Source organism: Lycium barbarum, chromosome 1, assembly GCF_019175385.1.
Source record: "Lycium barbarum isolate Lr01 chromosome 1, ASM1917538v2, whole genome shotgun sequence".
NCBI lineage: Eukaryota > Viridiplantae > Streptophyta > Magnoliopsida > Solanales > Solanaceae > Lycium > Lycium barbarum.
The window spans coordinates 154,623,708-154,678,950 of record NC_083337.1 but is presented as its reverse complement, the minus strand read 5'-3'; the positions used below and the strand labels follow the sequence as shown (position 1 = coordinate 154,678,950).

The 55,243-nt window shown below is 35.2% G+C and overlaps 4 protein-coding genes and 1 non-coding gene across 10 annotated transcripts; 3 read left to right on the top strand and 2 right to left on the bottom strand.

Moving 5' to 3' along the window:
* Nucleotides 1-12,416: 12,416 nt before the first annotated feature.
* On the bottom strand, nucleotides 12,417-13,350 carry LOC132619767 (uncharacterized). Its single transcript, XM_060334580.1, has one exon. It carries the CDS (start codon nucleotides 13,198-13,200, stop codon nucleotides 12,646-12,648), a length of 555 nt encoding a protein of 184 aa, XP_060190563.1. The 5' UTR covers nucleotides 13,201-13,350; the 3' UTR covers nucleotides 12,417-12,645.
* A 3,854-nt stretch (nucleotides 13,351-17,204) lies between these two features.
* Nucleotides 17,205-17,278, bottom strand: TRNAK-CUU (transfer RNA lysine (anticodon CUU)). The gene has a single exon. It is a non-coding gene; the product is annotated as a tRNA-Lys (tRNA).
* Nucleotides 17,279-22,836: 5,558 nt separating this feature from the next.
* Nucleotides 22,837-25,469, top strand: LOC132619703 (F-box/LRR-repeat protein At3g26922-like). Its single transcript, XM_060334545.1, has 4 exons — nucleotides 22,837-22,952; nucleotides 23,099-24,269; nucleotides 24,351-24,542; nucleotides 25,067-25,469. The coding sequence occupies exons 2-4, from the start codon at nucleotides 23,118-23,120 to the stop codon at nucleotides 25,280-25,282; spliced, it is 1,560 nt and encodes a 519-aa protein (XP_060190528.1). The 5' UTR covers nucleotides 22,837-22,952; nucleotides 23,099-23,117; the 3' UTR covers nucleotides 25,283-25,469.
* A 6,614-nt stretch (nucleotides 25,470-32,083) lies between these two features.
* Nucleotides 32,084-38,999, top strand: LOC132645829 (nuclear poly(A) polymerase 4-like). Of its 4 annotated transcripts, XR_009584189.1 has the most exons (14): nucleotides 32,084-32,498; nucleotides 32,599-32,676; nucleotides 34,146-34,253; nucleotides 34,431-34,493; nucleotides 34,573-34,734; nucleotides 35,177-35,290; nucleotides 35,388-35,450; nucleotides 35,565-35,894; nucleotides 35,973-36,137; nucleotides 36,281-37,018; nucleotides 37,143-37,216; nucleotides 37,322-37,395; nucleotides 38,343-38,529; nucleotides 38,705-38,999. XR_009584189.1 is itself a non-coding variant. In XM_060363060.1 (13 exons), exons 1-12 carry the CDS (start codon nucleotides 32,412-32,414, stop codon nucleotides 37,344-37,346), a joined length of 2,007 nt encoding a protein of 668 aa, XP_060219043.1. In that variant the 5' UTR covers nucleotides 32,084-32,411; the 3' UTR covers nucleotides 37,347-37,395; nucleotides 38,343-38,999. The 4 variants fall into 4 exon arrangements, 3 of the variants coding, with proteins under 3 accessions (XP_060219043.1, XP_060219058.1, XP_060219034.1); XM_060363060.1 differs by having other exon boundaries at nucleotides 38,343-38,999; XM_060363075.1 differs by lacking the exons at nucleotides 38,343-38,529; nucleotides 38,705-38,999 and having other exon boundaries at nucleotides 32,085-32,498; nucleotides 36,281-36,967; nucleotides 37,322-37,788.
* A 1,413-nt stretch (nucleotides 39,000-40,412) lies between these two features.
* LOC132645846 (hexokinase-2) lies at nucleotides 40,413-45,754 on the top strand. 3 transcript variants are annotated; one of them, XM_060363093.1, is made up of 9 exons: nucleotides 40,413-40,933; nucleotides 42,230-42,380; nucleotides 42,471-42,653; nucleotides 43,259-43,333; nucleotides 43,448-43,603; nucleotides 43,708-43,806; nucleotides 43,908-44,038; nucleotides 44,695-44,776; nucleotides 44,994-45,157. In XM_060363093.1, the coding sequence occupies exons 1-9, from the start codon at nucleotides 40,671-40,673 to the stop codon at nucleotides 44,994-44,996; spliced, it is 1,143 nt and encodes a 380-aa protein (XP_060219076.1). In that variant the 5' UTR covers nucleotides 40,413-40,670; the 3' UTR covers nucleotides 44,997-45,157. The 3 variants fall into 3 exon arrangements, with proteins under 3 accessions (XP_060219076.1, XP_060219083.1, XP_060219069.1); XM_060363086.1 differs by lacking the exon at nucleotides 44,994-45,157 and adding an exon at nucleotides 45,174-45,754 and having other exon boundaries at nucleotides 40,415-40,933; XM_060363100.1 differs by lacking the exons at nucleotides 44,695-44,776; nucleotides 44,994-45,157 and adding an exon at nucleotides 45,174-45,340.
* Nucleotides 45,755-55,243: the final 9,489 nt, after the last annotated feature.

Below are 55,243 nucleotides of genomic sequence, written 5' to 3'. Positions count from 1 at the left end.
CTACTCTTCAACAAGAAAGAGAAATGATTTTTTGTTTTTCTTTAATTGCAACAGAGAGGTGACCATTTATATATTACACTCCTAGATTCCACAAATCAAATATCTCTTTCCTTTTTTTTATTTTTTGCACTGCAATTTGTTATGGAAAGAAACATATATAGCACCTAAACTATAGAAAGGAAAAAAATTACTACTAGACTATGAGAGTCTATTTGATTCACTTGGTTCCAAAAGTCCCCTAAAGTTTTGAATATTCAGGCACGTCCGGTTCGCTTTCGATTCCAGCAAACAAAGGAACAGAAAATCAATGTTAAGCCATTAAAACCCACTCGAAACCTGACCATGTACCATGCAACTATTTCTGAATTAAACTTGGCACAATCTGAAAGAAAACAAGAAGTACACGTTTGTTCTACTTCTTTTTCACTTTTTTGAAATTAAAATTATTCTTCAACTTTGAGATAATAGATATTTGAATTTCACAATTTCTTTGTATCGCAGAGATACACAAAAGTTGTTAAGCAAAGCTTTATCCAATAAAATGAAGATGCGATAATAGGAGTATCATTTATAGTAGTACCCTTTTAGTTAAAGACTTGAGGGGACTTCACTTATCTAACAGTACAGTGCTGTACACAATCTGCTAAAGTGAGTATGTTAATTAATATAAAAGCTTGAGTCCTTTCAATTAATTTGAACTCTTCTGGCATGTTCATCCTCATCTTCTTACACAACTATTGTTGAACCATAGAATGGATTAGGAGACACAAAATTATATCCACTACTGATACTGAATATGCATTACTCTTTTTGAATTGTTTGTTGCTTTTTCTCTGTTTGGTTTAAAAACTCCTTCCTAGCTCTATGATTGACAGTCATTTGTAGAGAGATGTGCCCTTTCTCTAGCCCCTCCACCGTCTTCTTTTCCCTTGCAGATCATACCTAAAGAGTACGTAAAACTTGCACATACATGAGGAAAGAAAACTAACACTAAGTTTTTTTTTTTTTTTTTTTTTGGTACGAATGAAATTTTTCTTGAAAAATTAAGTTGTTTTCATGCTTATTTTCTAATGTTTGGTAAGTAAGCAAAAAGAATATTATTTCAAAAGCATTTAAATGCATCTTGAAAATATAACACTATGGAGGTGGGGATTTGACGGGATCGGGGTGGGGGTGAGGTGGACTCTCTGATCTTCTTTCAACAATAAGCCTTTCAACTTGAAATTTTCAGTTGTTGCCTGGAACTTGGAGTAACAGAGAAATGAAATTACGAACTTAGTGAAAAAATCGAATTAGCAAATCAAAAAAAAGACCTGTTCACTAATTAATAGTATGGTTTATCTGTGCTTTGCTTGTATGAGAAAAGAAAGAGTCAACATCTATTCTTACCACAATCTTTCTTAAATTGATGATCATTTCTCTCTATATCCGTAATCGATGTTTCGTTAACATTAATTTATGCATTTTAACTAAATGTTGTAAAAATTATTTCAAGCTAAGTTCATATCAGATTGATTATTTTGGTTTTGTCCAAGTTAGTGTTTAGTGTACCATATTGGTGGAGAAATGAGATGTTATCTCCTTATATAGCTTTGGACAATTATTATCTTATAATCTAGCTTTAAATTGGGATTGAGTTAGGTCATAGGTCAATTCCATTAACGTATGAGAGTTTATATACTCCGTCAAATTCTTGGTTTGTTCAATTTAGAATCTCATGTTATATTGCCCACGTTGTGTCCGACATTTGTCACACTACAACAAATATGGAATACGCCTACATTTGAACTAATATTATTATCGCCTTATATAATTTTGAGCTATCCTCGTTTCAGATGAGCCAACTTAGAAATTTAATTAGGCCGATGGTGCATTTTCTTTTGGGAAGTAATACTTGTTAAGATCCTATATTACAAAACATAAGTTATTTTTTCTTATTTACAAAATATACCAACTTAATTACAAAACATACTAGATTTGGAAAAATTAAAAGCCACCCTATATTATGGGCGGAAATTCAATGCACAAAGCCTAAAAATCCATAACAGAGAAGATATTCATAGACAATACATAAACGCAAAACTTCCTAATACTATCATATTCATCATATACACGCTGCAGAACCACACAAAAGATTTCGAAAACTAGAATGCAAAAGGTGAAACCAAATCATCTCTATATCATCTCTATCTCTAATCTTCAAAACTTCAGTTCTTGAGAGCAGATCCGGTGAGGAAAGCAACAATAGTGACGGCAAAACAGGCGGCGAACGATGGTGAGATAGATCCGGCGACAAACGACGGTGAGATAGATCCGACGGATGAACTCGACGCCAGTGCAAGTGAGTTGGCAGCCGCCGTAGCTCCGATGAGAAAACAAACTGGGAAAATAACAGAGAGTTGGGGGATAATTGACGAATCTGTTGAATAATTAGTTGGTGTTTATGTTTTTAGGTTTTACATGATTAGGTATTTGAATTAGTTTCTGAAAAGTTTTCTAATTATTGTTGTTGTTAATAGTTTAGTTCTTAGGAGATTGGGCAATGAATTGTATGAATAATGGTAGAATCGTGAATTATGTAAAGCATAAAACCGTATGAATGATGGTAGAATCATGACTTATGTGTCAGAAAAGTGTTTTTCAAGCTTTCTACGTTGTTGTTGTTGTATTAAATTTGTATGAATATTGTATGAAAGTTGTATATAATGTTGTTGTAGTTGTATTAAATTTTCAAAAACCTAACATGCTAATCTTTGAGCGAGATATATACATATTTCATACTCGTTTCACTTTTCATACATGAAAATTTGAGCAAAATTTTAAAGTCTTGACTGAGATATACACATTTCAAACATTTTTCATATACTAAATTTTGAGCGAAAATTTTAAGCTTTAAGGGAGATATACACATTCTATACAGTTTTCATACACAATTTGAGCAAAAATTTTCGCATATATTTTGTAAAAAATCTATTGATATATTTTGTAAACTGAAAGGTATCGTCATATTTTATAAATATACTCTATTCTTATGTATATATAGGTTTTTCTGCCTAAGGGTTCTTGTCACCATGTAGTTTTGATTTCAAAATCAGGTATCACTCTAAGGTATGCTTTTCTCTCAAATTAAAAAGCAATCAAGTGCATCAATAAAATAGGATGTTTTTGCCGGGGGTGGGGGGTGGGGTGGGTGTTCATGGTAGATGGCCAACCTAAAAGGCAGAGTAGTTGCTTTACAACCCACTATAGGAAATAATTGCAATCAAAGTATAAAAGAGAAAGCTACATATTAAGGAGTGGTTTGGACATGATTTGAGATGAAATCATGTTTGGACATGCAATTTGGATTTCTTAAGTTGCATTTTTTTTATAAACATAAAAACCCCACAAGTTGTGATAACCATCAAATTATTCCCAATTCTTATACAATCTTACCAAATGAGTAAATCAGAATTCATAATAAAATTAATACGCTACTAGAAGACCTTTCTAAAAAATACAACATCAATTGATCAAACTTTAGTTCAATAAAAAGGAAAAATTTAACATGAATAGTAATGTAACTACTCTTTAATATAATCATCTCACATGGTACGAACAATATATCTACTAATTTATGGTTGGTAAACATGATTGGTAAATATATCTACCAACTTATGGTCTTTTTTTACAAAATATAAACATATGGGTCAAATTTTACATTTATATTTTTTGAAATCATGATTTCAAATCCCAAATCATGTCTTTTTGGATGATTTGGGATTTCATCTAATGAGATGAAATTAGAGATGAAATCGCATGTCCAAACGTTGATTTCATCTCATGAGATGAAATCGCATTTCCAAACACCTACTAAATACCACGGAGTAATACATGTTTCCACTTATGAACATAAGACAGTTTTTTATTTAGGAAAATTGGTGGAATCACAGAGGTCCGTTCTGTTCCATAAGTGCCTTGATTAGTTAATCAGGGCATCAACTTGTAAACTTCAACAAATAGTTTAACTTTTAAGTGCCTTCATTTTAGCAAGTTGTTACATAAGTCCTTCATTTTAGCAAGTTAAAAATCATTCCTTCCTTTGAGCCCATCCAGTCCATGTTTAGTTTTAACTTGTAAACCTCAACTTTTTGCTTTTCTTATTCTCGAGAAAAATAGAGAAGGTAACAAATAGTCGACAATCAAATTAAGAGAGAAGACCAACTCCCAGGAATTTGTGGATCCAAAATTACAGGACTCCAGCCTTGAATTAGTAGTATAAAACTTTTTTCCTTCTATTTCTTGCAAAAATTTCCCGAATACAAAGAAAATTATGGGAAAAAAAAAACTCCCAAAGACAGAATGGAAACCACAAACTAATTTGCAGTATTCACAGCTCCCAATTCTGCATATATAAGCTCTTTCTATATTATTGCACTACAACATGCATGAATGAGTTATATGCCACGTGTTTTTATTTAACTGGTCACTTGCCATGTCATTGCTCCATGTGTCCATTCCGTTAGTGATAAGGACAAATTTTCAAGTATCTTCACGTGAGGACAAATTTGATCCTAAACTTTGATATTGGGTAAGTTTAAACTATAAATCATACTTAGATGGCAAATTTGACCATTTTCCCTATTTTATTTGCCCATCCCTAAGCGCAAAAGGAAAGCTAGCATTTTAAACTGCCTCGTAATGAAGAAGTATGCTTCGATTTGTTAATTTCCTAAAACCAGTGACCTTAGCTTTTATGCGTGGTCTATTGATTACCACAATACGTGCATTATTGACTTTGTCTTCAAAAGTTCATTTAAAATCATGTCTAAGCTATAATAACTTTAGAAGACTGCTCAAGGTAAGTAGAGGGTGTAAGGAAATGGACACTAGCTTTCTGTTGGAGATACTTGTAACATCTAAGCAAATGACACGTTGATAACATAAGCTTTACCTCTTAGACATGCGTTCTAAAGCTATGTGGACCTAATAAGAAGTGAAATATATTACTACTAGGCTGGCTGTTACTCATTGTTCATCCCCTTCTGGCCAAGAGTTGCCCATACTTACTACTGACCCCCACTGCTGAATAAAAAAAGTGGCGTGCGAAAAAACCTTTTTTGAGAATTAGGTTTGGAATAACAATTGCTCCATCGAAAGCTAAAAGAAAACGTAACGCCAAAAGCGAAAGCTACTCTTCAACAAGAAAGATAAATGATTTTTTGTTTTTCTTTATATTTGCAACAGAGAGGTGACCATTTATATATTTACACTCTTAGATTCCACAAATCAAATATCTTTTTCCTTTTTTTATTTTTTTGCACTGCAATTTGTTATGGAAAGAAAAATATATAGTACCTAAACTATAGAAAGGAAAAAAATTACTACTAGACTATAGGAGTCTATTTGATTCACTTGGTTCCAAAAGTCCCCTAAAGTTTTGAATATTCAGGCACGTTCGGTCCGCTTTCTATTCCTGCAAATAAAGGAACAGAAAATCAATATAAAGCCATTAAAACCCACTCGAAACCTGACCATGCACCATATATGCAACTATTTCTGAATTAAATTTGGCACAATCTGAAAGAAAACAAGAAGTACACGTTTGTTCTACTTCTTTTTACTTTTTTGAAATTAAAATTATTCTTCAACTTTGAGATAATAGATATTTGAATTTCACAATTTCTTTGTATCGCAGAGCTATACAAATGTTGTTAAGCAAAGCTTTATCCAATAAAATGAAGATGCGATAATAGGAGTATCATTTATAGTAGTACTCTTTTAGTTAAAGACATGAAGGGACTGTGAAATTATAAAGTAGATTTTTTGGAACTACAAAACATTCTAGATATTTAGTAATAATTCTAGAATAGCCTTGTATAATAATTTGGATAAATATCTTGAAGAGATTTCTAGATAGTCTAGAGTATTGCAAGAAGATAAGGTTTGCTAGATTTTTCTTAGAGATAAGGGTGAAAAACACACCCGAACTATCACTGTTTTTTTAGTTTCATACCTAAACTATTAGAAAGTTAAGAAACTACCTAAACTATCACTATCTATTTTGCAAAACATACCTCAAATTATTCTTGCATGGCATGTGATCTACACTCTCCATTTTATATAAAAATGTTGCCAAGTGTTGTCCATATGGATAAATAATGTCACAATGGTCTACATGGAAATTAAAAAAAAAAATTATTTTAAAAAACAAACTGAAAAATAATAAATTTTGTAAAAAATATATCAAAAATTATAGAAAACAAATTAAAAATAGTTTAAAAAATGGAAAAGTTATTTTAAAAAAAAACTGATATCTAGTTTTCACATTTAAAAAAAAATCAACTTTTCAATTTTTTTAAATCATTTTTTTTTTCTGATTTTCTAAAAAAAATTATATTTTTTTACAATAAAATTATTATTATTTCAGATTTTTTTTTAATTTTAAAAAGGCTGATTGTTTTTTAAAAAATAATGCAGTTTTTTTTTTAAAAAAAATATACACTTTTTTTATAAGAAAATATTATTTTTTAATTTCCATGTAGGTGCCACCATAGCATTCATTGCTTATGCCATGTGGACAAATTTTTTGAGAAAATTTTAGCTTCACTTGCCTTTTGGAGAGTGAGTTCACACATTTAGTTCAGGTGTGTTTTGCAAACTAGATAATGATAGTTTTGGTAGTTTTCTAAACCTTCTGATAGTTTAGGTATGAAACTCAAAAAAATGTGATAGTTCGGGTGTGTTTTTTACCCTTATCTCTTTTTCTTATAGATGTATCTAGAAGAATGTCTAGAACCATCCTTAGACAAGTATAAATAGGAGTGAACTTGATCATTTGTAACCAAGTAATTCAAGAAAGTCTTTCTTCCATAACCAAGTTCTCCTATCTAAAATTGAAAGCCTTTCTTCCATAACCAAGTTCTCCTATCTAAAATTTTCTTTCTCCTTTCCAAAGCTTCCTCTTCTTTAGTTAAATCTTTCAATCTTAGTAACGATCTTGGGCTAGCAGAAGGTTTCTCCGATTTACTTTTCTTCTGCTATATTTCTCTACATGGTATCAGAGTCATAGCCATATACGTTGGCTTCTGGATATATTTTCAAGATCGGGTTAGTGGTCGATTCAATTGTTTTTTTCTAAATGGATGTGTGTGGTCGTGCTAATGGAATGGGGATGGAATTATTGAACCAGTCCAACTACAAGGTATGGAAGACTTGTTTGGAGTCCTACCTTGTTGGCGAGGATTTGTGCGAAGTTGTCAATGGGAGTAACACAAATCCTCCTGCCGATGCACCGGAAAATAATGACGCACGTAAGAAGTGGAAGTAGATTAATGCCAAGGCGGATTTCATCCTGAAGAGGTCCATCTCTCCCAGTTTATTTGATCATATTATAAGGTGTAAATCAACTCATGAAATATGGAGGACCCTTGATCGTTTGTTCAACAAGAAGGATGAAGCTCGGCTATAGATTTTGGAGAACGAATTGGCCAACACCATTCAAGGTAATCTTTCTATTGCTTAGTACTTCTTGAAGATTAAAAACTTATGTTCTGAAATATCTCTATTAAATCCGGACGAGGCTATTTCTGAAGCACGAATGAGAAGAATTATCATTTGTGGTTTGAAGTCAGAATATATTTCTTTTGTTACATCAATTCAAAGATGGGCTCAACAACCATCCTTGGAGGAATTTGAGAATTTGTTATCGTCACAGGAGTTATTAGCCAAACAGTTGGCTGGTGTATCTGTCAAAGAAGGTGAAGAAAATGCTCTTGTAGCCGATAAGAAGAACTTTAAAGGAAAAGCAAGAGATAGGCTACACTCTCGCTCCTCAGGTGGTTCAAGCTCGCCAAGAAAGAAGGAAGAGTCTTCTAACAATCACGGTAAGAAGCCTCCCAAATGCTATCGGTGCGGCAAAATAGGACACATAAAAAGATATGGCCGAGTCAAAGAGAGTAATATGGCTCAAACTGAGAAAGCTGCTGAATAAAAAGAAGACTGGGGAAAGCGCTTTGTAGCTGAGACTCGAGCAGTAGATGCCATGGCTTTCATTAATTTTGAAAAAGACTGGATTGTGGATTCAGGATGTGGGCACCATCTCACCGGAGATGAATCTAAATTTTCCAACTTTCGAAAATACAATGGTCGTGATGTGATTGTAACAGCAGATAACTCAGTTTATCATGTGGAGAAGGAAGGCTTTGTTGTCATCAACGAGAAGCAGGAGGACTCTATCACTCTCAACAGTGTGTTTCATGTTCCAGGTATGAGGAAAAATCTATATTCAGTTGCAAATGCCGTAGATGCTGGAAGTTATCTATTATTTGGCCCACATGACGTGAAGTTCCTTCAAAATATCAAAGAACTCAAGGCAGCTATCATTCATACCAGTAAGAGAGTTAATGATTTATATGTCTTATCTGCCTCTAATTCATATATTGAGAAGATGAGTAGCAATGATAATACATATCTGTGGCATGCTAGACTTGGGCATCTTAGCATGGATAAATTAAAAGCTATGGTGAAATTCAATCTAGTAAAAGGATTACCAAACTTAAGCAACTTTGGTGGAGGAGAGATTTGTGAATGATGTCAATACCGAAAGGCACATCGTCTTCCGTTTGATAGATCCTTGTCAAGATGCAGTGCTCTTCTAGAACTAATTCACAGTTATTTGATGGGGCCAACAAGAACTCCTTCATTCTTCGGCTGTTCTTATATGTTAATTCTCATTGATGATTTTACTAAATTCACTTGGGTTTACATTGTGAGGCATAAGTCAGAAGTTTTCAGCAAGTTTATGGAGTTCAAAGAAATGGTTGAAGGCGAGCTCTGTTCCAGAATAAGGCGGTTGCGGACTGATAATGGTGGTGAGTTCACTTCTGAAGAATTTCTCTCTTTTTGTCGTCAGCATGGTATTAAAAGAGAACTCACCTATGCTGATACACCACAACAAAATGGAGTGGCAGAAAGAAAGATTCGACACTTAACCGAGACATCTAAAAGCTGGCTTCATGCCAAAAATTTACCTAGAGCCTTATGGGCTGAAGGTATGAAATGTGCAACATATGTGATCAACAGGTTGCTGCTTTCTCCAAACAACATGGAGTTACCCTATGAATTAATGTTTGGAGAAAAGCCTAGCATCAAACACCTAAGAGTTTTTGGCTCTATATGTTATGTTCATATCTCAGATTCTCAACGAAGCAAGTTGGATGCCAAGGCAAGGAAATGCATCTTTGTTGGATTTGACGAAAGGAAAAAGGGTTGGAAGTGCATGGCCCCGAAAACTCATCGCTTCATTGTTTCTCGTGATGTCGTATTTGATGAAGTCTCCTCGTATTATGGAGCAGCTTCAGAAGGAGAGGGTTCTAAAATCTTGAATCCTGGAGTTCCAAGCTTACCCATCACAGGTGTTTCCTCGGATAGTACAGCTGCAGAGGAGCTAGGAGAAAGGGGGAGCCCGGGAACTCAACAATATGAAGCTCAACAAGAAGATAATTCACGTGATTCACAAAGATCAAGAAGAACTATTGTTAAGCCAGCCTGCTTCAGAGATGAAAATTTTATTAGTACATATTCTTGCTTCTTTGCAGGACCAATTGACGATGAAGAACCTTCCTCGTTTGAAGAAGCTAAAGGACTCAAAGAGTGGGAGCTTGCTATGAATGATGAAATTGAGGCTTTAATGAAAAATCAAACTTGGAGCCTTGTACCAAAGCCCAAAGACGTACAACCCATATCTTGCAAATGGGTTTACAAAATTAAAAGAAGAGCAGATGGCAGCATAAACAGATATAAAGCAAGGCTGGTTGCTCGAGGATTTTCTCAAAAGTATGGTGAAGACTACGAACAAACCTTCAGTCCGGTGGCTAAGATGATCTCAGTTCGAGTTGTATTAGCCACAGCACCGCCGTATGGTTGGAAATTATGGCAAATTGATGTGAAGAATATCTACATTTTTGTGGATATGCTACATCACTTCCTAAAGCTTCATTCGAGTTCTTTCGCGACAAGCTTGGTCTAGTTCCAAAAAATTCACTTTAAGGGGGAGTGTGAAATTATAAAGTAGATTTTTTGGAACTACAAAAAATCCTAGATATTTAGTAATGATTCTAGAATAGCCTAGTATAATATCTTGTATAAATATCTTGAAGAGATTTCTAGATAGTCTAGAGTATTGCAAGAAGATAAGTTTTGCTAGATTTTTCTTATAGATGTATCTAGAAGAATGTCTAGAACTATCCTTAGACAAGTATAAATAGGAGTGAACTTGATCATTTGTAACCAAGTAATTCAAGTAATTCAAGAAAGTCTTTCTTCCTTAATCAAGTTCTTCTATCTAAATTTTTTTTCTCCTTTTCAAAGCTTTCTCTTCTTTAGTTGAATCTTCCAATCTTAGTAACGATCTTGGGCTAGCAGAAGGTTTCTCCGATTTACTTTTCTTCTGCTATATTTCTCTACAGGGACTTTACTTATCCAACAGTACCGTGCTGTACACAATCTGCTAATGTGAGTATGTTAATTAATCTAAAAGCTTGAGTCCTTTCAATTAATTTGAACTCGTCTGGCATATTCATCCTCATCTTCTTACGCAAATATTGTTAGAACCATAGAATGGATTAGGAGACACATAATTCTATCCACTACTCATACTGAATATGCATCACTTTTTTTGAATTGTTTGTTGCTTTTTCTCTGTTTGGTCTAAAAACTCCTTCCTAGCTCTATGATTGAGAGCCACTTTTAGAGAGATGTACCCTTTAGGCTCTAGCCCCTCCACCTTCTTTTTTTCCTTTGCGTTCTTTAATCTCTCTCTTCTTTTTCCTTGCAGATCATAATTAAAGAGTACGTAAAACTTGCACATACACGAGGGAAAAAAACCAACACTCAGGAGCGTTTGGACATGGTTTGAAATTATGGTTTCAAACCATGTTTGACATGCAATTTGGATATCTTAAGATGTATCTTCTCTTATAGACATAAAAACCTTACAAGTTGTGAAAACTATCAAAACATTCTCAATTCTTATACAATCTTACCAAATGAGCAAGTTATAGTTCATAACAAAATTAATACACTACTAGAAAGCCTTTCTAAAAAATACAACATCAATTCATCAAACATTAGTTCAATAAAAATGAAAATTTAACATGAATATTAATGAGGTTGGTAGACATAAATAAAGGTTGATGGAAGTTAATGAGGTTGGTAAATGGTTGGTGAGAGTAATTGTTAAAAATATCTACCAACTTATGGGTCTCTTTTTACAAAATATAAACTTATGGATCAAATTTTATATTTAAATTTTTTGAAACCATGGTTTGAAAACCCAAATCATGCCTTTTTGGATGATTTGGGGTTTGAAACCATGAGATAGATGCATGCCCAAACGCTAGTTTTATCTCATGGTTTCAAACCGCATGTCCAAATGCCTACTAAGGTTTTTTTTTTTTTTTTTTTTTTTTTTTTGGGTACGAAGGAAATTTTTCTTGAAAAAATAAGTTGTTTTCATGCTTATTTTCTAATGTTTGGTAAGTAAGCGAAAAAAATATTATTTCAAAAGCATTTAAATGCATCTTGAAAATATACCACTATGGAGGTGGGGATTTGATGGGGTCGAGGTGGGGGTGACTGGTGAGGTGGACTCTCTGATCTTCTTTCAACAATAAGCCTTTCAACATGAAATTTTCAGTTGTTGCCTGGAACTTGGAGTAACAGAGAAATGAAATTACGAACATAGTGAAAAAATCGAATTAGCAAATCAAAAAAAGACCTGTTCACTAATTAATAGTATGGTTTATCAGTGCTTTGCTCGTATGAGAAAAGAAAGAGTCATCATCTATTCTTAGAGCTGTCAAAAGACCTTGTCTGCAAGAAACCACAATTTTTCTTAAATTGATGATCACTTCTCACTATATCCGTAATCGATGTTTCGATAACATTAATTTATGCATTTTAACTAAATGTTGTAAAAATTATTTCAAGCTACGTTCATATGAGATTTCTTATTTTGGTTTTGTCCAAGTTAGTGTTTAGTGTACCATATTGGTGGCGAAATGAGATGTTATCTCTTATATGACTTTGGACAATCACTATCTTATAATCTAGCTTTAATTTGCGATTCAGTTAGGTCACAGGTCAATATAACAGAGGTCCGTTCTGTTCCATAAGTGCCTTGATTAGTTAATCAGGGCATCAACTTGTAAACTTCAACAAATAGTTTAACTTTTCAGTGCCTTCATGTTAGCAAGTTCTTACATAAGTCCTTCATTTTAGAAAGTTAAAAATCATTCCTTCCTTTGAGCCCATCTAGTCCATGTTTAGTTTGAACTTGTAAACTTCAACTTTTTGCTTTTCTTATTCTCGAGAAAAATTGAGAAAGTAACAAATAGTCGACAATCAAATTAAGAGAGAAGACCAACTCGTAGGAATTTGTGGATGCAAAACTTTTCTCTTTCTATTTCTTGCAAAAATTTCCCGAATACAAAGAAAATTATGGGGGGAAAACCTCCCGAAGACAGAATGGAAACCACAAACTAATTTGCAGGATTCACAGCTCCCAATTCTGCATATATAAGCTCTTTCTATATTATTGCACTACAACATGCATGAATATACTCGGAAAAGGAAAATAGCCAACTAAAGCTTAAAACATAAGTATCAAGCAATAGCAGAAGCCTCTGATCTTCTCAAATCTCTGTAGAACCTTGAAATGAATTCATCAGCTTTCTCGTCTACGTGGCTAATGTCACCGTCAGCATCTCTTAGAGGAAAAAGCGAGTCAGTTACCCTTAATGGCCTCACTGTTGGAGTTCTCCCAATTCCAGGCAAAGCAGGTGATGCTGTTTCACTCTGAAGCATTTCCAATGCCTTCAAAACGGCACTGTTCATCATTATAACGTCGTCGTATTCAATGACAGGTGCATGGTGAGTATGCTTATTGCGTTTGTTGAGGTTGAAGGGAAGGTGGAAAGCAGGGCTGTTACTGCAGCTGAACTCATAGTACTCTTTGGAAGTTGATTGGTGGCCTTGGGTATAATGGCCGTGGAACATGAGATTTTGAATGGCGGCTTTGCTTGCATTTTTGCCACGTTTCATAAATAAGTTGAGATCAAACATTAGTTTTCTCTTTGATAGCCCTTTTCTCAACATGAAGTAAGCCACGCGGACTATCTTCCAGAACTTTTTTGTAATAATTGGCAAATTTTGATCCATTTTTCTAAATACTGTCTCTTTATAATCACGTGCAGTTTTTTCTTTTGGATTGTGAGTTTTTGTTGACTCTCTTATGAAGGAGAGAGAGAGAGAGAGAGAGCTCTTTTGAGGAGAGTTGGTAGGGATGTGAGTTTATGTGGAAGCAATGAACTGAGTGCTATATATAGGGGCCTTTCATATAGAGGAAGAGGATGCAGTGAAGTATTCTATATGCTTAAGTTTTAAAGTTGACACGCTTGGCGCGGACCACGTGTATTTCTAATTGATTCAATATTGTAATGGTCCAATTATTAAAGGAGGAAGTGGTGGTTCTGTACATCCAGCTTTAGTAGAGTCCCTTAAGTCATTGTCACTCATTATAAAATTTGACATAGTTTTTCCTCTCCTTTCACGTGGATCGGATATTTGAGGCCTATTGGTATTTGGAACTCACATTAAGCTAAACTGAGAAGCAGTGTTTTTCCAACATTCACATTACCTTTTCCAACGCTAAATTATCCGGTAAAGGAAATATTGCCTGATCAACGATAATATTAAGCATAAATTATTGACGAAGGGAATTCCTACAGAAATTATACCGTACATTTGCAGATATGAATCCATCCTTCAACACAGAGGAATATAAAGCCAACTTAAAATACTACGTACTTCTGACGATGAAGTAGGACTCGATCGATCTAGTTGTTTTCCCTAGAACCTGCTGTAGCCAAGGAACGTACTGTTTGGAAGCAAAAAAAAAAAAATAGGAGTAGTACGTTTTTGTGCGTGGTCTATTTCTTGCCACAGAATAGTAATACGTGCATTGTTTTGTCTTCCTCAAACTTCTTTTAGAACAATGATTAAAGCTATAATTGCATTAATTTTATACTCCATAAAAGTTTTTTTTTTTTTGAAAAGTTACAATTACTTTAAAAGGCTGCAGAAGGTAGAGGAAAGGTGCAAATAAAAGGGTGGCTAGCTCTCTGTTGAAGTTACTGACCAATTGAACATCTCCTTCATGGCAGGACCTGCCCCAGCTTACTAACCACCTTAAAAAATAAAGTGGGCCTTTTCACAGCAAGCCCTAGTAATATGTTTTAGTATACCGAAAACATCTGCTTGCATCGATTGATTAGTCTACACTTACATTGATTTAAAATCATTTACATCGATTGATTAGTCTACATATTGTTATGCATTAGCTTGGTGTAATTCATATAATTAAATATAGGCATAGACACTTTTGCTTAGAGGGGAGGATGAGTTGAGCAGGATCTTATGTATATTCACCAAGTTTAACCAAATTCATCATTTTGGCACGGAACATAGACATATGTGTAAATAATCGCTAACATTTCTATAGACTTAAAATTTATACCTCATAGTGTCAAAAGTGCATTGGGTTTATTGGTGTGAATATAATGGTTGAAGTTATCTAATTTAGATCTTGAATTCGCCTCTTGAAAAATTGCAAAACGAATTTTAAGACTTATAAATAAACCTAAAAGAGAAATTAGGACCCATTTGGCCATAAGAATTATTCACTTTTTTTTGGATTTTTTTTTCACTTTTTTCAAAAATTAGTGTTTGGCCATGAAAATTCAACAAAAACCTTGTTTTTCACTTTTTTCACAACCAAAACCTTGTTGAAAAAAAAAACTATGGCCAAACACAACTCCAACTCCAAAACTCCAAAAAAAGTGAAAACATTTTTGGTTTCTATGGCCAAATGCCTACTAAGAGCCCGTTTGGATTGGCTTATAAGTTGCTTATAAGCTGTTTTCAGCTTTTTGAAGTGTTTGGCTGGCCAGCTTTAAGTCATTTTGTGCTTAAAATAAGCTCAAATAAATAATTGGACCCATTTGACTTAGCTTATCTAAAGCAGCTTATAAGCTGAAAACGACTTATAAGCCAAAAAAAATAAGTTAGACTACCCCAACTTATTTTTTGGGAAATCTACATGGTGTGGCAAACATTAGAAGTTATTTACATTTAGTAGCTACATTTTATTTTAATTACATCTCATAACTAAATTTTGTATATCAATTACACAATGTAACTAATGCCTTTTAATATATTTTTCTTCCCACTGTATCATTCTTTTACCTCGACCCTCTCTCTTCTCCTTTAACTCTCTCTCCTTTAGCGACCCTAGTTCTTTCATCTTTCTTTATACTACTTCAATGGAGTAACTTTCTCGTCCTTTACACGAAAGAAAGCTCTTCAACACCATAGTAGAGTTACTAACTGTAAGCAATGGCTGAACCAACTCCAGCGAAAACGAAAAGCAAGGTGGAGATAAATTCAACAACTCCGGATCTCTCTCTCTCTCCCTTTTTCTCAGATCTGCCGAGATCATCAGAGCATTTGTATTCATTATTTTTGAGTTTTTTGGTTAATTTTTTAGATTGTATTTATTTTATTGTTTTGTATTCAGTTTTTTTTGGTGTTTTTGTTAATTTTTAGTGTATCTATGTTTTTATGTATTCAATTTTTAGTGTATTACTCGCTGCCTTCACTAAAAAAAAAATTGTATGCAACAAGTTGAATACAATATTTTTTGTATTTATGTTGTTTGAATACTACTGATTTTTAAATACAATAAAGTGAATACAATGTAAAAGTAGTTATAGATGAATACATTTGACATGAATACAGCTGAGTTGAATACATATGACTTGAATACAGTGAAAAGAATTTTTGAATTTTTTTTATTCGTTGTATTCATGAATACAGCTAGGCCGTTTTATGAATACAGCGAGCCATTTTTTGAATACAGCGGGAAAACTGTAGTCACGCAATGTAAATATTGAAACTGTAATTATCGCAAATTTTAAACCCCCAAAGTGCAGTCATTTATGTAAAATTCCCTTATTTTTTTTAGCTTATAAGCGGTTTGCAGCTTATAGGCATGAGTCCATCCAAACAGGCTCTAGGTAACACCAAAAGCAAAAGTGATACTCCAACACAAAAAAAAAAATGATTTTTTTATTTTTTTATTTTGGGCCTGGGGAAAGGGGGTTACAGAGAAGTGGCCAATTACTTTACTCTTAAAATCCACAAATCAGATTTCTCTTTAATTTCTTCTTCTTCTTTTCTGAATTAATTTGCTAACGAAAGAGACATATATACTAGACTATAGGACTCTCTTTGATTCACTTGGCTCCCAAAAGTTCAGCGAAGTTTTGAATATTCAGGCACTCATACAGTCCTCTTTCTATATATACCTGCAAATAAAGGAAGATAAAATAATAATATAAAGCTATTAAAACCCACTCAAAACATGACCATGTACCATGCTATTAATTAAGCTTGGCACAATATGGGGAAAAAACAAGTGTAAGATTTTTTATTATTTGTTTGAAATTAAAGTTATTGTTCAACTCTCATATAAGATATTTGAATCTCAAAGTTTCTTAGCTAGCAGGGACACATAACATCTGTTAGGCAAAGATTGATCTAATAAAATGAGTAGAGCTGAATTTTTTAATATCGCTTATAGTGGCCCTTTTACTTAAAGGGTGTTCACTTATCCAACAGTGCTCTGCAATTCAGTATGTCTAGATGTTAATTAATCTAAAAGCTTCATGATCAGGCCTTTTATTTTGAACACATCTGAACATAAATTAAACAGCTGACCCTCATCCTGTATAATCTTCTTACACTATTTTTAATAACCATAATGGATTAGGGAACAAATAATATCCACTAATCATACTGAACATGCAGTTTTTGTTTTAAAAGAAATGTTTGTTACGTTTTCTGTATTTTGCATAACTTCTTACATACTACTGCTATAAAATATAGACTCCCTCTATGATTGAACCCTACTTTTGTAGATCTGTACAAGAGCCACCCACTATTTTCCTCTTCTTTTTCCTGGCAGACCATAAAAGAGTTAATTAAAACTTACACGAGCACGAGGAAAAGAACAACACTAAAATCCGAATTCCAGTGAGTTGGATGAAATGAAACAACTATAAAAATATGATTTTAAAAATATGACAAAAAAGCTTAAAATAAAACGCCCACCGTGGGGCTCGAACCCACGAACCACAAGGTTAAGAGCCTTGCGCTCTACCAACTGAGCTAGACGGGCTTGTTGTAACGTATTCTGAATCTAACTACATGTTATCTGAAAATACAATAAAAGTTGATGCACATAAAAATATCGCGGAGCTAACGCTTTGTGCTTTTAGTGTTTTCTCTTTCGTCCTTAGTAGGGTTGGGCGTTCGAGTCATCGGATTGGATATGAAATTTTCGGTTTGGATATTTGGTTTTCGAATTAAAGAAATTACAATTCAAATCCAATCCAAATAAATTCGGATTGGATTGGATATTTTAAGTTCGGTTTCGAATTATTCGGTTTGGATATTTCGGATTTTCGGATATGAATCTTGAGACTTAAGGCAAACTTATTAGGAATGAAATTCATGTGTTAGTTCCACAGAGGTAAATCTAAATCTTAATTGCTCAGTAAAAAAAGCCTTCGAGTTCAATTGTTCAAATTAGGATTAACAAATCCAAGTCATGTCCAACATAGTAAATCCATACCAAATTAAAGCATTCTGGAAAAATGGAAATGAGCAAAATAAAATCTGAGTAGTCATCTGGAGAAATAACAAAGAAATCTGCCGTGGGTGAGACTTTTGAGACTTGAGAAGTAAGAAAACCCTAAATTATATTTCATTTAGTAGAGAATTTATATTGGACTTAATATTTTAATGGGTAGGGCCTCAGGTACTAATATATTGGACCTTTAGAAACTAGACTTATTAGTCTTGGGCATATATGATATAGGTAGGCCTAGATATAAGGTATAAAAATTTTGGATTTTCGGATATCCAAAAATCCATAGTACTAAATCCATATTCAATCCGAAATCCATAAATTTTAAAAATAAAATCCGAAGTCCAATCCATAATCCAAATATCCAAACCAAATATTTAAAAAAGTTCGGATTTCGGGTTGGCCCAAACTATGCCCACCCCTAGTCCTTAGTCATTCAACCTTGCAATTTTTTCTATCAATTAACGCTTATTATAGAGATTTACTAGTAAGAACTATTTCCTCTTTTCTTATTAGTTTGTTTCGAGAAAAATGTTACATTTCTTTATTTGAAAATAATTTAACGCAACTTTAAATTTCCCATTATAATTACTCTTTCGAAAAGAATGTCACTTTTCTTTTAAAAGCTTTATAGACTTATAAACGTTATGACATGTTTAAGATCATAAATTGCAAAAGTCTTTACTTCTTTCTTAACTTTATGTTCAGTCAAATTATGTCACACAAAATTAAAAGAGGATTACCTTGTAACTTGCATTGTAAGTGATCTAATTGTGTAAAAGATTTTACACCGCCAATGAACATAACTTAAACCCAATTAGCATGGTTTTTCATCAGAAAATGGGAAGTCTATTCCAGGCCAAAGCATGTGCATTATTGACTTTGTCTTCCAAATGGTTCTTTTAGAACGGTGATCCTTTTGAAGGCTGCCTTGAGGTGGGGAAAGTCCACCGCCTTTTTAATTTGTCAAAACTTAGTGTCGTTCATCTATTATTTCATGCCAAGATGTTTGCCTGTATTTTTTTATAGTATAAAGTTGTTCTTCTTTCTCCACAAATGATCAACATAGGCTCCTCTCTTCCTACCCAGTCAAATTGTGTTTCTTGTATGCGGATGTCATAATCTAGAGTTTGGTAGGTCTAATTACCAAAAGGAATGGGAATACAATTCTAACACTTCAAGTTGGGATTCATTGTTGGTATTGGTACACATCTTCTCTTTATTTCTAAAGTTTTTATGTTTGATCCAATCAAACTCTCTTTTAATGTCGGGAACTTCCACTAATGATCTTGCCAATCAAATAGTTTAATACTAGAATAATTGTACCTATAGACGCCCCTGTTTTTATCGCATGATATATTTTCTAATTAAAATTCATATTATCACCCATTTTTCAGTGAATTGTATTTCAATAGTGTACAAAATTATGTAAATTATATCAAATTCAGCACTTTTACCTAAATAAAATTGTATAAGTTTTATCAACTATCTTTAATCAACTAATTTAAATGGGCTCATAGTCCTAATGGAGATTGCATTAGACTACAAAGCTTAGTGAAAATAGTTAGTAGCGCACAATGGTGATCTTATGCCATAGCTTTGCTTGTTTAATCGGCTTTCATGTTATGTTATATTATGTATTCTAATAATAGCATTTCACTATAGTAGCTAAAAATTTTCGAACAAACTACATCCTATGGAAACGTTTGACTGTACAACATCTTTTGTCAAAAAACTGTTTAGTAACACATTGTAGTGATTTTTCATTTCAACTTATTCTTTGTTAAAGTTTTTTTTTTTTTCCTTGACCCCTAATGAAGCTCCTATATGAAGGTAATTCTAAACTATAATAGTCAAAAGTTGATAGATAAATTTAGACTTGTTTTCATAGAATTTTGAATATGCGGATTTCATCATTTTATGTTAAAGCTCCGTTAATATTAAGGGTAAACACAAATTGATTTGCTTAAGGCATAAATATACATAAACCTCAATGTTAACCTTGTTACTTGTAGCGCGAATATGTTTTATTGTACCGAGCACAATATATCTGTATTTGTATCCAAATTAAATTATCTGAGCAATTTATCGCAATATCGCTCAATAGACTTCTACTTGGAAGGGAAGATGAGAATAGAGAAAGAAGTGCGCTTATACATAATGGCAGTCTTATTTATGATTATTTCTCCACGTAAATAAAGGTGTAAAGACAATTAGGTTTTCCTTAACAAATTGTAAAACTTTTACAAATCTAAAAGACAAAGTAACTCCGAAAGCAAAAGCGACAATAAGGAAAGAAAACTGAGTTTTTTGGGGGTGGGGTAGAGTGGGAGGGTGTGGGGGGTTGAGTTTACAGAGCAGTGGTCCATTATTGAACTCTTAGATTCCACAAATCAAATCTCTCCCTTTCCTACCTTCTTTGTTTTTTTTTCCTTTTCTCTTCTCAATTATGTAGTTTGCTAGCAAATTACACATGTCTAATGTCTTATAACTAGGGGTGTACAAAGAAAACCGACAAACCGGACCAAACCGATAAACCGAGTCAAGCCGACTAATGATTTGGTTTGACTTGGTTTTGTGTTAAAAAAAAAAACCGATCATGATTGATTTGGTTTGATTTTAGCTAAAAAAAGTCCAACCGAACCAAATCAACCCCACATTACATGTATTCAATTTTTAAAATATTTTATATCCAACCTGACATTACATGTATTCAATTTTTAAAATATTTTATACATACAAATATTTATTTGTAATGTAATTTATAAATATTTCTTAATTTTTTCATAGTTTTTTGCCTTTTATCATATTATTTCAAGCTTGAACTTAAAATTTTGAATGTCAATTCAATATCACATGGATGTTAATAACTGAACTAAAGTTTAAACCAACTCAATACTAATACTAACAAAAGAAATTCAATTATAACACTAGGAATGACAATAATGTTGGATATCTAATTTTTAGTTTTGCATAATTGATTTAGAGAGTGAAAATACATAACTTAACTTTACATGTATGGAGCTGAAGGAGTTATGAGACTATTTTCTCACAAATACAGATATATTGGAGGAGGAGATAATTGAAGATCGCTGATCACCTAATTCTATGTCTTGGACATTTCCTGGATGACTTGTTTTGATGATGTACTAGAGCACGTCACTCAGTACATGTACTAGTGGTAAGATATAGAAATGCATCGCGCATTTAAACTCTATGGATTCAAAACATTTAAGGTTCTTTGCGTTGAAGTCATTATATTTTTAAAATTATGAGTTCAATCTGACCATTTGGTTCAATTTTAATAAATTTCTACACAATAAATTTATGCTTCACGGCGGAAGTACTGGAACCCAGTTTCGAAATTCTACATCCGCTCCCGGGAAGGTAGTATTCAAGTTGCGAGCAAGCTGGCTTAGCGACCTGATTAATGAGAATACATGTGCGCTAAAAACATACGTGTGAAGGATTTCAGTATGAAGATTGAAAAATGTGAGTTGAGGGTCTCCATTCATAAACTGTGTTTGCAAACTAAGATTTTCTTGTAAAATCTGTTCAAACAAAATCTTTTTTTTTTTTTTTTCAAAATCTCACTTCAACAAAAAATGCCACCCTAAAGCTCTTCTTAAAGACAGCTTTTACATTCTTTTTCTTTATGTTTAACTAATTCAGATGTTTTAATCCATAGGCTCCAGTCTACTGGAGTTGAACTTTCATTTGAGCATATAAGTAGTAACTATATCTGCAGCATCAATTGATATGAGCCAATGGTAGATGTTCCTTATATGTGTAATGCTGCCACTTCTGCAAATTGCGCTCATGTCTGTCGATGAATATTCATTGTGTAGTCATTGTTAAAGAATGCGAACCATACCAGGGACCGTCTCAACCTCCTTAGCTATGTTGTTCAGATTCTTCAAAATGTCGTTGCATTCATGTCTAATCCTTAAAAAATGAGTAATTTTGAAGGATCCGACACACATCTGATAATACTTTTGAAGAATTTGAGCAATATTATGTACTAGAAGAATTTGTTTTATGGAAGGAAAAACTTGAAGGAAAATTGGCATGAATTATAGAATGACATAATACATAAACATGTCTTTAAACTTGGCCTCAGCTAACAAGTAGGCCCTCCAATTTTGGGTGTGCACAAATAGGCACCTCAACTTGTATAAACTTTAACACTTAAACACAAATGCTAACGTGGGACTGACGTTGCCCATAAATCTTGGAGGTGTCTAGATGACCATTTTGTAAGTTGGAGTGTTCAACTAACAAAGTGGAGACAAGTTGAGGTGTCTACTTGTGTACACCCAAAGTTGGAATACTTGCCAGCTGAGGCCAGGTTTGAGGGTCTGTTATGTAATTGGCCTCAGCACACAATCACTATGGTTACAACTAGTGAAGAAATGGGTGAACATAACCCTTTACAATTTGAATAGAAGAAACTAGGATCTTTTGTATCTTATTTTTAGATTTCGTATGCGTAAAAATAAAAATCTCTTCTAAGAAAAATGTAAAATAAAAAATAAATTTGTAAAGGACTACAAAATCAAATGACTCTTGAGGAGGAAAATTCTAATTTGTAGATCTAAGCACTAAATACAACAATATGCTTGAATCTTAATAAAATTTTAGTAGTTGAGCTTGCAAAACACTAGTTATTCTAATATAAAGATAATACATAAGAGTAGGGTTCGTATTAAACTCCAAGGGCAACGTTTGCAATCAAATACTCCTATGAGATTGCAAAGCACTTAGACCGGAGAGGTATTACAACGTAAAGTTTAATCTGCTATTACAGTCAAAGTCATTTTAATGTGTAAGTTTTATCACTATAATTGGTAAAGTTAAATAATTTTACTACTATATTGCCGTTACAAGAACAGATAAAATCATAATTCAGTTACTTTAAAACAAAAAATAGTTCAGTGACTCAATTGTTATAGCAGGAAAAACTAAATTATTTTAATAAGTAATATTAATTAATAGGTAGCGTTTTGTGATGAAAAAAATTAATTCTATCACTTCACTACTATTATAGTGGATATAGTTGGGTGATTGTGCTATAATTAACCCTAAGAAGTGCATCAATGTAACCGAATTGGCAAACTGAAAATCCCATAAACCACTCACTCAACTTATACTACTACATTTTTCTTTACGATGTTTGCACATCGGCGCTCTATCCACAAGCCAGGTAATTGCTTTAATTTTCACACACAATAAGAGAATACTACTATAAATCAATCCCCACTTTGGTCTCTGTTTATATTTGTTTTTCTTATGGGGTTTGGCCTTTTCAATTCCGAAATCCATTAACAACTTGTGAATCATCTGTGGCAGGCACCTTCATTTGCTTGTGATGGAAGGGACAGATCAAATATCCAAGCTGCCAGAGCCAATTTTGGATCACATTCTGTCTTTCCTTTATATTAAAGAGGCTGCTAAAACTAGTACATTGTCCAAGGTTTGGAATAGTGCTTGGACTTCCCTCTCCTGCATAGATTTTGGTGATAATTATTTACATAAGTCAAAAAACATTGTGGATCAAATTCTTGCAAATCGGCTAAACCAAAAGATCTTTATAAAAAGGCTCAAGGTAAATTTACCAAATTATCGGTCCAAGGCTGTGGACGATTGGATTAAAGTACTGGTAACCTGTAATATCAAAGAGTTGTTTTTAGATGTTGGCGTATACACTTACAACAAGTTTCCTGAAGCAATCTTTGCTGCCAAATCTCTAAATGTGCTTAGTTTACGCGGATTTAAGCTCGAACTACCCTCTAATGGCGTAAAGTTTTATTCTCTGCGAGAGTTACACCTTGATGACTCATTTTTGGACGAACAATTACTTCAAGCTCTATGCGCGATTTGTAGGGATTTAGAAGTTTTGTCTTTCAAAAGATTTCATGGACTAATCAGTTTACAAGTTGCAGGAACTTTATCTAAACTGAGTAAGGTAAAGTTGCAATTTTGTCCTCCTAAATTCAAGAACGTTGATATTGTAGCACCTAATGTTAAAGATCTTTACATTAGCTCATTTGGTCTGGACCTACATGTAATTGAGATAACTGCTTGCAAATCCATAAAGCGTTTGAAGCTCACCGCTGTGGCTGTCAGTGACCAATGGTTAGAGAAACTTCTCCCAAATCTACCGAGCCTTGAAGTCCTTTACTTAGATCATTGTTTGTCCCTGAAGATTGTGAAGATTTCAAGCTACCGGCTTAAGCTTCTGAAAGTATATGCATGCTATAATTTAGTCGCGGTTGATTTGGATGATGCTCCTAGCTTATTGAGATTCTCCTTTGATGTTCATCATGGGAAAAAGAGACTCTTGGGCTATTTTGATACCTTGCCTATATTCAAACTGAAAGCTTCGCAATTGCTGGAAGCTAAGATCAAATTGATCCCAGATCCAGAAGCCCTTGACACTCATTGGTACTCTAAGCTCACAGAGTCTCTTGGTAACTTTAATAATTCCAGGGCTATTACACTACGCTGTGACTATGACGAGGTACGTGCAGCAAATTTTCTCCTTATCATGCCTGAAGAAGCACTTCTGGATTTCTCATTGTTCTTATTTTTGTTTGTGCAGATGATAGTTATACCAAAAGACATGAGAGAAAACTTCCTTCCTCCACTTTATGGTACTAAGTGTGTGCACATAAAAATTATGGACCGGATGAATTATTCAGTTGAGGACGTAGTTGATAGTTTGCTTTGGATTTCTCCTCAATTGGACACCCTATCTTTTGACCAGGGTCGAAGCTTAAATAGCCTGATCAAGGTAATATGTTAGCAGTGGCTAAGATTTCTTGCACCCTTTTTCTTTATCTAAGGTTTTGTTGCAATTAGTTTCCTTTTGATTCATTATTTTAGTGACAAGGCCTTCATGATTGGTTTAAAATCTTTTGTTTACCTAACAGTCCAATAATGAGAAGATTAGACTCCCAAAACCTAGAAGTTAGTTATGTGAAATAACTACAGACTAGTCATTTTGAGCCTTTTATATGGATTAGTGAGGTTACAAGATTCTTGTGAGCTATTAAAAGTTTTTATCTATACAATTTTTAGACAGTTCTATGTGCTCTGTCAACTCAAGAAACAGTATTACCACAAGGTATTAATTCATAATACCTGGGAAGCAGGGACAAAGATTCTACATGCTGATACATGACATATTGACACTATTTATAAGCTGATATCAAAGAGGTTTAACCATTTCTATATTTTTTTTATGATTGATTGCTTATGAAGACATTTATTACATTTATTACATTTGTTACTGTTTTGGTTTTCCTGGTTTTGTAGTTTACCTACAGAGATGTAGCTAACGAAGACGTGAAACCTTGTTGTGCATCTCTACCTTGGAAATGTTGGAGGCATGAGTTAAAGAAAGTTACATTGCAAAACTTTACACGTACGGAGCTAGAGAAGCTGAGAAACTATTTTCTCGCGAATACAGATACTTTGGACATAATTGAAGATCCACGAGAATGCAGCTCTGCTCTTCACTTCAATAAATGACCTTTTGAATAAGTTCCATGGTTTCTTCCATGGCGTCTAGCTAATTTAATGTTTTGAATAAATTTATTGATGACTTGTTTCGATGATGTACTAGGAGCTGCGATCTCTTGTGGGACATTAGTTTGCAATGACTGTTTTTCTTTTTCTGGTTTTGAAGTTTCAAACCTTAAAGCAAATTATCCTAGAACACTCTCATTTTGTTTACAATGACATTCTGGATTTGGTGTCAGATCATGCATACCTCATTTTTCCTAGGATAACTTTGCATATATACATCAATTACAAGTTAAAAACTTGCAAATATCAAAGTTGGACAGACAAAGTGCAAGAGAGAATACATCTTCATCTGCAGACTGACACTAAGTGTGGTAGACTACATATTAAATGACGGAAAAGAAGTGAAAAAATTTCAGCTAATTGAAAATCGAGATGAATAGCTGTACTGAATCATCTGCTTAAGTGGAACTACCCTTAAGCTTTAGCAAGTGTCCCATGACAGGGAGCAGCTCCAGAAAAGCGATACTACTACCACAACAACAACAAACCCAGTGAAATCCCATAAAGTGGAGTTTGGGAGTGTAGAGTGTATGTTACCTTACCCTGTCTTTAAGCCTGTTAACCGATTTGAACCGGACCGGATCGGTAACCGGTTAACAAACCAGTCGGTTTCCGGTTAAAAAATCGGAACCGGCCACCAGTCGGTTCCGGTTTACCGGTTAAAAACTCGAAACCGGAACCGGTCCGATTCAAACACGTCCAAAACCTCTTTTTTTTTGTTTTTTGTTTAGTATATATATATATTATAGTATTTATTAGTATATTGTAGGTATATTTACATATGTTATATAAGTTTATAAGTAAAGTTTATATATTTATTGACTAACAAGCTAAGAGCAAGTCAGCAATACAGCATATATATATTAAGTTTTATGCTTAAGTTATACTGCATATATCTAAAATATAGTAAGAATATACTTATATATATATATCAATATACTTATGTTATATAACTTTTATATATATATATATGTGTTTAAGTATACTATATATACTTATAACTTATATATTATAACTTAAGTTATTTATAGCTTAAATTTTTTTCTAAATTTATAAATTCGTATATACGTGTATATGTTTAAATTATATGTATACTATATATTATAAGTATATTCTTAGTATATTTTAGTTATTTTTCAAGTATATAACTTTCTAGTTTTTAATTTAAGTAGATATATATTGTAAGTATATTCTTAGTATATTATAGGTATATTCCTAACTTAATATAAGTAAAAATGAACACAAGTAAATAGAAGAAAGCTCAATGAGCCATATATTTTATTCATTCTTGGATAACATTTATTTGCAAGTTGTAGTTTTTTTTAACTTGCAAATAATACATGAGTTGCAAAGAAATAGTAGAATAATAAAATCACCAATTCTCAATCATTTGGTTAATTGTCCCCCATATCATATTCGGCCATGGAGATATCTTCAAAGTCTTCCATTTGTTCCGATCCACTTGCTATCAAATCTTCAATCTCTTCCTCTTCGCCTTCCTCCGCTTCTAAGTTTTGGTTGCGTCGCTCCGATCTAATCCAATCGCGAATGCACACTAGTACTTGCAAGCTAAGCCGGATAATGAGTGTCTATGGTCTCCAATCTATTGTCTTCCTTGGCTAAATGCACTCTCCGGAGCCACGGTTGATACTTGAACCGTAAAGATATCTCGAGCCATTCTTGAGAGTATCGGATGACTTGCCTTGTATTTCTTCCACCATGCTAAGACGTCCAACTTATCTAGTTCCTTGATATCCACATTTGACTGCATCAAATAAAAGTTATATTCATCAAAGTTTGCACTACAAGAAGGAGTTGGCTGTGAATGTAAAACTTTTAAATGTGACAAACCCGACAAGCCCTTTTTGCTACTTTGAGAAGTAGTAGGGTGTGGAGCAACGGGTGTAGCATGTTCTTCCAAATTAGAATAATGAGTAAAAATTTTTCTAAATTCGTCATCAATAGCGAGTTCGGCTTCAGCTAAAGATGGTTGAACGCCCTCTTCAATTTCTAAAAATGTATAAATTTGACTAATCAATGCTCTAGTATAAGACACTTTTAAACAAGGATTTAAAAGAGAACCCAATATAAATAAAGTTGGGATGAAAAAAAATACTTCTTAAATTTTGTTGTCATATCAAAAATAGCCACCGGATTTATATTTATACTCTTGTAAAACTCTAGCTATTTCCGCTAAGTAGGCTAAAATTTCGGTTACCGTGGCATAGAATTATTTAGAAAAAACAAGAGTTGCATTATAAAAAATTTCTAAGAGTTCAACACATTCCTTAACATCTTCCCAATGCACAAAATTTAACCAATCATCATTATTAATATTATATTTGTTGTGAACTTGTTGTATGGGAATCCTATACTCATATGCTTGTTGTAGCATAATGTAAGTGTAGTTCTACCTAGTCTCAATTTCTACTTGAATTTTCCTAGGTCTAAGGTTATTTTCCACACAAGCATTTTTAAAAGCTCTAATTTTTCCCCTATTAGAACTACAAAAAAGAAACGCAACCGCATCTCTAACTTTTTGAATAGAATCGTCAAAACGCACAAGATCATCTTTAACAATTAAGTTTAAAATGTGACAACTACATCTCACATGAAAAATATTTTTTAGCGGAGGGTTTAATTCTCTTTTTAAAAGACCAATCGCCTTTGTATTATTAGAAGCATTATCTAAAGCAATACAAAGTATTTTTTTATAAATGTTAAAAAATCTCATAATAGTAGACATTGAATCCGCTAAACATTTTCCATCGTGACGACCTTTTCCTTCATCATATAAAAAAGATATAATTCTTTTTTGCATAACCCAATTGTCATCAACCCAATGACATGTAATAGCAAAAAAATCTAACTTGTTAAGACTAAGACCCAAATCAGCGGTAAGAGAAACATTACAATTTAAAGAATTAAATACATGGCGCAAATAAAATCTATATTTTTTATACAAATCTATAACATCCGCTCTACAAGTACTTCTAGGAATACCCTCAAATAACGGATTATAACAACGTTGAATGTAAATAACAAACCCCAAACCTGAAGGAAAGGAAAATGGTAAACAATCATCAGCTACCATTTTAGCTATTTCTACACGCTCTTTTTTCTTGTCATACTTAAAAATTTTACCGGTTCGTGGGTCTATCGTCATTTGAATACCCCCCACATTTGAACCTATTTGCTCTCCCTAAACATCCATATGTTTCTTTCTCATATGAGCATTTAGTGTACCTGTTCCACCATCCTTACTAGTTTCTTGCTTAAAATTAAATACTTGTCCACATAGGGTACATTTAGCTGTTTGGCTTTCCCTATCCTTAGTCATAAATTTCCAAATTTTAGCGGTTGACTTACGAGTTCTAGGCGGTTTGTCTTGTGTATGTGATTGTACTGGACATGTATCTCCTATGGATTTTCGGGAGCTTGTGTTTCATCATCATCATCATCAATTTCATTAAAAATGTCGATATAATGTTGTTGCATTGCCTCATGACCTAAAAGTGGATTATTTCCACCAACATCAATACCTAAATTAGGTGTTTCTTCCACAAATGTTTCCTCATTAAGCCCACGCCTAACAATACCACTACTACCGGCACCACGTCTAAATCTCTTTGCCATTATTAAATAGAATTAATTTAAATCACACTCAAATAAATCACAAGAAAATAAATTGCAACAAATTAAATTGCGTAAATTAAAGATAGAGTTGGAACGAAGGTATCAAATTGCCGGACTAATTTCCAACAAAGTGAAGGCGGCTACAATTGCAAATCCACCAAAGCTACTTTGGATTGTTGCAAAATCACCAACTCTACCAACAATATTATAATTGCAAAATTAATAATTGAAACTATAATAAAACTTTATAATATTTATTTGAGAGAAATTTAAAGTGGCTAATTGTTGCAAAGTAACTATAATTGAGAGATTGAGATTTGAGAGAAAGAAAAAAGTGAATTGGTGTGGATTAAAATGAAAATGGAGAGGGGTTTATATAGGGATGGGGGATGGGTTAAAGTGTTAAAAAAAAGTTTGGGGGTTGGGGGGGGGGGGGGGGGGAATGGGTTTGGGACTGTTTGGCAACGACCATTTTTGCAAATTGACCGTTGCCCAACGGTCCAAATTAGCAGCCCAACGGCTACAATTAAAAAAATAAAAAAATTCGACCGGTTTAACCGGTCCGATTTCGGTTCCAAAAAAATAGAAACCGGAACCGGTAGTTAATATACGGTTAACCGGAACTGATTCAACCGGTTTCCGTTCCGGTTCGGTTACCGGTTTGAACCGGTTAACCCGAACCGGTTGACGGATTTACCTGTCTTGAGAGGTAGAGAGACTGTTATATTGTAACATGCGTATCAAAGTATAAAATGAAGAAGTTGTTTTAAATTTGTTATAAATTAGCTAGTATTTACATATTATATGCAGCAAGTATACGAGTTCCGACCCTCTCTAGAATCTAGACCTGTCTTTTATTTTCAATTATTGTTGATAGATTTCTATTTTTTGAATGTCATGAGTTAAATTACTGACTGTGAACAATTTTTTATGGGTCCACAATACATTGCCGTTAATACATCTCTTATTTACTCAAATTGTCATTCACACACATTAATCACATTTGTCGAGTGCGATTTATTATTTGGTAATTTAACCTTAAATGCATCAGTATTTCACATGCATGTTTAAATTACGCTAATTCATCATAAAAGTGTTAAATTTATGGACAGTGTTTAAAGTTCATACCAAATTCTGGACTATGACTTAAAGTTCATACAAAGGAATTCTAAGTTTTAAGTTTGTAATCATTTTTATTTGTCAAGTTTCAATATTGTAGTGAAATAGTGTTTCTTGGTACCATATTGAAATAACGTTAAAGAATTATTTTATTAGACAGAAGACTAAAATTAATACCGCGAGTCTAAAAATGTTAAGATATTCATAATACCTCATGATTCATCACCTAAATTTGCGGACGTAAAAGTTTTAGGTTATTTTTTCTAATACGTATGAGCCTTGATGGTCAAAGCTATTTGGTATTTATGTTGTTGGGATATAGCAGATACACTATAAAGTTACCTGAGCTGTACACAAACTAATACGGCCACAATAATAAAAATACAAAAACAAATAAATACTATAACTTATACAATTTTTCGTTCCATAGGGATGTTCAAATCTTTTTTTTTTTTAAAAAAAAGGGTTAGCGGGTTTGGATATTAAAAGTGGGTGGCTTTATTTTTTATATTAAGTAATATGGACAAATCATAATAAGCCACATGACGATTTTAAGGAGCAGTTTGGACATGATTTGAAATCATGATATGAAATCAGTGATTTGAAATCACGATGATTTGAAGTTGAAGTTTTGTTTGGACATGCAATTTGGATTTCTTAAGTTTTACTATTTTTTCTCATAGCCATAAAAACCCCACAAGTTGTGAAAATCATGAATTTTTTTCCAATTTTTATACGATCTTCTTGAATGAGCAAATTATAATTCATAACAAAATTAATACGCTAATAGAAGACCTTTCTAAAAAATATAACATCGATAGATTGCACTTTAGTTCAATAAAAAGGAAAATTGAACATGAATTGTAATGTAAGTACTACTCTTTAATATAATCTTCCCACATGGTATAGACAATCTTTTAATATACTACCAACTTGCATATCTTTTAATAGTTTGATATAAATGGTTGACAAATATACCTACCAACTTATGAATCTTTTTTTACAAAATAAAATTTATGGGTCAAGTTTTACATTTTAAAAAAAATTTGAAATCATAATTTGAATTCTAAATCACACCTTTTTGGAGAATTTGGGATTTGAAATCATGATATGAAGTTGAAGATAGAAATTTTATGCAAATTGCATAAACAAATGCTGTTTTGCAATCAAAATATGAAATCATTATTTCATATCACATGGCCAAACGCCTGCATAAACTTATGGATCAAGTTTTACATTTAAAAATATTTGAAATCATGATATGAAATTGAAGTTGAAATTTGTGCAAATTCCATAAATAAATGTTGTTTTGAAATCAAAATATGAAATCATGATTTCATATCGAATGGCCAAAGGCCTACTAAACTATAAAAAGCCATCAAGGTATAAGTTGTTCATTTGAGGAGTATTATGAAGCTATGGGTCGTTTGTTACGTAGATAAAGTTATCCCACGATTATAATTCTGGGACTAATTTATCTCATTTCTATAATCTTAGGACTAATTTATCTCATTTTTTGGGATTAATTTATCCCATCTAGGAGATTCGATAAAATAATCTCAGGATTAATGGGATAAGATGGGGTATCCCATCTTTAAGTTTGAGATGCACTTTATACTTTGTTTGGTACAAGATATAAATTTATCCCTTCTATCAAACATGATACAAAATTAATCTCACAGTTAGTACTGGAATATCCCAACTAATATCGTGAACTAAACAACCCTAAAAATAGATTGTGCGCTATTTAAATCAAAAGATGAATGGAGAATATTTATGAGATTTTTATTTTTTCCCTTTTCCGTTTCAAATTCAAACAAGTAAAGGGGTAAATGAAGAAAGAGAAAGTAATGGGTAGTAGTTAAAGATTTCAAAACTGCCACTAATAACCAAACCAAGTTGCCAACTGGCAAAAAACCTACAAAAATATCAAACGCGCCTTAGCCCACCTTTTCTTTCTAGGGAAAAAATAAAAAACACTTTTCTCTATATCCTCCATAACTAGGAATGTGAACGTGTGCTCTTTCGTATCTCTTTCCGCCGACCCTTTATAATCCCCCAAACAAACAAACCCTTATTGTTCTACATGTTCTAGATCTAGGCTCTTTCTTTTTTTCTGTTCTTGATTTGGGTTTTTACAATTCAAGAAACCCCTTTTTTCTTCATATTTGTCTTAGTTTACCTTTTGGGTCACCCCCAAAAAATTAGAATTTTGAGTTTCTGATCCCTTCTTGGTGAATTTGGCCATTTTTTGCTCTGTAAAGATTGGATTTTTGGTCCTTTTATTGAACTACTAGAACAAGATTTTTTTTTGACAATGGCCAAGCAATATGGGGTGACGAAACCTTTGTCTTTAGCAGGGCCTATGGAGGCTGATATTCAGCGTACTAAAGAATTGGAAAAGGTTTGTTTTTTAAGGTTCCTTTTTTTTTTTGTTTGCTGTGTTGTTTTTTGTGCTTCAGTTTATGTATTTTGATGATGTGTTGGTTTTTTGTGAATTGTAGTTTTTGGTTGGTGCTGGACTATATGAAAGTGTTGAGGAGGCTGCTAAGAGAGAAGAAGTTCTCTGCCAACTAAAACAGGTAATCTTTTTTCTTCTATGTGTTTTGGTGATTACCCAATTAAACTATTAGGAGAGATTAATTTATGATTCAGGGGTAGTCGGTTGACTATAGTCAACTAAAGTATAACTTGTTCACCAAACCTCTTTATATCCTTTGACCTTTATTATGTCTGGATATAGGGTAGAGAAGAAGAATTGTGTATGCTGGTTGAGACTTTAAGGCCTTGATTAGAAAGGAGCATATGATTTAGAGAGTGTTCTAGTATTGATGGAGCAGGATGGATATTGAGAATTCATATAGCTGACTTAACTATCTTGGGATCAATTTGTGGTTGTAGTTGTTTAGTAAATTAAGAGCTATAGACTCCATCATTCTTGACTTTTAGGCATTGTAGTACATTACGTCGGGTGCCTGTCTAACCCAAGGGTTGGGTGTGGCCTAGTGGTCAATGAAGTGGGTTGAGAGGTCTTAGGTTCATTCCCAGCAGCGACAAAAACACTAGGTGATTTCTTCCCATTTGTTCTAGTCTTGGTGGACAGAGTTACCTGGTACCTGCTGCTAGTGGGAGGGAGGTGACAGGTATCCCGTGGATTTAGTCGAGGTGCGCGCAAGCTGGTCCGGACACCACAGTTATATAAAAAAAAAGTCTGGTGCCTGTCTAGGGAGGAACAGTAAAAAAGTCATGTCTTCAGTAACTTCTGAAGTCTGAAAGTAGCCTGTGTGTCGCTACTGCATACACATTTTTGGATGGTCATTTGGATTTCAGCAAAGAGTGAACTGATATATGCTGTGCCTTTTGGGGAAAAAAAAAATTCATCTCGCTGAACTTAGCGAAACAGAATTCTATTGCCCCTTAAATTGCATTTATTAATTGTTGACTTTCCACTTGATGGTTCCTTGTTTTCCCTTGTTTGGATTTTGTAGTTTCTGTTTAAGTCAGTAAATCGCATTTGAAGTAACATTTGATGTATTTATTAAATGTCACTGTATTCTTACTAAGCAAGTTTAATTTCTGATCACTAATTTTTTTCAGTATTATTTGCTGAAACTTCAAATTTCCTGTTTCGCAACTCAATGCCGGGATTGTTGTAACCCCCCCCCTCCCCCCCTCCCCCCCCCCCCCCCCCCCCCCCCCCCCCCACACACACAAACCCAAAATTGCATTCATAGGTTAATTCTAAGAAAGATGAAGGGAATGTAATACTTTTTGATAAGGTAAGATTTTGAAGGGAATGTAACGATATTCTTTAGTTGCTGGTAAGGATTGATGGGACTATTTTTCTCGGACTGTTTATTTTTTTGGTTAATGAAGGAAATTAAAGTAGAATATTGTTTTCCATTTACCTCTCTATGTCTTGAAAAAAAGAATGGAAGGAGTTCTAAGCTTTAGCCTTTGCTACCTTCCCTTTTCCTTTGCATTTCATATAGTTCTTTTCTGTTTTGGCTCAATCCAGTCTTGTGACAGTTATTAATTTTTTCCTTTCTAGATCGTGATGGACTGGGTGAAAGATCTTACTCGACTAAGAGGGTATAGTGATCAGATGGTTGAGGATGCAAATGCTGTCATTTTAACCTTTGGTTCTTATCGGCTTGGGGTAAGCAGCTTCTTATCTTATGTTCCCTTGAACAGCATAAGATTTACAATGACTCCCTCAACACATATGTATTTACAATTATGTTGTAAAAGGTTTACATTTTTCAGGAGAATTGACTGAATGTTTGATGTCCCTTAGTAACACTATTTGACTAATTATAAGATTCCTTTTTTGTAGGTGCATGGTCCTGGAGCTGACATAGACACATTATGTGTTGGACCATCTTACGTGAATCGAGAGGTTGTTTTAGTTTCTGGTGTTCTTTTCGAGTCTCAGTTGGCCATTTTAATTAGCATCTAACGCTGACATTGTTTGCCAGGATGACTTCTTTTTTGTATTGCATAATATTTTGGCGGAGAGGGAAGAAGTTACTGAACTACAACCAGTTCCTGATGCACATGTCCCTGTTATGAAGTTTAAGTTTGATGGGATCTCAATTGATCTTCTCTATGCAAGCATTTCTCTTTTGGTTGTACCAGATGTAAGTGCTATTTCTTTGTAAAAGCTGTCCATTTCCTTTTTGTCTCCCCAAAAAGGGAGAGACCTTTTCTATACGTCAAACCTTGCTTCAGAAGAAATTTATTTCCCTACACCAACATTTTTTTCTGGAAAAAAGCCCTGATTTTCTTCTAGATTTCTGCTTGTACTCTGGACGCTTAATCCTTTTCACCTGCAGCAATGAGAATTTTAGCTTAACCCTTTATGGATCTGAGGACTTTTACACTCTTCAATTTCTTCATGTGTTATATTCCATGGTACACCCAACCATTCCAGGAGCTTACCAAGTCACGGGGCTCCAGACAGGACGGGGATACGTGAATACTCTATATTCTCTGAATTGACATCCAATTTTGGCATCAATCAGCTACTTATACCACAAGTAGTTATACCTGATGTGTTACTTTACATCTTCTTGTGGACAGGATTTAGACATTTCCAGTGAATCGATGTTGTGCAATGTTGATGAGCCAACTGTAAGGAGCCTTAATGGCTGCAGGGTGGCAGATAAAATTCTTAAACGTGTTCCAAATATTGAGGTGATGATCCCCAACCAAAAAGCAAACAAAAAGGAGAGTAAATATTTCCAAGATTCTAGATCCGACTGTAACATCTCATTTTTCTTCTGCAATGCAGTTTTTCCGGACCACACTTCGGTGTTTAAAGTTTTGGGCTAAACAGCGTGGTGTTTATTCAAATGTAGGTTCGCTTTTTTTTTCCCCCCCCCCTTTCTACTCCCTCCTCTCCAGCTTATTAGTGTTCGTTCTTTTCTTTGACCCATCTATTTTTTGTTCATTTTGGATTCTCTTTTAGGTGACTGGATTTCTAGGTGGAGTGAACTGGGCTCTTCTGGTTGCTCGGGTTTGCCAACTTTATCCAAATGCTGTTCCGAGTATGCTGGTTTCTCGTTTTTTTCGTGTATATACACAATGGCGCTGGCCAAATCCTGTTATGCTTTGTGAGAGAGAGGATAAAGAATTTGGATTTTCTGTCTGGGATCCACGAAAAAATCCTTGGGACCGGACACATCAGATGCCAATTATTACACCTGCCTATCCTTGCATGAACTCTAGCTACAATGTGTCTGCAAGTACTCTTCGAGTTATGACAGAACAATTTGAATTCGGTAACAACATATGCCAGGTATGAATAATTCCCCTCTGGTAATTATGTTGTATTTAGCTAGTACTGGCTTTACCTCCTTTTGCTTTCCCGTATCAGGAAATTGAGCTGAATAAAGCCCGGTGGACTGCACTGTTTGAGCAGTATCCTTTCTTTGAAAGCTACAAGAACTATTTGCAAGTTGACATAGTTGCAGCTGATGCTGATGACTTGCTTGTGTGGAGAGGCTGGGTCGAATCCCGGTTAAGGCAGCTTACTTTGATGGTAAAACCTATTACTTTTCGAATAACTGATGCTCAGGAGGCTCCGGTTCCTTCATTTGAGCCTCTACAGAAGGAAATAAAGAGAAGGTAGCAAGTGAAGCCAATGTTTCTTGTTTATTTAGAATTGTTGTTGTATCTTTGCAGATAGAGCGGGACACATTTGGGAAATTGCAGTGCCATCCTTATCCCCATGAGTATGTGGACCCCTCCAAACAATGCGCACATCGTGCCTTCTTCATGGGTTTGCAGAGGAGGCCAGGGGAGTTGGTTCAAGAAGGGCAGCAATTTGATATTCGCGGGACAGTTGATGAGTTTAGACACCAAGTAAACATGTATATGTATTGGAAACCAGGAATGGAAATGTTTGTGTCCCATGTTCGTAGAAAGCAGATTCCCTCTTATGTTTCACCAGATGGATATAAACGAAGGCTAATGGGTGGGCTGCTGGCAGAGAAACCTTCCTCTGAAAGAGGGTTGAAAAGGAAAAAAGAGCTTGAAGGCGCAGAAGAGAAGCAACAGAGTCAGGACAAAAGACCATCAATTAGCCCTCCAAGGGATTCAGCTTCACCCGAGCTTATTGTTGGTCAGAAAAATGGCATGTTCTTACAACAGTGTTCCTTGACAGTTACTCGAGGGAAGAGAAAGAGTGAAGAAATTTCAGATAGTTTGACAAATGATACGACGGAGTTTGCTGGTACCTCTGGGGAACCTGCACATGAATTGCTCCGACTCAGCCATGACGGTCGTCCTGTGGGCAGTACTGGTTGCAACTCTCTATGTTCCTCTCAGGGTGACTTATACAGGGCCGAGTCCAAGTCACTTTTGAATAATGTATGTGAAAATGGTTCAAGGTTTATTGAAGATGCGTTGCTGGAGTTAGAGGTTTTGAATAAGTTTATCTTGCCTCTTATCTCTCTGACGTCATTGATTTTTATAGTTCATTCATACTTCCGTTCTTAGTGTTTTCCATCACCTTTAACCAGTAGTTCTTTTGTGTTTCATGAAGCCAAAAGCAGCACATGGAATGTTAACATCTCTGGATAGCATTGGATCGGAGTCTGTACAAAAATCTTCTATAAGGTATGTTACATGGTTTCATACTTGTTCTTACATTTTGTTTTATATTTCAGACTTTTTCTTTAAAGGTGCGGTATTTTGGTTTCTTTTTTATGGTTTGTCTTGTAGGTATAGAGTTACGTCAACTGCTTGAAAGAAGTGGAGTTTCATGGCATTGAGGGATGAAAAGTCAGCTCAACACGGTAAGTATTATGTTACTTGCTGGCTGTCATTTCTCTATGTTTTTCTTTTCCAGGCGGCTTCTTGCTTGTGTGAAATTGTGAGAGAGCCCTGATATATGGGTGGAGGAGAGTTCCAGGTAGAACGGTCCTGTGGACTCCTGTACAGTTCAGTTTATGTAAAAATACTATAGGGGAACTGCTGAAGAAGATTGTTCTTCCTACAGCAGTTGAATAGATATTTCTTTTCATTTCGGGGGAATGTAGAATAGAAGCCGATGATACTAGGTTGGCGTGGGTCATGAAAAATCTCAGTTGTACTCTGTTTATGGGAAGGGTATTAACAGTCTTTTAATTGTATTTGTAGACCGATGACAGTTGATGACACCATATTTCAGTCTTTTGTGTCTTTCTCAATTTCTCTCTCTCGTGTGTGAATTAAAATCTTGAGTTGCTTTTGAGAGGGGCAAGATTTGGTTTAATCTCCCCTTTTTTGTTATTTCTTACAGGTAGTTAATATAAATCTTTAATTACCCCAAAAAAAAAAAAATCTTGAAGAATATTCTTGGAAATTGATTTCTTCAGGATCTAACAAAGCTGATTTTTTAAGATTGCAATATGATTTAAAACACTGCGTTAAAGGGTACATGTGTCTAATGGTAGAATGTTAATCTGGACGGAATTGGTAATCACATGTACATTACATCAATCAAATCCGCAATTTCAAAGAGTGCCATGTGATTTTATGTATCCATTTGATTCTGCTTGGACTTATTTCATTCTAGTACTAATTGTCTTTTAGAACAGATTAGTCGTTTTCTCAAATTATTGGTAGTCGTTTTCTCAACTTATTGGTTTTTAAAATCGGATACTTACGCAATTTCAAATATGCCGTGTTAATTTCTATATCCATCTAGTTCTTGCTTGAATTCTAGTTCAATCTAGAACTAACAAATTGTGTTTTATAACAGATTAGTCGTTTTCTCAAATGATAGATTTTCTAAATCGGATGCCTATCTCATATTAGAGATCATAATGGAGGGGGTGGCATTATTAGAGATCATATTAGAGATCATAATGGATCCGTGATATGCGCTTTTGCTGAGTATTATGGGGATTGCAGTAACAATCTTGCAGAAGCTAAGGCAATGCTTAGAGGTATCATTCTATGTATCAATAATGGTTTCACTAACGTGATAGTTGAATCAGACTCTATGATTATTCTAAATTTGATCAAGAGAATTAAAAAGCCACCTTGGCAGCTAAATCACATTATTGAACAAGTTATGGATTTGATCAAGAATGACAACTTTATCTTTTGTCACACTCTTAGAGAGGGTAACAACACTGCAGACATGTTGGCAAATCTAGGAGAGGAGGCCAAGAATACATTTATCTTCAGTGGAACTGTTTCCATTCATTCTAATATTAGAGCCTCAATAAAGTTAGAAACTGATGGACTACCAAACTTCAGATTCAGCAAAAAGAAGAACAAATATGTCATTCATGACAGTGGATAATCTTTTCTTAATACTCTCCACTATGTACATAGCGTCACTTAGCGATGCTACAAATTCCTTAGGGGATTTCCAACACTTTTATGCACATGCTAGATATTTTTGCTTTCATATTTATCATAGTTTGGTGATAGCCAATTCTCATCTTGTTTTGGAGGCTAAGGTTTATGTCCTCCTCCGTGTAATTATGATTTTTGGTAAATATACAGGTTGAAGTCACTGCCTAAACTCCTCCATCATATAGATGGAACCTTCGAGGAAAAAAAAAAAAAGATGCCTATCTCATATTATATTTCAATGAAACTAAACCGAAGTCCCCGCTTGATGATTCTCATGTCAAATCGGAAAAAAGTTGGGTGCATCTTCACGCCCCTCCTCATTACTTTTATGTATTGAGAGCGTAACATCATTTTTACTAGAGGTATTAAATTGGTGGTGTGGACTTATCTTGGAGGATTGAACTAATAAACATGTCAGGTTGTAACTTATCCAAAGTTTGTTGTTCAAAGATAGACTGATCAAATCATCCTTTTGAGTAATAAATGCGTTAACATAAGGTGTGGTATGCGACTGAATTTTGAATAGATATATTTGATGGATATAACATGCAAAACTGCTGTTGCTTACGAAAGGTCAACTGTAAATTGGTTCAGTAAAATTTGTGTGTGGTCAAAGTAAAAGGTCTAAGTCGTATATTGATTACTTTGCGGTTGTTGTACGTTAGGCGTTAGCAGGTTCTTTTCCTTCTGGATTAAAGCTAAGTGCAAGTATCATAAATCATCTTTGGCATATACTTACCCACCCATTGTTTCACAACAAACTAATTCAAATTTATCATGATTAAATAATTTAATGAACTAAAAAATATGCATTACTTAACAATAGTTCAATAATAAAAGTGTATGTACAAACACATGTCATATATTTATTAGTTTAGTGTAACACATGAAGCGAGTAAACTTTTATCATAATCTTTTCAATCTTGCAACTCATAATAATTGTCAAGATAATCTATTTTGGATTGGGTTTAAAAAGTTCCTCAAAATGTTTTCCTTAGCAATTTTGTGAAATAGCTCAATCAAGGAAAACGTGACAAATATTTAAACGGGGGTAGGTGATGCCCATATTCATATTCCTTCAATAGAAAGAGATAGATGATCAAAATATTGACCACACTCCGAAGAATCCAACACTTACCATAATACATACTTATTACTCTTTTCATTTCAAAAAAGAATACAAAACTTAGAACATTTATTTTCGTATTAGTTCAGACATTGGTGCATTAACTTTTTTAACAATAATATTTACAATTTAAATATATAAAAAAATGTACTATAAACTATGACAACAACAATATTTCCCGTGAAATCTCATAAGTGGAGTCCGTTCAGGTCTTATCCCTGGTTAAGATATTGTTTCTACTATAAACTGTAAAGTACTGTGTTTATATATTTTTTTTTACAATTAAAGTATTTACATAATTGAAAATACTCCAAATATTATACATAACGTATTGATGATGTCAAGAGTCAAATGTGATATGTCTGAAGAAGGGTGCTGCAAGCATCTGTCACTGCCGAATTTCCCTCATTCCCTCACCTTAATAATAAGTTTCCCCCTTTTTTCTCGTTCTTCTTCCCTTCTTTTCATTAATTACTATACATCTCTCTTGATCTGATCCCCATTTATAACCAACATATCCACAAAAAATATTACCGTAATAACAACTACAACTACCCATAATAATCTATCTTCTCTATCATATCATTTTCTGTAAAGATGAAGAAGGCGACGGTGGGTGCGGTGGTGGTAGGGTCAGCTGCGGTGGTAGCACTAATAGTGCGACACCGCATGCGGAAAACGAGCAAATGGGGACGTGCGAAGGCAATTCTGAAAGAATTTGAAGAGAAATGTGCGACACCAGATGCCAAGCTGAAGCAAGTGGCTGATGCGATGACGGTGGAGATGCACGCTGGACTCGCATCTGAAGGAGGCAGCAAATTAAAGATGCTTATCAGCTACGTGGATAATCTCCCTACTGGGTTCGTTACGTGCCAATTCATATGACACGCTTTTCTTTTCAGTTGATTTAAAAAAAGAATGTTATTTTTCTATAATTAGAAACATCTTAATTTTTAATCATTTTACCTTTAATGAAATGTGTTATAGATACCCAAATGTCTAAGGTTGTTACATAAATTGGGACGTAGGTAGTATTTCTTTTTTCTTGTATAAATTAGTATCTAGTCCGTCCGTTACAAAAAAAAAAATAAAAAAAAAATGGGGCTGGATTTGGAGCACTAGGTCAATGCATCTAATATCAATTCCTTAATTTTTTTTTTTTTGAAATATAATTTATGTATTTAGAAACTAGCATATAAAAAGTACTGTAGATCATAATTTTTAAAAATGATTGGAAAAAAAAGGTGTAGCGTTTTTAATTGATTCCTCATATAGTACTAGTGCGAAACGAATTGGGATTTGGGAGAGAGGGATTGTTCATAAGGACATGAATTTATTGGCGGAAATGTTGGATTATTTATTATGGTAGGCTGTTATTTGAGAAATGATTAGAATCGTTTGTCTCTGATGTGTTCCAGATAAAGTTGTGGATGATGTCTGTCTGAAATGTTGTAAAAGGTTAAGTCTTTATGATTTAATATGTATGCTTAAGCTTGGGAGTTATGCTATGTAGATATCAGTTAGCTGAGTTTGCGTTGTGGCATTAACAAGACCCTCCGATGTTCTTGCTTTACATGTTTTCTGTGCTTTAACTAGCTACTCAATCTAGAACAATGTTCAGAAAACTAAGGCTCTTTGAGTTTCATCTGAAGGATCTACAAATGAATATGGTGGAGCGTAGAAGTTGCTATTCCAGTTCGCATGCTTGTTTTGGTCTTATTCCCGTGTCAAATTTAATGTCGAATGGATTATCATTTGAATATGTGGTCAAAGTAAATTTCTTTATGATGTTATGATCAATGCATTGCGGCTTCATCCCTCTCCTCTATGCTTGTTGGATAAGTCTCGTAGATGCACTAGCTTTTTGTTAAGAATTACTCTAAATAATGCTTGCTGAGAGGAGTCTTGGTCATGGTCACTACCCAGTGTAATCCCACAATAGTGGGGTCTGGGGAGGGTAAGATGTACGCAGCCTTACCCCTACCTGGGTAGGGAGGCTGTTTCCGATTGACCCTCGGCAACCCTCCTCCTTTATCCGGGCTTGGGACCGGCAATGTGAGAGGAGTGATTTAATTAATTCTGTATAATAACTGTACTATGTCCTTGGTACAGGAAAACATGTTAATATTTATTTCTTTGATAAATTTTGTATTTAGCGATGAAGAAGGAGTCTTTTATGCATTGGATCTTGGTGGAACAAATTTTCGAGTATTGCGGGTGCAACTGGGGGGAAAGAGTGGCGGTATTATCCATCAAGAATTTGCTGAGGCATCAATTCCTCCAAATTTGATGGTTGGCAGTTCAGAAGTAAGTATTTTGTCCACTCAAATTGTTGCACCCTTTTCTATTACTTAGTTTCGCGTGGCTTTTGAACTTCTGAAGTTCATATAATTTCAGGCACTTTTTGACTATATTGCGGCAGAACTGGCAAAATTTGTTGCTGCAGAAGAAGAAAAGTTCCATCAACCTCCTGGTAGGCAGAGAGAATTGGGCTTCACCTTCTCGTTCCCAATAATGCAGACTTCAATCAATTCTGGAACTCTTATCAGGTGGACGAAAGGTTTCTCCATTGATGACACGGTATCCATTTCCCTCTCAACTACATCTTCTATTTTGTTTTTCTTAGGCAATTGTGCAAATTCAACTTGAAGCTGCTTGTGCCTAGATGTACTTCTAACTATCCAATGTGGACTTTTTGCTTGTTTTTATAGACATATAAGTCAAATGGTTTTTGCTACCCTTGATCGGACGCAGCCTGCTGATTTACTTTTCCATTCATGTATATTGTGTATAATCTGACACTAAAGTTTTGATTTGTCAGAAAGACAACTTTGAGGTAGTATCAAATTGAATCAGTCATATGCTTTTCCTGTTCTAGACATTGGTTTTGAAGAACTTAATCTTTGTTTTGGTCAATGGGTTGGATGAGCTAGCGCGACGTCAACTACATTTACCTTTTGATGCATTTTTTCCTGTTATGGGAAGCATTGAATATCATGTGTTCTTTGATGATACTCCCAATGTTTGTAATTAAAGAGAAGTGAATTCAAGCAAGTTGCAGCAGTTGATATCAAACCATTACAGGAAATACATTAATCTATTGTAATTTTATGCTCAGGTTAAAAAAATTTCTTATTAGATTTAATGAACTGAAAAAATAAGCTCTCATAGTTACTGGATGACAGGTTGGCAAAGATGTTGTTGCAGAACTGGAAAAAGCCATGCACAGACAAGGAGTTGATATGAGGGTGTCAGCGCTTGTAAGTTTGCTTGAAGTAAAATCACTCTTTTTGAAGGGTGTTTGTTAAAATAAATTGTATGTATATTACCTAGCTTAGTTGTAAAATTTGATCTGAGTTACTTGTTGATGAAAGGTGAATGATACTGTTGGAACATTGGCTGGTGGTAGATTCTCCAATAAGGATGTATCCATTGCTGTGATATTAGGTACTGGGACCAATGCTGCATATGTGGAACGGGCCCAGGCAATTCCCAAATGGAACGGTCCTCTGCCTAAATCTGGAGAAATGGTTTGCGAACTTTTCAATGACTATTGATCTTCTTTGTCTCTATTTCACTTGTTTGGTGATCAACTGTGGAATACCTGTTGAAGGCCTTCTATGTTACTTTCTAGGTGATCAATATGGAGTGGGGTAACTTTAGGTCCTCCCATCTTCCCTTGACAGAGTACGATCATGCAATGGATACTGATAGTCTAAATCCTGGTGAACAGGTAACTGTTTATCTATTTGTATACGTTTTGTTCATTTAGGCTAGTCTCAATATTGCAATTAACTTGATGAACCTGAGAGGTATATCTTTTTATCCTGACAGATATTTGAGAAGATATGTTCTGGCATGTACTTGGGAGAAATTTTACGCAGAGTTCTACTTAGAATGGCTGAAGAAGCTGGCATTTTCGGTGATGAAGTACCTCCAAAACTCAAGAATTCATTCATATTGAGGTATTTCTTACTAGCTATAGAGTTATTAGTGATCTTTTTATGCAAAATACACTGTTAAATTCCCAAATCAACTGATGGGCGGTGCTTCTCGTGTTAACGAATTTGCTTGCATTCTTCTGTTGCTGTTCTGGCTTGTCAGTTGATCAAGCTTGAGTATGGTAATATGGTTCATGCATTTATGAGCTTGCCATCGTCTATTGTTGACTTGCTTGGCAACACATTTCATCTCTCTTCTATCCACTTAACTATTGAACTTATTATTTATTCTTCTCTTTGGAGTTAAATGAAAATAATTGCATCTAATAACTTGTGTGTACGGCAGAAACATGATATCTGTAAAGTTTGAACAAGCATGCTAATTAATCAATTAAAATACTTGAGGAAGCATGCTTATTTACAAATTATATTTGAGGATCAATGAACTCCAAATAATGGATTTTTGATTTAAAAGAAAAGAAAGGAGTATTGAATAATGAGATGGCATTTGCCTTGAGATTTGTCTACTGAACTATTGTTGGTACCAAAAGTCGAATAGTCATTTGCATCATAATGCTTTCTCAGTTTCTGGAATTGTTGAAGTGTCCGCTTGATGTCATTCTTGTTTACCTTTTAAATTCTCGAGCAGATGCTCTCATAACAGTTAGAAAAATACGCAGGACACCTGAAATGTCTGCTATGCATCATGACACATCCTCTGATTTGAGAGTGGTTGGTGACAAGTTGAAGGATATCTTGGAGGTATTAGCTCTACACCATAATCAATATCTCCGGAAAAAAAAGAAAAAAATAAAGAATGACGTTTGGTTCATCAAGCTCACTTATTCTGACTCTTCTTACTTTCGTGATATTTCAATTAATGTGGTGTGGCTTATTAATCAATTAAAAAATGTTTGCAATATCATTTCTTTGGAGCAAACAAGAAATTGTTTTAATTAGGACTGATTTGCTTTTCCAGTAGGAACAAAAAAAGAGACCAAATTTCTGATGGTGACAAATCAACTGAAAATCTTGGGTCACAAGGAAGTGGAAATCCAATTGTTGATATTTGTCTCCCGTTCAGCAATTAGTTTTACTGTTAGCATTTATCATGATACAACATGAATTGAAACTAGATATTTTGTTCATCCTATTTCAGATATCCAATACCTGCTTGAAGACAAGGAGATTAGTTGTTGAGCTGTGTAATATCGTTGCAACGCGTGGCGCAAGACTTGCGGCGGCTGGGGTCTTGGGCATTGTCAAAAAGATGGGAAGGGATACTCCCGAGGAAAGTGGTCAAGAAACGATAGTCGTAGCCATGGATGGCGGATTGTATGAGCACTACACAGAATACAGAAAGTGCTTGGAGAACTCTTTGGTTGGATTGCTTGGAGAGGAAATGTCAACAAGCATTGTTTTCAAGCATGCAAACGATGGTTCTGGCATTGGCGCCGCGCTCCTTGCGGCCTCTAACTCCCTGTATGTTGAAGACAGGTCTTGAGAGTGATCAAGATGATATTTAGCTAGAGGAAACTCCCTTTTACCTTTTATATTATGCTTTTCTCTTGCCTTTTCTTTTGGATTTTCTCTCCTTCTTTTTGGTTCTTCTGACAGTTATTTTCAAAATTTTCCAGCACTTGTGCTTGGTTTATAGTTTAGGATATTGTTCCTGGGAATGCCAACTTTTTTCTTCTAGAAAAGGGTGCAAGGAAATTATATGACATTTAGCACTGCTAATTCTTCCCCTTGGTTTGTTGTTTTCCAACTGCGATCAAATTTTTAGGGTTTAATAAAATGGGGTATTGACTATTAAGTCATTGCTAATCTTATATATGGTATAGCAATAAAATGTGAAGAAAATATGTAGCAGTAGATGTATACACGCAGATAGCACTACACTACACTTCTGTGTAAGTTCAAAAATTTTAAACATATTATTTTTACTAATTTTGAACCACACTTACCAAATGCAAGAAATATATTTTACGATAATGAATTAGAATTGATCTACATCTATCAAATTTGATATCTTTTAAAACACAGTATGCTAATCAATTTTCGGGTGGAATTCAAGCACAAAATATCTGGAACCCTCCACTCAAAGGTTGCATTCTAGACTTCTAGAGGAAAACTCAATTATCTCATAGATATCTACATTTGTGAAAAACGTGTTGCTCAACTTTTGTCGCTCTCCACATAAGTAAACTTTTGTAATTTGACTTTCTTTCTAGGAAAATGAATAAGAATTCAGTGTTCACACAAGAAATGAAAACGACGTTAAATTTAGGTAGAAATCACACCAAGGCTGTTTGAGCACCTCTATTTAAAATATATTCAGTTTTTCAAGATTATTTAAAGTTTAGTTTAGTTTTGATGAATTTCAAACCGTTCGTGTTTGCCGACCTTTGGGTTAACTTTAGATTGCGGGGTTTGAGGTTAGGCTTTGCGGAGCATATTGTGCCGCCCCGCCCTTTTCCGCGCCTGTCAGTCCGCAACTAGCGCCAGGCGCTAGTCAAAGTCAGCCTGCCGAAGGGCCCACCAGAGTGGGACGCCTGTCACACCCCATTTTTAACCCGGGAGTTGAAGCGGAGTACAACATATTAGAGACTCCTAAATTGCTTTGTTTTAAGGAGTCGCCACCTAATTGATTTTATGGTGAATTAGGACACCTGATTATTAACTAAGGTAAAGTTAAAATTAAACCTCTGTTAATGGTTTACTTAACCAGTGTGATTCTAGGTAAGGGTTCTAGATTATCCTAAAGGGAAGGGGTTAGGCATCCTTTAGAATCCGTTAACTTACGGTTATCCGACCAAACTTAGGTTAATTAATCAATGTTGGATATAGTATTTAAATTTTAAAAGAAAGCTTGTGCAAATAAGACTTGTAAAAATATAACAATTTATGCAAAAGAGGATTTTAAAATGTCATTTTTTTTTATAAAAGAAAGAAGACTTCAAATAATAATACTGTTAAAAAATGGGACTAATAATTCGCATAAGAGGAGATTTTAGAATACTATTTGAAATAGAAGTTTATAAATGTTGCTAAGATTTAAAATAAAATACTAATAAAACTTATGGAAAAGAAGATAATAATTTGTATAAAAGGAGACTTCAAATGCCATAAAATTTAGAAAATATTGTTAAGGTTTAAATAAAAAAAGTGCTGTTTAAAATGAAATTTGTAGAAAATATAATAATTCGCATAAAAAAGAAACTGCAAATGCCATATAAAATAAACTTATAAATATTACAAAGATTTTAAATAATGATGCTAATTAAAATAAAAACTCGCATGAAATGTATAAGCAAAAGAAGACACGGGTTTGCATAATGCCTTAACAAATATTTGAAACAAAATAAACGATGATGTATTGATTGACTTTGCGTTTTAGAAGTTCAAAGTATTCTTTAATTCCTATTTGCATGTTAGTGATGTTTCAAAATTCTCAAGATAACAATATGTGAATCCTTTAATTTAGAATATGTATGGTCATGTCATTTTTTTGCAAATTAATTATTTCAAATAAAAAGCATGAAGAGAAGGGAATAATTTGTGAAATTGATTGTTAGTTCTCTCTTAAGTTAACTACCCATAGCTAAGGTTAATCCACTAATTCCTCTAAAGTTCATCTAAATTAAGAAAATAACACAAAAAAAAAAGAGTTAATCATACAATACAAATTAAATGCACAAAATAAATAGAGGAATATATAATTTAAATAGGCTCGGCCCATTTTGAGACTGTTGTTTGCTGTTGGGCTTCGGCCCAGCAAATCTTTTATCACTGGGCTGCTGCTGCTGCTGTTGGGAATTGGGCTTGGCCCAGGATTTATTTCTTTAAACTGGGCTGCGGACAGAGATAAGAGTCTTGTTGGGCTTTTAGCCCAACGCCAAATGCGGAGAGGGACGAGTCTCTTGGATGCGTATGGGAGGTTCATGCGAGAGAAAAAAAAATGAAAGAAAAGCTTAGCATTTAATCAATAAAGTAACACATATAAAATATAAATTCAAAAAAAACAACTCTGTAAATTATATATATATTGTGTATATCTAAGTATATTTCATGTATATTCATGCACAAATTCATATCTAGATTCAAGCAGTATTCAGATTCCAACTTGTTTGACCTACTTGTGACATTATTTTAGGACATACAAAAGGCACTCCACAAAATGGGGACACAATATTCAGTAAACATCAACCAGATGTGCACAGTGGATTCATGTTTATCATGGCATATACCAGATGCCTGGAAGCAGAAAAACACACCAAGAGGAGGGGGAAGAGAGGCAATATGCCATAAATGGAACAAAGCAAAGCAAACAAATTTCGGACAGGGCCTGATCAGGTGCCAGTAATCATACACAGGACCAATCTTTAAATCTCTTATAACTAACTAATTATGCACACTGAATGATCCTTTTCTTATAATCACAAGAAAACAAACTGAGCAAATATGACTATAACTGATATTTTAAAACTAAGCATATCAATGTTCCCAGACGATATACATCTAATAAAGGGCATATGGTACTTCAAAAGTCAACATTTTATATGTATAAGTGAGCAGGAAAGGTTCAATTTTAGCTGAGAATGCATATTTGGTACCTCCAGTTAACATCTTGCCCTGATTTAATTAACAAAGGACTTTAACATGTTTGCAAAAAAAACAAAAATCACCCCAAAGACACTGTCTCTATGCAATCCAACAGACTGAACTTCCAAAAAAAAATTGACAAGTTGCGCTAGATTAAACAGCCAAGAATTCTCGCATACCCTTAACAAGCTCAACATGCCTCATAAATTCGTTATTCATACTTGTGGACATATAAAAGCAACAAAAGCAGTCACTAGATCCTCTCTTATCCATATTTCATTCAAGTGAGTACATAAGCATATAAACCAATTCATATTTATTTCCAAACTTGAAAAAAAAATACAGAGATAGCCAATTAAGCACATATGACTGGAAACTTAGAGTCAAAAGGCAAACTAACACTCTTTTTTTAGACTGTTTCTAGACAAAAGGAAGCCCAAAACAAGTAAGTTAGGCTCTCACATAGCAGCACCCTTGTACATTAGGAAGTCTAGTTAAGCTAAAAAAATGACACTAGCAAATAGTCAAACTAAAGTGTACATTTGCCACAGGATATAATGTGTGCAGCTAACTACCTACCGCTTATTTATCTTGTCCCATTTCACTAAACACCAGTATTTTAATATCCTCATCTAGAGATAATTAAGTTGAGAACTCTTTCTAGATTTATACATGACAACTTAGCTAGTACAGTCATGCTGAGAAGACCATAAATGTACTTAGCATCAACATGTTTCTTCGTAGCTTTTGGGATTTCCCAAGTGAACTCCTAATCATATCACAGTATATTCCTAACAGAGAGGATTTTAAAACAAATGTAACAAGCAGAACTGGTTTAAACTTCATATCAAATGTTAAAGCTTAAATTCTATGATGTGCAAATAGTGTAATATGGTATAAGATGAACAAAACAACTGAATCTATATAAACACTTCAAGATGTTGCAGCCATAATTCTTATACAACGAGAAAACTTCCATATTTACAACAGACTTAACAGGTTCACTTAGTCACCTAACATGAATTCTTATAGAAAAGAAGCATGGCTTTTAGTTAATTACTTGAACATACAGGAAGACAACAATAAGCATAACATCAAATCCATGTATAAGCTATATATTCTCACAAATCAGTAGATTTCCCTTTCTAAATTCGCAGTTTCCATAAGCCATGCTTTATACCGAAAAATAAGGACGTGGCAGTTTTTGACAAATAATTAAAACAGAAAATTAGCCAAGCGAAAAAATTGCATACATCTTAGATGAATTAACCAACAATTCTTCTAAGTATGATTAGTCGTTTTACACTAACTTATAACAAAGCCGACCAAACACAATCCAGCCAACTAAACCAAATATATGATGAGAAATACTTGACAACTACATTTCTACTTTAACAAAATTAAAGACGAAGATAGGACGAATGCGATTACCTTCTTTGGGCGCAGCGAAGTGAAGCTTCGAGTCTCCGATCTACCTCGAATTCGCGAGGTATTGAGATCCTCTTTTAGTGTAGTATTCGTCTATAATGAGGTCGAATCCTCGTTTCTAAGGCTACGAACTTACTCAAACAGAATGAAAACAAAACAAAGAAGGGAGATCCACAAAGGATCGAACTTGACAGAAATTATTGCGGCTAAAAGAAACTTCCCTTTTTTAGGGATTTTGGGTTCAAGATCCGTTTCTTGTGTGTAAAGGAATTTTTATTTTTCCCCCCTTTTTTGTTCTCCCCCGATGGTTCCTCTTTATAGGTTTTTGCCTGCTTGCCTTTTTTTGTTTTTTTTGTGCTTGAAAAAGGGAAGGAGCGGGAGAGAGAGAGGAGTGGGGGACAAGGGTGAGTGGGGAGCGGAGAAGAAGGAAGAAAAAGGGGGGAAGTGGGAGCGGCGGCGAGGGAGGCGGGAAAGGGAGAAGGAGGAAGCGGCGGAGGGAGTAAAAAAGAATGAAGGGAAACCTAGGGTTTCCCTTATGTTGAAGCTGATGCGGGTTGGACCCGGTTCATTTATGGACTGGGTTGATTTTTGGACCGGGTATTAAGAGAATGGGCCAGGGAATTAAAAACATGGACTGGTCTAAAAATTGAGATAAAAATATGGGCTAGCCCAAAATATTTAGGAGCTAATTGGACTTTGATTCAGGGTCCGATAAATCAAAATACGGACCGAGTGCAAGAAATAGTTTGGCTTCTAAATTTGAAATAAGAGACCCATTTTAATTAACGATGTATTAAGGGTGCCAGAATATCACCTAATACGGAAATATGTAATTATAAAAGATCCGGATAATAAAATTATATGATGTTGCAATGACCGTGCAATAATATTTAATAACAAACGCTATCATTTAAATGTGCGAAATAAATGCGATGTGTATGCGGAAGTTGGTAGAACGTTGAGAAATGCAAGTTTCAATAATACTAAATAATAGCAGCAAAAAAATAGCGGTAGTAATACTGCTAATAATGATAACAATAATGGTAATAATGATAATATTGATGATAATGGTGATAAAAAATAATAATAGATATAATAATCACGGTCTTCCAAGTGTTGAGGGAGAATGACCTGTGCGTCAAGCAGGAGAAATGCACTTTTGCCCAGCCACAAGTGCAGTTCCTTGGCCACACAATCAGCCAAGGGGAAATCAGAATGGATAGCGACAAGGTTAGCGCTATTCAAGATTGGGAGGTCCCGACCAAAGTAACTGAACTTCGGTCCTTTCTTGGCCTTGCCAACTACTACAGGCGGTTCATTCTTGGATACTCAGCTATCGCAGCACCACTGACCGACTTGTTAAAGAAAAGTCATGAGTGGAAATGGACCCCTTTGTGTCAAGAGGCGTTTGATGGCCTCAAAGAAGCAATTGTGAAGGAGCTTGTCTTGGCTCTACCTGACTTTACTAAGGTGTTTGAAGTTCACACCGATGCATCAGATTTTGCCATTGGCGGTGTCCTGATGCAAGAGGGACACCCTATAGCCTTCGAAAGTCGGAAGTTGAACGAGACGGAGCAGAGATACACTGTCCAAGAGAAGGAGATGACGGCCGTAGTCCACTGTCTAAAGACTTGGCGTCATTACTTGCTGGGGGCACACTTTACTGTCAAAACGGATAACGTGGCGACAAGTTATTTCCAGTCTCAAAAGAAGCTGTCACCCAAGCAAGCTCGGTGGCAAGACTTTCTGGCCGAATTTGATTACACCCTAGAGTATAAGCCAGGGAAGGCCAATGTTGTGGCCGATGCGCTGAGTCGCAAAGCAGTGCTGGCAACTATGGTTAGCACAGCCAGCAGTGATATTATAGATGCAATCAAGCAGGGCATGCAGCACGACCCAGTGGCACAGCAGATTCTTGTCTTAGCCAGTCAAGGCAAGACGAAGAAAATTTGGCTAGATGACGGTGTTCTCTACACCACAGGCAGGCGCATTTATGTGCCAAAATGGGGCAATATGAGGCGTACCCTAATCAAGGAAGGGAATGACACGGCCTGGGCAGGCCATCCAGGGCAGAAACGGACCATGGCATGTCTAGAGTCATCGTATTACTGGCCGCGCATGAGGGACGACATTGAAGTCTATGTCCGCACATGTCTTGTATGCCAACAAGACAAGGTAGAGAACAAGGCACCTGGGGGCCTACTGGAACCGTTACCCGTAGCTGAGAGACCATGGGACAGCGTCACCATGGACTTCATCACGTGCTTGCCCAATTCTGAAGGCTTTGGCACAATTATGGTGGTGGTGGATCGTTTCTCAAAGTATGCAACATTCAGCCCCACCACGGCTAGTTGCAAAGCCAAAGAAGCTGCAAGGTTGTTTCTAAAGGACGTCGTCAAGCATTGGGGCGTGCCGAGGCATATCATAAGTGACCGTGACCCATGATTTACGGGGGCATTTTGGAAGGAGCTGTTTAGCTTGCTGGGGTCGGAGTTACATTTCTCGACCAGTTTTCACCCCCAAACGGATGGCCAAACCGAAAGGGTCAATGCACTACTGGAGCTTTATTTGCGGCACTTTGTTAGTGCCAATCAGAAAGATTGGGCGAAGTTGCTTGACACTGCCCAATTTTCATACAACCTGCAACGGAGTAAGGCGACAGGGAGGAGCCCGTTCGAGTTGGCTACTGGGCAGCAGCCCAACACACCGCAATCTCTGCCTGTAAGAGCTGAATTGCGGAACCCAGGGGAATATCATATGGCCAAGGCTTGGGAGGAACAAATGGATTTGGCCATGTCATATCTTGACAAGGCTGCCCGCAAAATGAAGAAGTTTGCCGATCGAAAACGTCACCCGACAAATTACAGAATTGGTGACAAAGTCATGGTCAAGCTCAATCCAAGGCAGTTCAAGTCCTTAAGAAGCCTGAATCAGAGTCTGATTCGACGATACGAGGGTCCCTTTGAAATCGTTGCCAAGGTGGGCAAGATTTCTTACCGGTTAGACATGCCTCATCACCTGAGAATATACCCCGTCTTCCATGCGAGTCAATTAAAACCATACTTCGAAGACAAGGAAAACGAGGGTCGAGCACAAGCCAGCCGTGCTAGGATCTTTGGGACTCCTGCAGCAAAAGACAAAGAAATAGAAGCCATCATTGACCATCAGTTAGTCCGAGGCAAAGGTTAGGGCAACTCGAAGGGTCAATTTCTTGTCCATTGGAAGGGACAGCCGCCCGAGGAGGCTACATGGGAAGCATACGAGGACTTATGGCAATTCAAGGATAAGGTCCATGAATTCTTGCAGTTCTGTGGCGCCGCGGTCGTCGCCAAAACATTTGAGGGAGAGTGTACCGCCTCGCCCTTTTCCGCGCCTGTCAGTCTGCAACTAGCGCCATGCGCTAGTCAAAGTCAGCCTGCCGAAGGGCCCACCAGAGTGGGACGCCCACTCACAAGACAAGAGTAGGAGACCAGCCGCCCACTTACAGGACAAGAGTGGCAGACCAGCCACTCACCTTTCTGCTCGTGGGCCACTGGCCAACTAAAGCAAGCACTCAACCTGCCAGCTTGTAGTCCATAACAACAAGCTGTTCAGCACAGCCACATACTTAGAGGCCCACTGTATAGCATAGGACAGATTTTCCAGCTATAAATACTGTAAGCCATTAGGGCAAAGGACTCACTCCTCAATTCACTCACTTCATCTTTTGTATTCTTGTAAAGATACATTTATAGCATATATCAGAAAAGGGCACTTGCCTCCCAAAACCTGTGTTCATCTTCCTTAGCTTCTTGTGTGTGATTTGCCTGAGAGTTATTTACTGTCTTCCGCCAGTAACAGAGAGTTGGGCTGAAGCATTGAGCGGTAGTTAAGACCATCAACGCTGCCCCACGCCGCCTTAGATTTTAGGCCCGTGACAATATGCTGCATTGAGGTTTGAAGTTAGGTTTTGGCACAACCTGACCTTTTCCAAGCGTAACTTCAAACTTTCGTTTGAAACTGAAGACTTACGATTCAACTTCAAATCCTATGGTTTAAAACAGATTTTGAAAATTTTGGCGATTAGGGGTTTCAAAATTTGAAGAAGTAAACATACGAAGAAGGCCACGGGGGTTTAACATCGACTATCTATACATAAAAAATAATTCTACTCATGTATAAACAATGTAATTTTTTGGTCAAAGGCCCCTTAGCCGTATGTGGCTCCGCCCCTGGCGGGACATAAGTTCTTTAAAGGCATCGGCATAACTTGTGGGATATAATGATGCGAAAATATAAATTTATGTCCCGCAAAAATTATTTGTCTTGAGGGCCAAAATTAAAGACCAGTGCAAAACATTTTTTTGCTCGGATTGCCCTTCCTTTGGGGTGGTCTTTAAATTTTGCCCTTCAAATTTGTGGTCTTTAAATTTTGCCCCTCATATTTATGGTCTTTAAGTTTTGCCCTTTGCTTGGAAAGGTGGGCGAATACATGAAGTTCTGGGTTCGAACCCCCGCTCAGGCATAAAATAAAAAAATAATTTCGCAAGGCAGAACGGGGGGAGTGTATGCCGGATCCAGCATACAATCTTTAAGGAAAAGCTAAAGTTATGCCGGATCCGGCATAACTAAAAGTCTGCCCCATAAGGCAGAATTTTTCCTAAGACATAGTTTAGTTATGCCTTATGGGGCAGAATTTTAGTTAAGGCATAACAAAATTATGCCCCATAAGGCAAGAACTTTTCTTAAGGCATAGACTTTGCCTTATAAGGCGAAGTTTAAGTTATGCCTTAAGGAAAAGTTTCGCCTTATGGGCATACTTTTAGTTATGTCTTTGGGGTACACTTTTTAGTTAAGGTATAACTAAAAGTTTACCTTGAAAAGTAAAAAAAAAAAAAATAATAAAAAAAAAAAAATATATATATATATATATATATGCTTCAAGGCAAAGTCTGCCGGAGGGGGCAGACTTTTAGTTAAACACAACTAAAAGTCTGCCCCCTCCGACAGACTTTTAGTTAAACACAACTAAAAGTCTGCCCCCTCCGGCAAACTTCTAGTTAAACACAACTAAAAGTCTGCCCCCTCCGGCAGACTTCTAGTTAAACACAACTAAAAATCTGCTGGAGGGGGCATAGCAAAATTTAAACTTTGCCTTATAAGGCAAACTTTTAGTTATGCCTTAAGGAAAACATACGCCTTATGGGGCATACTTTT

What these genes read in the sequence shown, in the direction of transcription:
- LOC132619767 (XM_060334580.1), bottom strand. Translation starts at nt 13,200, where the DNA reads ATGGATCAAAATTTGCCAATTATTACAAAAAAGTTCTGGAAGATAGTC.
- LOC132619703 (XM_060334545.1), top strand. Translation starts at nt 23,118, where the DNA reads ATGGAAGGGACAGATCAAATATCCAAGCTGCCAGAGCCAATTTTGGAT. An exon ending in TACGCTGTGACTATGACGAG is followed by an intron (nt 24,270 to 24,350) that starts GTACGTGCAGCA and finishes TTGTTTGTGCAG; the next exon opens with ATGATAGTTATACCAAAAGA. An exon ending in GCTTAAATAGCCTGATCAAG is followed by an intron (nt 24,543 to 25,066) that starts GTAATATGTTAG and finishes CTGGTTTTGTAG; the next exon opens with TTTACCTACAGAGATGTAGC.
- LOC132645829 (XM_060363060.1), top strand. Translation starts at nt 32,412, where the DNA reads ATGGCCAAGCAATATGGGGTGACGAAACCTTTGTCTTTAGCAGGGCCT. An exon ending in CATCTTACGTGAATCGAGAG is followed by an intron (nt 34,494 to 34,572) that starts GTTGTTTTAGTT and finishes ATTGTTTGCCAG; the next exon opens with GATGACTTCTTTTTTGTATT. An exon ending in CTCTTTTGGTTGTACCAGAT is followed by an intron (nt 34,735 to 35,176) that starts GTAAGTGCTATT and finishes TCTTGTGGACAG; the next exon opens with GATTTAGACATTTCCAGTGA.
- LOC132645846 (XM_060363086.1), top strand. Translation starts at nt 40,671, where the DNA reads ATGAAGAAGGCGACGGTGGGTGCGGTGGTGGTAGGGTCAGCTGCGGTG. An exon ending in GTGGATAATCTCCCTACTGG is followed by an intron (nt 40,934 to 42,229) that starts GTTCGTTACGTG and finishes TTTTGTATTTAG; the next exon opens with CGATGAAGAAGGAGTCTTTT. An exon ending in GTTTCTCCATTGATGACACG is followed by an intron (nt 42,654 to 43,258) that starts GTATCCATTTCC and finishes ACTGGATGACAG; the next exon opens with GTTGGCAAAGATGTTGTTGC.